This window comes from Myotis daubentonii, chromosome 4 (genome assembly GCF_963259705.1).
Source record: "Myotis daubentonii chromosome 4, mMyoDau2.1, whole genome shotgun sequence".
Taxonomy (NCBI): Eukaryota; Metazoa; Chordata; class Mammalia; order Chiroptera; family Vespertilionidae; genus Myotis; species Myotis daubentonii.
Window position 1 is genome coordinate 79,192,868 of NC_081843.1, and position 60,948 is coordinate 79,253,815.

The 60,948-nt window shown below is 40.7% G+C and overlaps 1 protein-coding gene and 1 pseudogene across 2 annotated transcripts; one reads left to right on the plus strand and one right to left on the minus strand.

Moving 5' to 3' along the window:
* Nucleotides 1–7,281: 7,281 nt before the first annotated feature.
* On the minus strand, nt 7,282–60,346 carry MCCC2 (methylcrotonyl-CoA carboxylase subunit 2). 2 transcript variants are annotated; one of them, XM_059694374.1, is made up of 17 exons: nt 60,051–60,345; nt 53,753–53,819; nt 51,362–51,446; nt 49,512–49,613; nt 47,403–47,530; nt 44,716–44,828; nt 39,264–39,377; nt 35,230–35,294; nt 30,135–30,234; nt 29,928–30,023; nt 25,752–25,824; nt 22,194–22,270; nt 16,135–16,201; nt 13,967–14,123; nt 12,288–12,402; nt 10,405–10,490; nt 7,282–7,750 (listed from the first exon to the last, which is right to left on the minus strand). In XM_059694374.1, the coding sequence occupies exons 1-17, from the start codon at nt 60,177–60,179 to the stop codon at nt 7,633–7,635; spliced, it is 1,692 nt and encodes a 563-aa protein (XP_059550357.1). In that variant the 5' UTR covers nt 60,180–60,345; the 3' UTR covers nt 7,282–7,632. The 2 variants fall into 2 exon arrangements, with proteins under 2 accessions (XP_059550357.1, XP_059550358.1); XM_059694375.1 differs by lacking the exon at nt 7,282–7,750 and adding an exon at nt 8,527–8,578 and having other exon boundaries at nt 60,051–60,346.
* Nucleotides 19,880–20,239, plus strand: LOC132233551 (large ribosomal subunit protein eL33-like; annotated as a pseudogene).
* Nucleotides 60,347–60,948: the final 602 nt, after the last annotated feature.

The window sequence follows — 60,948 nt, forward strand, 5'->3', positions numbered from 1 at the left end:
CAGTTGCTCCATTTTGAAACCTCCTGACCAGTCTTTCTCTGTGAAGAGACTCGCTTTGGCCGCACACCGGAATCGCTTGAGGGCACTTTAACAATCCTGATAACTGCATCCTCACCTGAGAGAGCCCCATTTAGCCCTGGAGTCCAGCCTGGACACCAGGGCATTTCATAAGCAAAGTTCCTCGGGTGAATGTAGTGTTCAGCAGGGCTGTGAATCACTGACCAAGAAGTTAAGACAAATTCACCCTACCCTGAAAATAGGGAGAGAGAAATGTACACTGACTTAACCAAAAATATACAAGAGTGACATCACTAAGCAGAAATTGCTCTTACAATCCTAAAGTTTTAGAGCTAGGAAGGAACTGCAAGATCATCTCAAGCCGTCAGTGGTGCTCAAAGTGATCCCCAGTCCAGCAGCACCAGGTGGAAACGTGTTCGAAACACAGATTCTGGAGCCCACTCGAGACCTTTAGAATAAGAATCTGGGATGGAACCCAGCAATCCGTGTTTTAGGAATCCCTCCAGGTGATTCTGATACCAGTGGAATTCTGAGAACCTTTGTTCTCAGGCAGTCATGGGGTGCTTTAAAACATATCCCGCAAAGATTTTGATTCCAGCTTTTTTTGTTTAAACTACTCAGCTGATTCTAATGTGAAACCAGAGGAGAAAACCACTAATGTAGTCCCACTCCTGTGTTAAGAGATAAGGAAAGACTAGGCCAAGATCAGACAGCTAGTCAGTACCACTGCCTAGACAAGAACTAAGTTCCTTGGTTTCAAATTGAGCTCTCCATCCAGCAAAAAATTCCTGTTCTCCTATGCAGAATGCTAAGTCCAATCTGGTATAGATGCAAACCATGCCACACTTGGAAGACTCCGTTGTTCCCTTACTCACCGTGTTCCGTTCTATAAACATAATCCTCTCGTTGTTATCAGTAGAAGTGGGTTTCTTGGGGTGCAGAGAGGAAAAGAATTTCCTGAGGCCCCCACAGGATGATGTGGTTTCACAGAAAGCTTTATTGATGATGTAAAATTAAGGGGTACCATCTCTGTCCATCTCACCATGGAAAAAGTCCAGTCTTGTCTTCAGCAGGCCCAGAATTTCTGTTCTATATTAAAATACTACAGTAAAGCTAGCTTAGCTTGTGCCCAGCTGTAGTCCATTGTAGGTAGGGTCCACATGGATGGCCATGCAGCTGCTTAAGGCCACATAGCTACAGAGAGTAAACAGGTGAATGCCCACACAGGTGTGGGTCATGGAGCAAGAGTGAACAAGCCTGAAGAAGAGAGCAAGAAAGGGGAAACTCTTTGGGGATTTTAACCAGGAGCTTCTTCAAACTAACCAATTAGCTTTTAAAGATTTCACACAATTCTGATGGGGTCCACCCCCTAGCCCAGGGGTGGGCAAACTTTTTGACTCGAGGGCCACAATGGGTTCTTAAACTGGACCGGAGGGCCGGAACAAAAGCATGGATGGAGTGTTTGTGTGAACTAATATAAATTCAAAGTAAACATCATTACATAAAAGGGTACGGTCTTTTTTTTTTTTTAGTTTTATTCATTTCAAACGGCCAGCAGGCCGTAGTTTGCCCACGGCTGCCCTAGCCAGTCCATTGTTCCCCAGACTAGACTGACAAGGCAAGCACCTTTCCTGGGTTACCAGGACTTCACTAGGCATGTGTCCATCTGCCCCTGCTCCCCTCAACAATCCAGGACCCGGTGGGAGAAGGGAGGGTGCTATTCCCCTCGGAGGAACAATGCTTGTGAAGCTGTAGCTTCCTGGCGAAGCTTCCCAGGTGACCATGCTTACAATGTCTGACTCTTCCTTTGCTTTCCTTTATTGATATTAATTAGCTAATTATGATGATAAGTTACCTTTCTTTCCTATATCCCTCAAGGTGGAAAGACGTAGAAGAAAAGTCACATTAAAATCAAGACAAAATAAAAATACCGATAGCTCCAAAATAAAAACAGGAGCCTCACAAATACTTATAAACATTCATGCAAATATTACAAAGTATCAACATTTCAAAAGAGACTACGAACAACCTGTTTACCATTCATAAAAGACCAGCACTGTGGTCTTAAGGCTACCCAAAGGGTCACTTAAGGCTACCTAAGTACTTAGTTTTACCCTCTGTCTCTTGGTGTGGCTGCATCTAAATTATCCCTAATGAAAGACTGTCAGATCTTTTTAGCCAGATTTCCAATTAAAAGTAACCTAAAATCTTGCTCAGTGACATATTTCAGTGATCAAAAGGTTGCAATAAATCAAGTTTCCATGTGGCAATTTAAACCCTCAATCCATCCTAACTTTAATGGTGGTGGGAAGTCACATCCCTCCTTTCAATGCTCAGGTGTCCTGAGGGCCAACACCCTTAATTTACTCTTCTGTCTCCATTATCTTTTTTACTTACTTTCAATGTCCCAGTGGTTTCATTTCTGAAAAGTATTTTTTAAAAATGCAGGCAGAAAATTTTTCATCAAGTTTGAAAATATAGACTAGCTTATTTTAACCTATGACCTGCAGGACTTGCTACCAGTTCGTGTCTGCTGCTACCAGCATAGGAGCCTGACGCTAGTAATTTTTTTAAAAGATTATTGGAAAAATACAGGATGCCAGAGTACCTCAGGCTTACAGAGCCTCAGTAACCAGAGTGCCAGTCATCTTCCATCTTTGTCCCTCTGCTCAAGAGTCAAATGCTAGAGAGTCAATCTGGCCAAGTCTCCGTGAGGTGTCCAGCTCTTGGCTGGGGACCAGGGCTCTTTGCTTGATGCTCACCAAGACTGCACAGAACAGAAAAGGGGTAGCTCCCAAAGGAGAATGAGAGTGCAATTACCAAAAGATGGAGGGGTACTGAGCCGGTGAAATACAGGACTCATGCCATACTTATCTTTGTATCCCACCCCAAAGTCAGACACATAGTAGGCCTTCAGTAGATGTTAGTTCATTTGAATAAAATAAACTCTGACAAAGCAGAAGAATGCATCATCCAGAAAAGGTTCCTGGGGAACCTTTTTTCTGCCACGTGCCATTTGGATATTTATAACATCATTCTCAGGCCATACAAAATTATCAACTTAAAAATTAGCCTGCTATATTTGGGCAAACATTTAATTAACTCACTGCTAATGCCTTGGCAGGGCCAAACCAAGTAATTTTGGGGGGCCTTATATGGCCCTCGAGCCAGATGTTCCCCACCCTTGTGGTAAATGGTTTTCACCATCAATCAATCTCACCAAGCCATATGGTGCACGTATGTGCAGAATTTTAAAAGTTCTTAGCACACCCTATTTTTTTTTTCTCTGCAGCTTACTTCTAACAAGTAGTTCTGGTCATATTTTCTCTTCAGTAAGTTCTCCATTAAATCCCTACATTCTAAGACCTTCCATTCACCCCCTCTGCCCACTTGCCCCAGCACTGGTAGAAATAGAGGGAACCTGGGGAGGTGGGAAAAAACTTGGACATCTGGAATGAGAGAAGGAAACTGGGAGGTCAGAGCAGCTTATTTCCCCCTCCCAGCTTCCTAGATTCACACAGTTTAGTAGCAGAACTAGGGCTGAACTGGTCTTCTCCGTCTAGGGTTCTTCCCATGACCATGATGCACCATGGATTTGTGCTGAGCCTTCACAACTTGTTACCAATGTGACACTGTCACCTAGACACAACTTTTTAAAGCTAAACACTAGTTTCCTAAATGATTTCATTCCACTGAAGTTATTTCAGTATATAAATCAGTATATAACAGCACCAGGGTCATCATTATATCCAGCAGTGCTCATAGCATACCAGTAAATGTACATTTATAGAGCAGAATTTAGCAACATGCCTTAGAAGTCTACACTTTGATCCAAATTCTAGAAATTGTACTAACAAAATAATCAGTTATGTAAAGAAACACAGGATATTTGCTGCAGCATTATTTATAATAGTGAGAAACCAGAAATAACCTAAGTGCCCAATAATAGGGAAGTAAAATCAAATAGGGCATCCATACAATGTAATATCATGCAACATCAAAATTGTAGAGGAAATATTAAAAGACATAGAAACAGGTCAACACATTACACTTCATTGTAGATGAACTTTTACAGAATAACTTTTTGTCAAAAAAAATTTCTACAGATTAAAAAAAGAGAATACTATATAAGAAAATACTAATAGCAGCAGTTACCTCTGGGTGGTATGACTATGGAGAATTTTCACTTTATTTTCTTTAATGTTTCTACAAATAACATTGTTGGATTTTAAATTACAAATAATTTTAAAACGTTATTTTTAATTATCCTACAGCTGAATGTGATGAATAGAGCTGTGGTTAAAAAAAATGTCAAATATGTTTTTTACAGAAACCTCTTTTTTTAACTATTTTTAAAAATTGTTTTATTGCTTAAAGTATTACAAAGAGTACAGAAACCTCTTGATATTAGTCCAGAAAGGCCTCTTAACGTCAGCAGCGGGTTTTTGGAGACTGAAGCCAGATGTCAAGACGAATGTGACCCTAGGGCCTAGGGCTAACACAACAGTTCCTACCGCACACTTCTCCTCACAAAGACATCACCGAACTTCTAAATAAAGATCCAAAACACTTCTAATAGTAACCATTTAAATAAATGTGAGCTATGCACACACTTAAGAAGGATTAATAAAAACGGGTAAGATAATTTCTTACCGCTTCCAGTTCAGGGTCGCACCCGCACTCAGACCCGGGCATTGCAGACGCCAGGGCGCCTCCTGTGCGCGCCTCTCGGATGCGAGGAGAGAGACCCACGCTCACAGAGGTCCTGGCCAGGAATCCTTTTTTTCCTTTTTTCCCTCATCAACGTCAAAAGGAAATGACGTTCAACAAAAATGCGCAAAATGACGTAAAATGACGTAATTCCCGCCGGTACTCCAAAATTCGACTTGTTTACGTCTTACACTTAACAGTGAGGTCACAGTATATTTTTCTCTCCAGTTTACTTCTAACCGGTAGTTCTGGTCATGTTTTCTCTTCAGGAAGTTCTCTATTAAATCTCCTCCTCCTAAGGGCTTGCTCTCCCTCAGGCCCTGCTCTCCTTGACATAGGAGGCACACCAACTGACTTGAGTCATCTTCAAGAAGGAAAACGCGGCCAGGCATACTGAAATGCTGGGGCTCCAGAAAATAAAATCACCCTGGCATGATGGTAAACTAAATGGCTCTCTAGAATGCTAATGCATATTCTGGCTGATATACAGAAATCCCTAGTAAAGTTACGAGGGAGGCAGGCCTTCTAGAAGCTGAAAGGCAAGAAAATGAACTTTCCCCATGAAGCCCAGAAAGAAGGCAGCCCTGCGACTGACGTCAAAGCATTCCACGTGCTCTTGCTGACCTCCACCATGCTTCTAAAAATGCAACTTCTCTCAGAATGGAGATCACCTATCTGCACACATCTCAAAAACTAAATTGACCTGATGTACAAATGCAGCCTAAATTGAACACCACACACAAATGTTTGAAATACTAATTTTATTAGGAAAGCGTTAGATCATATAATCACTTGATTTAAAAAATGATGTGACCAGAGGATATCAATTAAAATTTGATTTTTTTTTCATTCGTTCAACAAATAAATTTGAGCGGCACGCATTGGAGATACAGGCTAAACAGGGGGCTCCTTGCTCTCATAGAGCTCACATTCTAGCAGGAGGGCAATATTAGAGAACTGTTTCTATTTCTGATAAACATGTAAAATAGAAGTGACAGAGGGAGTGATGGTGCTTTACAAGAGCACACTATAGGTGACTAACCCAGCCCCCAGAAGTCAGAGACAAAAAGATGTGTTTAAGAAGAGAGAGCAGAACAGTTCAGGCAGAGGGAAGGACTTCGTAGGTTCAAGGAACTAGAAGTATAGAATGGCTGAAGCACCAAGGGTGAAAAGAGGAGTCAAGGAGATGAGACTAAAGAGGTGATGATCATGGAGGGCAATTCTACAGAGAATCAGTCAAAGATTTAAGTAAGGGAGTATCATGACCAGATGTGCATTTAGAATGGCCATCCTAATTTCAGAGTGATGGAGATTAGAGTAGGTAAGAGTGGTTGCAGGAAGACTACTTCTGATGCCTGTGGTAGTGAAAGACAAAAATCACTGGGGGATTCCAGTGATGATAGGAGATAAAGTCAATAGAATTGACTGAATCTGCAGTTCCTGTAAGACAGTCAGTGCAGATAGCCAGTATACCTGTCAGACACAGGTCTGCAGGTCAGGGGAGAACCGTGTTAGGAACTGTCAACGAGGAATCATTGCAATGAAGCCATAAGAAGGGCTGAAATGGCCTGGATGATTAAATCGAGCCATGAAAGACACATACATTTAAGAATAAGGAGGTGTGCCAGGGGCGGGGAAGGGAGAATGGGGAATTAGTGTTTAAAAACAGAATTTCAGTTTAGCATGATGAGACTTCTGGAGATGGATGGTGGTAATGGTTGCACAACAATGTGAATGCACTTTATGCCATAGAACTGTACCTTTAAAAATGGTTAAAGTGGTAAATGTTATGTACATTTACCACCATTTTTAAAAAGAAAGAGGAGATATTTTTGTGTTCCTTGTATCTTTTAGAATAAGAATGTATTTATGAATTGCTAATGAAATATCAGGACAAATGGTGAAGAGAGCAGGAATCAGCAGAGGAAGAGGGCCTGCAAAGGAAACTGAAGAGAACAGAATGGCCAAAGAGGTCGGTAGAAAACCCAGAGGATCACAGCATGGAAGCTACGAAATGTGTTTCAAGGAGCAAGTGTTCAACTGACCTGAAAGCTGCAGAGAATTAAGTCATAAAGTCGGGAAAGAACCCACTGGTTCCAGCAACGTGGAGGTCCACAGTGACCTTGGGAGGGCTGCTGGCAGGGGAAGCCAGTGAGGGTAGGTGAGGAGAGAATGGGTAGGAAAGGAGTCCTGAGTGCAGACAGCAAAAAATCTATTATGGGAAGGAATGGGATGATGGCTAGAGGGAAAATAGATGCTTTTAAAAATAAGTGTTACAAAATTGTGCATAATGAACAAATCATCATTTCAGTGGAAATAAACTGTAATAGTCTTGATAATAACTGGAATTTATAGTTTACAGAACTTTTCATACTACTTGTGGGTTAGAAAGAATAACTGTAATTTATTCTCTTCATTTCAAGGGTGGTAAAGCTGAGCTACAGAAAAATCTAAGAAAACTCACAAGGAATTGAGATTCATGAAGTATCTTCATGGTGTTTTTTTAAATAATTTTGTTTTGTTAATCCTCAACTGAGGATATTTTTCCATTGATTTGTCTATTCTTTTCTTTTTTAAGAGAAAGTAGAAGGGACAGGGATAGACAGGGAGACACATCGATGTGAGAGAGACACATCAATTGGTTGCCTCCAGCACGTACCCCAATCAAGCCTGCAACCCTTGACCAGAATCAAACCCAGGACTCTTCAGTCCAGGGGCTGCACTCTATACACTAAGCCAAACCAGCCATGGCTTCATTGATTTTTTTAAGGTAGTAGAAAGGTATAATGCACTATATTGAGAAAATTTTACTGTAACAGTCAAAATTTGAAAAAGTCTTAAACTTTAATGCTATTAATATATTGATTTTTAGTAATGTCCAATAGAAGATGCTATATATCCCAGTTATATCCTAAAGATGCCGAAGTCTGTCTTCTGGATTGGTGCATTGAGGGCTGCACTGATACTGAGACCCAGGACCAGTCTGGTGTCCGCTGGATCAATAATCCCATCATCCCACAGCCTGATAAAAGAGCAAAATATGAGTTATTAGGAATCCACCACCAAACTACCATTTATACATGCCCTGCCCAGAAATGCTGAGGAGGTTCTTCTTCAGGTAATAAGATATGGATCTACTGACAACTTCTGTGTACTATAATCTCACAAATGAAACCATGTTCGAGAGAGAGGGAAAGGGAGAAAGAAAAATGACATAACTTTTATCCCAGGCCCCCACAGAATGTCAAATCAAATTTAGGGACTTAGGAACAGCTTCCTACAAGAAGTCACAAAATAATCCCTAGTTTAAAAATATTTTTACTTACTCCAGAAAAAACTTTCCTGTCCCTCTTCTGCCCACCCAAATGTACAAATCAAGGTGACGTAGTCCTGTTATTAATATGAAGAATCATATAAACCCAGGTAATAATCTCAAACCAAAGTCTCTACTAGAAAAGGTTTATCCCCCAAAACTTCCTCATCTCTTAAGAAACTATGAAAATTACTGAATAGAATTTAATACATTTTATTAAAATAATACCTTCCTATGTAGTTCTTTTATTTTTTGCTACAACAGGAAAAAACAATAGCTTTAAATTGCTTTTAGAAGAAACTTTTAAGTAGAAATTTTAGTTTGCTTTTCACTGACAATTTCAAATTTACAGAGAAAAATGAATGAAAAATATTGCTTTTTTTAAAGGTCCTTGGTAGGTGGCACTTTTGCTTTCTTTAAACAAACTGCCTTCTGTACCTGGAGATGGCATCAATTATTAAACTATACTTACATTGACAGACCATGATTCAAATCTTTGCTCATAAAACATTCATAATAGGAAGTCTGCAGTATGAGCTGTCAAGAAGAAAAGGCCACTCGTGTAATCTGTAACTGGGTCAATTGATTACACTCCCTTCTGAAGCCGACAGCAGAGTAACACAAGCATGATGATGCCGGGGGAGGGAGGAGACTGCTTCATGAGGGTCATTAAAAAGACTGTGAAGAGGCCTTAATCAAATGTCTGAAAAGTTTGATCATAAAAACAACTGAGCAGAATAAAACCGATATGCTGCATATGTAACACGTAAGGATTAAGAAAAACATAGGAGGCTAGAGTAGCAAATGATGACAGCTCTCTCTGAAGACAGACTGAGCCATGTGAAAGCCTGACAGACTGCAGAATTTACTGTGAAGAGACTTATTAAACTGAAGGAAGGTGCTATATACTGGCTTAAAAGTCCTTTCATCTTTGAAAGGAAGTTGCTGTCTCCATGCCACCAAGTGTTCCAACAGAAGGGTTAAGCATTTACAAAGTAAGAAATCTTACTGTCTTTCATTATTCATTTCCAAAGATAAGTCTATCTGGGCTATTTGCTCTCCTGCTTGAATATAATCCATTAAAAATAATAATAATGTAAGTATGAAAATAATAAAAGATTGAGTCTTTCTCAATAGATGGCTTAGCCATCACACAAAAATATGCTATTTTTCAAAGTTTAATATTTCAACTGTTTTTGTGAATTTCAGTCAAAATGTTATGTTTAAAAGAATGTAGATGTGCTTACAATATGTATTTTCTTTTAAACTTTTTATATGGTCTTATATTTCCTCTTTGCTTCTACTGGCTACTATAAAAAGAACATGTTTATTTCTCAAAGACATTTTGTTCTTAATTCAATGAATCAATGAACTACCCCAACAAAACATATCTGTAAAATTAGTCATTAAAGTAGATGTTACCAAGAAGAGACACAGATTTTTTAAATCCCAAATGGCATTACAGTGATGCTCTGGGAAACAAAGATGCTTAGTCTTTGTGGGCCCCGCACTAGAAGCAGTGCCTGCCACAAAGATGCGTTCACATGACTGAAATGGATTCTAACTTCTCTCCCTCCTCGCCAGTAAATGGTATAAATCACAGCATAGCCTAATTTTAAAAGACAAAAATAGTTATTTTTCTTTTTTCCCATCTGCCCAAGGGGTGAGAATGAACCCGTGAAGCTTATTCTTCAGAATGCAAAACATTAAAGTTGTCCAAAAAAAAGAGATCTGAAAGCACATGCCAGCAAGTCTCCAGCAGGGACAGGCGGGATAATTTATTACCTTATTAAGTAGCATAAGAAACAAGCAGAGCCAAGAGCTGCATAGGTATATGAGGTAATTACTCGGTGTTGACACATGAACCCTGTCTGTGACGAGTCACCTTCTGAATGCACAAGCACACTTGTTCACAAGTGCCAAAGAGTGGCCAATCCATGCTTAAAACGGGGTAAAAACAAAATAATCCTAGAGAGGTGATGACAGGAATCCACGGATCTTAGCAATAACTGTAATAGAGCTAATTCCTGAAAGTTACCTAGCCAGGATTACAACTCTTTTAACTTCCTTGCCCCAGCATGGCCCACCTCTGGCTGCAGTGCCCCTCCAGTCCCCAGACACCTCAAAGACAAAAGGGATAAAGGAAGAGGGTTGAAGGGTGGCGGAATCAGCCTGGGAGAAGGGGCTGTGCTTCAGCAGCAGGCATTCCTATTATGGAGACAACAGTACAAAACTGGGTCCCCAACATTATTTTTTGTTTCTCACAGAGGCTGGACCATCCTGACTGCCCAGATCTCTGTGAAGCTATTGTCCTGATGGCCAACATGCACCCGGTAAGGAATTAGTAATTCTCAGGCTCCCACCTTGCACTGGAATAGTAAGGGTTTCCTTCCTCTTCAAACCTCTTAATGATGGGCTCTTTTAAAGCAGCTTCCTCAGCGCTGGAGAACTGAAAGAAATGGGCAAGGAATAAGTCCACTGCAGTGGAACACAGATCCACCCAGAGCGCCTCGAGAAAAAGGGGCAAGAGATGTCATGGACGCTACAACCAACATCTACCTGCACAGTGAGGTATAGATTACAAGTGATGCTTTCACATATACAATCTCATGACTATCAAACTAGTGCATATTACATCTCCCTTATCCGAGACAAGAGCCTGGGCTGTGTGATGTAAGGTCAAAACCAAGGGCACCCCGTATTCCAGCACAGTACAACGGTGATGTGAATCCCTTAATATACCAAAAGGACTACATTACATTTAGCAGCTTCTGTTTAAGAAGGTGAAGAAGTAGGGGGGTTCTTTTAAAATAGCCAAAATTTTAAACATTTTAAGGCTTAATGGGATAAAATATCAACCACAACTTGAATAACCTCTAGTTTCCCAGATAGCTGAGAGATATTCTTCCTTAATTAAAAATTTAATGGCTTGCCCATCAGTATTGCCTGAAACAAGTGATAATTAATTCAGATGTAAAAATCTTTATGCAAGTTAATTTTGAAACCCTGAAAAGTATTTTCAACTTTAAAAAATTCCACACAAAAATAAATGACTTATTTCAAATAAATCCAACCTTTTTAAACATATTTTCATAGTTTAATATCATTTGTAGGTAAAGAATTCAAAGAGAAAACCACTAAAATTATGTACTTTCATATATTAAAACAGATGAATTAATATATCAAATTAATTACAGAACAACTATTTAATAAGAGATCACCATGCCGGGCAGGAGTTTGGGACATATCTTCAAAATATCAGGTAGAATTTCATACTTCCCTCACCGCTATTACCCTTACACACACACACGGCTTTCCTTTTGCTTAGACACTGGACAATACTAAAGTGAATCTGAAACCTCAGTGTTGGTCTTCAGAGTTCCTTGAGGATATGGGATATCATCATGGAGGCAGGAACCACCCTGCGGCTTTTTATTATCCCATTCCACCAACGAGACAGTTGACCAGACAGATGCTTCCTAAATGGTAGGACTAAGAGCCTTCGGAGACAGGGCCTCCTTCGCATTATCCCTGTTATCCCAGTGCATCTAACCATTTCAGGAACGTGAATTCATTTCTAAGGCGTGGTGCTTTCACAAAATAGTTAAAGGCTATAATTTCAGAAGCCTCTCCAACAGAGAAATGAACAAAGAAATTCATTTTAACAGCAGCCACTTGCATCCAGTGCCCTTTCCATTTTACTTCACTTACACTTTCCCAGTATAATACTGTTAATCAATTCTCATTATATGACTGAGCCCCCCCACTCAAGGAATCCTTCACAACGAGCTAAAAGTGAAATAGGAAAAACAAAATTCTGCTGCTTTAGGTCATACAATCAAAACCGTAAACCAGATTTATTTAAAGCTCACTAACGGCGAATGAGTAATTCTTCTCAAGGTGACTAGTCACCTTCTGAATGCACAAGCACACTTGTTCACAAGTGCCAAAGAGTGGCCAATCCATGCAGGCAGCTTCCTGGAGTGCTTTCCTGGGATTCTGAAAGACTCTGTACATGACCACAGAAAGGCACCTCAAATGAAATGGTGCAAAGAAGAGAGAGAATGTAAGTCTAAATTTCTCAACAACTTCCAGGTCAGTGTCTTCTAAACAGCCACGACCTTCGCGTTGGACCCCTGACCCCTGAACACAGAGGGATTCTGGTTGCGCTGCTCCAGGCAGCAGGGTGTTCCCTGGTGAGAGCCACACTCAGAGACAGAAGACAGGAGAAATGGCACTTACTTACCTGTTTCCCTTCCCTTGCTCTCTGGTCCTTCGCTATTGTTGCCAACACGTTGGCTGCCTGCTCTCCTCCCATCACTGAGACACGAGCATTTGGCCAAATGTAAAGAAATCTTGGGCTACGATGGGGAGAAAAGAATGATCAAATTAATTGACTGTACAACACAAAGTGTCAGAGGCCCATGTGTACCTTTAAACTAGTGGTTCTTCATTCTAGCTGCATTAAAATCAACTGGGAATTTTAAAAATACTAAAGCCTTGCCCTAACCGGTTTGGCTCAGTGGATAGAGTGTTGGCCTGCAGACTCAAAGGTCCCAGGTTCTATTCCAGTCAGGGTCATGTACCTTGGTTGCAGGCACATACCCAGTGGGGAGTGTGCAGGAGGCAGCTGATTGATGTTTCTCTCCCATCGATGTTTCAAGCTCTCTCCCTCTCCCTTCCTCTCTGTAAAAAATCAATAAAATATAGTTTAAAAAAAAAAATACTAATGCCTGGAACCCACCATACACTAATCTCCAGAGGTGGGGCCTGAGAATAGTTAGAATTTTTATGTTCTCTAGGTGATTCTGATGTCTGTTTTGATACACTGTATTTTTACATTTCATGAAAATATCCTAGATAATAAAAGGGTAATATGCAAATTGACCCCCATGTCAGAACAACCACAATGACCGGTTGCTATGATGTGCACTGACCTCCAGGGGGCAAACGCTCAATGCAGGAGCTGCTCCCTGGTGGTCAGTGTGCTTCCACAGGGGGAACGCCACTCAGCCAGAAGCCGGCTCATGGCTGGCCGTGCAGCAGCAGTGGCAGGAACCTCTCCCACCTCCGTGGCAGTGCTAAGAATGCCTGACTAACAACTTAGGCCCACTCCCCATGGGTGGGGTGGGGACGGGCCTAAGTCATTAGTCAGACATCCCCCGAGGACTCCTGGGTTGCCAGAGGGATGTCTGACTGCCAGCTTAGGCCCAATCGGGATCAGGCCTATGCCATCAGTAGGACATCCCCTGAGGAGGTCCCGGACTGCGAGAGGGCACAGGCCGGGCTGAGGGATCCCCCTGAGTGCACAAATTTTTGTGCACCAGGCCTCTAGGATTGGGTATAAAAGTTTTCAAAATATCCTCTTGTTATCATGGTCATGTCCTGTTTTTCAGTCTAGATATTGATTACTTGTGCTGTCTCACTTTATCTTTAAGTTTTACCAGGGAATTAGCAAGTTTGTTAACCATTCAAACAAAGCAACTTGGGCTTTCCTGATTCTTCTCTCTTATGTTTGTTTTATTATGTCCTGTTTTCTATTTTTCTTGTGTTCAAAATACTGTTCTTTTTGAACTTTTTGAGCTAGCTACTTGGCTCATGGATTTTTCAGCCTTACTTCTTTTCCATGATATATATTTATGTCTACACACCTTTTTCAAAGCAAGGCTTTGGCTACATCACACTAGTTATGACATGCAGAATTTTCATTACCAGCCATTTCAAAATATTTCCTGGTTCCCATTGTGGATTTCTTTCCAAAAGTACCTTCAGCATTAAGTTTCATTTTGCCCCTCCAGATGATACAAATTATGGTATTAATTACTTGAGATTTATGAATGCCATTCTATATTTCAAATAAACCCAATCATTTATAATTATATGTGAAGTATGATTTTCTCAGAGAAAATCATGGCAATCACCTACCTGTATGCTCTGCCACACATCCCATAGTTTCCAGCCCCGTAGGATCCCCCAATGATGACAGTTATCTTAGGCACTTTGGCACAGGCTACGGCAGTCACCATCTTGGCACCATCCTTGGCTATTCCTTCAGCTTCATAGTCTTTACCAACCATAAATCCTGAGAGAAAGAACAGAAAGAATGCCTCTGGGTGACAGGATTAATGCACAGAAGTTAATACCAACAAGGCATTAGAAGGACATACTGTCAAATTATATTTTACTTCAGGCCTCACCCTAACAAAATACTTACATATGAAATGTGCTCCCCAAAAAGTTTGCTTTAAAAGCTAAAATAAAATGTTCCCTAATCACTTTTTAAATTTTCTTAAAATGGTTCATCTGGATTTACAAAGATATCTCCAAACAAGGTAAGCATGCAATTTATCTTTAAGAAATTATCTCAAAACAGTATCCTGGTGATGAGAGAATGTGAAATGGCAAGCTAAGGAAAAGATACTGTGGCAAGGCGAACTGTGAGGGCTGCAGTGTCCACTGACCTGGTTTAAAAATAGAGAGTGTTCCTTCTGCAGTGCTGCTTAAACTTTGATGAAACAAACATTAATGTTTCACAGAGATGCTAAGTGTACCTGTCAGTGACTCAACAGCAAGGTAAAAGAACTTTTCATTATAATTATGGGCTCCTTCTACTTCTTCAAGCTCCCATCTCTGTTGAACTTGGTCTGCAGCTGCCCTGGGCCTGCAGGCTTTGGGCTCCTTCCTCTTCACCTAATAAACACCAAGTCAGGCTTCACGTGTCCCTCTCCCCACCTGCAGACTCACAGCTGACTTGATTGTCACTGTTCTTGCTTTGCAAATCTCCAGCATCAAATCATCCAACTCAGTTCAACCAGTTTTGTGGAACACCCGTACTTGCTATGGAAAAGGTAGTGACAGGACATCCCTCGTCTCACCAGGCACCAGCTGCTTCTTCCAGCAACCCCTCTGAGCTGCACCCTCAGAACAGCTCAGAACTCCTTTATCTACTTTATCTTGACTCCTGTCATGTTCCCACAATATCTACTTCAATATCTACCTCTCTTTAAGATCTCACCACCCCCCACACCCAACTGCCCCTCTAGTTCCTGTAGATGATTTTGCCTTAAAAAAAAAAAATAGAAGCCATCTCACTTGGCTTTCTCCATTCTTCTTCCCATCCTAAAAAACAACATAATCATACTCCAATTCTTCCTTTATTCTCACCTCTGTGGAAGGAATCAAAGTTACTCACAGATTGTCCATGAGTCCTCTTTTCTATTCAGGGTATTCTTATCTATTCCCATAGCTTTAAATACCATCGCCATATTCTGATGCTACCTACATTTTCACCCCCAGCTAACATATCCCTTCTGTGCTCAAGATTTGTCAACTGTCTACTATATGTCTCCAAACGAATGCCACACAGGGCCCTCAAATGCAATGTGGCAAAACCAAACTCAACCTCTGCTCTCTGTGAGTCATGAATCACTACAGAAACAAGGCCCTGCCCTGGTGAAGCTACTTCCTCTCTGCCCATTCTATGAGGCTTGCCACATAAGGCCCTCAGGCTTCCATCTGGATGTGACTCCTCTCAAAACTCATCTAGCCAAGTACCTTAAAGTTAAGATGAAGATGCTTTAGCACCAGTAATATTTAAAGCCCTCCTGTCAAGAGCCAAACTTTTTCTCATGAAGGTTTGCCTGTTCCCAACAACTAAGAGGCTCTCCTCCCTTTAAACCTGGGGTAACCACAGTTGACTTAGAAGACTGGGGGAAATAAGTTTTCAGCTAACCTACATTTCTGAATATCTCTTATATGTCAGGTACAAAAAAGTATATATGGGAGAATCATGGAATTCTAGGAAAAGAACTCTAGAACTATAAGAGACCTTAAAAATCATTTCATCTACCACGTTAAGATCATCTAGGGAAAATGAAATCCAGAAAGTTCACATTGATCATACCACTCTTTGGGATAAAAATTCAAATCCCTGGGACATAATGTACAGCACAGGAAAAACAGTCAATAATATTGCAATAACTATGTACGGTGAAGATGGTTATTAGAGTTATTGTGGTGGTCACTTCTTAAGATATACTGGACAGTGCAGCTCTAGATTAAGTGCAACCAAACTGAACACACTATTTTCTTACCAGTAATGTTTTGCAGGAACAGCAGAGGGATTTTCCTTTGGCAGCATAACTGGACGAAGTGAGCCCCCTAGAAGCAAATAAGATGAAAATCTTTCCAAAAGAGGGTTAGCAAATCTATAATCACCATGCATCTACAAATGCCACACCTGGGTCAGAGAAAAGAAAGAATACCCTCTGCCTGGCTTGTCTGACCTTATGGTAACAGTAACAATAATGCTACAGTGCAGACTCATTATCAATGGGACATGTGACTGTGGTTTATACTGCACTTGTTTCGTAGTCACCTGTGTGATCATAGGCACACACTGTAGGACAACTGCTGTGTCAGGGATGAAGTCAATCACTAACATTCCGAACAGCAAGTGACACTTAACTAACAGGGAAAAAAAGGATTGCTTATCAATAAGAATTTCTGAGCCTCATTTTAAAAAGATAGAATAGTCTGACCGGTGTGGCTCAGTGGTTGAGCATCAGCCTATGAACTAGGAGGTCATGGTTTGATGACCAAGTTGTGGGTAGTATCCCCAGTACAGAGACTGCAGAGGCAGCCGATCAAAGATTCTCTCTCTCTTGCCGAAACCAGTTTGGCTCAGTGGATAGAGCGTCGGCCTGTGGACTGAAAGGTCCCAGGTTCGATTCCGGTCAAGGGCATGTACCTGGGTTGCGGGCACATCCCCAGTGGGGGATGTGCAGGAGGCGGCTGATCGATGTTTCTCTCTCATCGATGTTTCTGACTCTCTATCTCTCTCCCTTCCTCTCTGTAAAAAATCAATAAAATATATTAAAAAAAAAAGATTCTCTCTCATCACTGATGTTTCTCTCTCTCTCTCTCTCTCTCTCTCCTTCTCCCTCTCCCTCTCCCTCTCCCTCTCTCTCTCCTTCTCCCTCTCCCTTCCTCTCTGAAATTAATTTTTTTAAAATAAAAAAGACTAAAATTCTTTGGGGAAATCTATGATGATATTTACATTTTGATGATCATCTGAAATGTTTTCATGCACCAAGATTATAGAAAAAGACATCTTTCTTACCAATATACCCCAAATAAATGGGATTTTAGATGAGTGTTAGAGACCTTCTAACTCTGAATTTAGGAAATTGTTTAATGACAAAAATATAACTACCTTCTAAAGATTATGTGAGTAAGGACACTTTATAAACCATTTTCTCTCCATTCACAGATCCCTTTAACTCTGCTGGAAATGCCTTGGTAAGTACAAAATCTCAAAGCAACTGTTCAACCTCCAATACAAGAATGAGACCTTTGGGGCTTACTTCTATAAACAAAATGTCAGATTGAGGCCAAATGTAACTCCTCTCATGTTTATTTCTGTCAAGCCACCAACTCAAACTAGGTAGAGTGTGCTGGCCTCAACCTGACATTTTCTTTATGGAAATTAATGTTTTATATATTCATTAAAAGTCATCAGTTCAGCCCTAACCGGTTTGGCTCAGTGGATAGAGCAGTGATGGCGAACCTATGACACGCGTGTCAGAGGTGACACACGAACTCATTTTTTTGGTTGATTTTTCTTTGTTAAATGGCATTTAAATAAATAAAATAAATATCAAAAATATTTTGTTTTACTATGGTTGCAAATATCAAAAAATTTCTATATGTGACACGGCACCAGAGTTAAGTTAGGGCTTTTCAAAATGCTGACACGCCCAAGCTCAAACGGTTCGCCATCACTGGTTTGGCTCAGTGGATAGAGCATCGGCCTGCGGACTGAAAGGTCCCAGGTTCAATTCCGGTCAAGGGCATGTACCTTGGTTGCGGGCACATCCCCAGTAGGAGGCAGCTAATCGATGTTTCTCTCTCATCAATGTTTCTCTCTCAATGATGTTTCTAACTCTCTATCCCTTTCCCTTCCTCTCTGAAAAATCAATAAAATATATTTTTTTAAAAAGTCATCAGTTCAGGATAATTTGATATTTTAGGAAATACTATATATACTATTAAATGAAAACAAGCAATACCTCTATATACAGTAAGTCCTCACTTAACAGTGGCATAGGTTCTGCAGCTTGAAGTGGAATGACACATAACAAGACCAATTTCACTATAGGCTAATTGATATTAACAAGAGATTGGTTCCAATGGCATCTCATCAATATTATAATGAAATTACGGTTTTTTAGGGCCTACTGTATGTGGCCACATCAATTTTAGTTTTAAAGGGGGATAGAAGTATATGGATTGTTCTGAGGGAAGGGTAATTTTAGCTCAAGAGAAGCTCCTGCCCCTCCCTTTAAGTACCTAGAACGTGAACTGGGACCTTGACCCAACTATATGGTGAGGCAAATTTCTATTTACTAAACATCTGCTCTTCTTCTCATCCTGCAATAACCCTTTGAAGGCCACAAGGTGAATTACTGCATTCCTAGCTCAGGATGTCTCATATACCTAGATCCCCCTTTCTATCTCTGAACGTCTCCTGCATGTGTGATCTCTGACTCTCTCGTGTATATGGGGTTCCCATACATACAAATGTATTAAATTCAGTTATTTTCTCTTGCTAAAAAAAGGGGAGATAGAAAAAACTAAGGAATCATAATAAAATGTTACTCAAGATTATTTCTGGTATGAGTGCAGGTGATTTTTATTTTCCTTATTTTCACTTTCCTGTTTTTGTCTTATAATTACAGTGGGGGGAACAATAATGAATAATAGAATATAGAAATTGACTTCACTGGTAAAACATTCCATCAAACACAAATTCTTCCTCAATTAGGATCTGAAAGAGCATAACTGCCTGTTACCTGTATCAATATGAGACCATTAACCTTGCTATTTCCTCTAGCATTCAAAGTAAGAAAGCTAGGCCAGACATTTTTTTCTTAAAAAAACATTTTATCAAATAAGTACATTAATTACATTTACTCAAGTTTAAACAAATCAGAGACAATGATTTATGAAATTGAATACTAAGCCCAAAGACATTCATGAGTTTCCTCCTTTAAAACCAGAGCTTCAGTAACAAGACCCACTACCTTCCCATCTCCAACGAGTGAAAATATTATCAAGTTAAACTGATGAGGGGATAGAACAGAATAAACAGGTTATGTCTCAGAACCACCTGGAAAGTAGCTTTGAATTCCTCACTTGCATTAAGCACCAGAGAGTAAAACACTTTCAAGACAAGTATTCCTACATTCTTAGAATATGTACCCATCATCCACAGCTGTAATTCAAGTTTCTTATAAGAATTTAATTTAAAAAAATGTTTTAACTTTTTAATAATGCCAAGATACTTCATCATGTTCATGTAAACCTCCACAAAAACTGCTTCAAACCCTAGCACACACAGTGTTCTGGTTAAATATTTTACAGCTTTTATGTAATAAATGTTCATGAATTGCTTGATCTTGAATGTTCATTATGTTTAAAACAGAAAATCTTCAAAGAGGCAAGAGCATACAATGGAGTCAAGACAGTCTCTTCAATAAATGGTGTTAGGAAAATTGGACAGATAGATGCAAAAAAATGAAACTAGACCACCAACTTACACCATACACAAAAATAAACTCAAAATGGATAAAGGAGTTAAAACATAAGATGGGAAACAACAAAAGTATTAGAGGAATCCACAGGCAGCAAAATATCAGACATATGTCACAGCAATATCTTTATCGATACAGCTCATAGGGCAATGGAAACTAAGGAGGAAATAAACAAATGGGACTACATCAAAATAAAAAGTTTCAGCCATCTTGGACCCTGTGGAGGCCTGCTGGAAACAGGACTTCTATAAGGACAAATATGTCTGGAAGGCTGTGGTCCAAGGCCATTTTGCTGGCTATAAGCGGGGTCTCCAGAAACAGAGGGAGCACATGGCTCTTCTTAAAATTGGTGTTTATGCCCGAGATGAAACAGAATTCTATCTAGGCAAGAGATGTGCTTATGTGTACAAAGCAAAGAACAACACAGTGACTCCTGGTGGCAAACCAAACAAAACCAGAGTAATCTGGGGAAAGGTAACTCGTGCTCATGGAAACAGTGGAATGGTTCGTGCTAAATTCCGAAGCAACCTTCCTGCTAAGGCTATTGGACAAAGAATTCGTGTAATGCTGTACCCCTCAAGGATTTAAACTTACTGAAAATAAATAAAATAACATTTTTTCCTGTGAATAAATAATAAATAAATAAATAAGTAAGTAAATAAATAAATAAATAAAAAGCTTCTGCACAGCAAAAAAAAAAAATCAACAAAACAACAAGAAAGCCTACCACATGGGAGAACATATTTGCCAATGTTACATTTGATAAGGGTTTACTCTCCAAAATTTATAGGGAACTCATACAACTTAACAAAAGGAAGATAAACAATCCAATCAAAAAATGGGCAAAGGACCTAGACACTTTTCGAAAGAGGACATACAGAAGACCAAGAGACATATGAAAACATGCTCAAAGTCACTAATCATTCAAGAGATGCAAATCAAAACAACAATGAGATACCATCTCACACCTGTAAGAATGGCTATCATCAACAAATCAATGACAAGTGTTGGTGAGGATGTTGAGAAAAAGGGACCCTCGTGCACTGCTGGTGGGAATGCAGACTGGTGCAGTCACTGTGGAAGACAGCATGGAGTTTCCTCAAAAAATTAAAAATGGAACTCCCATTTGACCCAGTAATCCCACAAAAATATTTCTAGGAATATATCCCACGAAATCAGAAACACTAAAAAGAGAGAATATATACACCTCTATGTTCATAGCAGTACAATTTACAATAGCTAAGATTTGGAAACAGCCTAAGTGCCCATCAGCAGATGAGTGGATTAGAAAACTATGGGTCCTAGCTGGTTTGGCTCAGTGGATAGAGCATCGGCCTGTGGACTGAAGGGTCCCCAGTTCGATTCCAGCCAAGGGCACATGCCTGGGTTGCGGGCTCAATCCCCGGTAGGAGGTGTGCAGGAGGCAGCCAATCAATGATTCTCTCTCATCATTGATATTTCTATCTCTCTCTCCCTTCCTCTCTGAAATCAACAAAGAAATATGTTTAAAAAAAAGAAAACTGTGGTACATCTATACAATAGAATATTACACTGCTTAAAAAAAAGAAGGAACTCTTACCATTTGCAACAGCATGGATGGACCTGAAGAGCATTATGCTAAGCGAAATAAGCCAAGCAGAGAAAGATAAATATCACATGATCTCACTCATTTGTGGAATCTATACTAATAAAAGGGTAATATGCTAATTAGACCAGGAGACCAGATATCTTCCTACCGTCCAACTTCCTTCTGGACAAAGCCATGGTGGTGGGGGCCAAGGCAGAGGCAGTTAGGGCAATCAGGCTGGCAGGTGAGGGCAGTTGGGGGCCGTGAGGCCAGCCGGGGAGGGCAGTTGGGAGCCGTGAGGCCAGCTGGGGAGGGCAGTTGGGGGCCGTGAGGCCAGCCGGGGAGGGCAGTTGGGGGCCGTGAGGCCGGCCAGGGAGGGCAGTTGGGAGCCGTGAGGCCAGCTGGGGAGGGCAGTTGGGGGCCGTGAGGCTGGCTGGGGAGGGCAGTTGGGGGCCATCAGGCCAGCAGGGGAGCAGTTAGGCAGCAATCAAGCCAGTAGGCAGGCAAGTGGTTAGGAGCCAGCAGTCCCAGATTGCAAGAGGGATGTCCAACTGCCGGTTTAGGCCCAGGATTGGGCCTAAACCGGCAGTCGGACATCCCCCGAGGGGTCCCAGATTGGAGAGGGTGCAGGCCAGGCTGAGGGACCCCCCTCTCCCCCATGCACAAATTTCATGCACCGGGCCTCTAGTATAATGAATAACATAAAATGATTAACTAAAATATATCCAGAGACATAGAAGCATCAAACAGATCATCAAGCCTCAGAGAGGGGGTGGGAGGGTAAGAGATAACCTAAGGACTTGTATGTGTGCATATAAGCCTAATCCATAGACACAGACAGTAGGGGGGTGAGGGCAAGTGCTGGGGGGGTGGGAGCAGACTGGGAGAGGTCAACGGGGAGAAAAAGGAGATATGTAATACTTTCAACAATAAAGAATTTAAATTAAATAAGTAAAACAGAAAATCTTGAAACATGTTTAACAGTACTTGCCTTTTTTGCAGATTCAGAAAAGAGGACTCCATTATTTCCAATGATGCCAATTGGGTATCCAAATATTCTAGCAAATCCTCAAGAGAAAATGGAAATAAAGAGTTATGTACTTCAGAGGGCTTTTAATTCACAACAAACAGACATATTTAACATCCTTTAATTTTAAATCAAAGTTTAAAGTGTACAGATTTTGTCTCTGGTATACACCAGGTAATGTCACATTTTATTTCTAAGGTCCTGGAATCTGGATTTTTTCTTTCTTGAAAGGGGTGTGTCACATGTAAAGGCGTGTGCCACCTTTCTGACTGCTTGGTTTGGTTAGATTGTAACATGTTATATCTGAGTGCTCACTGTGTACCAGACTTGAAGGATATTCTGAAATAGAATAATCAAAGACACCGAGTCCTTTACAGGTCAATGTTCAAAACTGTGGGCCAGTGTCAGGTAACTAGCTTGCCTGAAAATGCCTGTGGAAATGACAGGCCCTTGAAATAAAGGGGAACCCTAGCAGGTTTGGCTTGGTGGATAGTGCATCAGCCTGAGGACTGAAGGGTCCTGGGTTCGATTTCAGTCAAGGGCACATGTCTGGTTGCAGGATCAATCCCCAGTGAGGGGCGTGCAAGAGGTAAGAATCTATCAATGATTCTCTCTCATCATTAATGTTTCTATCTCTCTCCCTCTCCCTTCCTCTCTGGAGTTGATGGAAATATTTTTTTTTTAAAAAGGGAAGGAAGGAAGAAAGGGAGGGAGGGAAGGAGGGAGGGAGGGGATACACTCAGCAAAGGTAAATTTAAACAAAAACAGGAACACTGTCAAGCCTGGTGATAACCAAGTTTAAAGTAAGAAATCTAGATAAGCTTAGAAGAAAAGTGCATCACTCCACTTTCATTTTCTCTGTTTGCATCTTTTTCTTTCTCCTTTCCATAAGTGTCGTTATATTTCTTAAAGGAGAAGAAACGAAGGGAAATGTGATTTCGTGAGGTACATACTTTATAGATGATTTCAGGAAGTTAATTATTTTGTGAACCTGAAGACCTTGACTAGAGAGACCTTCCAAGAGTAATTCTCAACAAGCCTACTTATGACTATATATAGATGTCAAATACCTGGAACCCAAGAGTCAACAGCTGTGCTGGTTGCAGTGGGTCAAAGGCAGCACGCTACCGAAGTTTCTAGAACCTGGCTCTGTCTTCAAACTCAAGGTGGACAGGTTGCCATTAAGATAGCCTGTTTGTGATGCCTGACACAAAGCAGGTGCTCAAAAAATTAATGGATAAGACTGTTATGCAGTTTATTGATAAGCAGGACACTAAATTTTTAAAATTTTATTTGTTCTTTACTCTGACCTTTCATTTATTTATTTTTAATTATGTTTATTTAATGTGATAAAAATGAAACACTGATCAATGGTCACCTAGATTTCTCTTGGTCTTTCAGGCCTAAAATCCTAGCCACACTCTCACTGGCATTGCAGAGAGGGGTGAACTTCCCAAACAGCCCAGCAATCCACTTTGAGTCCTGCCCCACCCACAAAAAGGCTGGGAACTTCGCTCATCTCTCGGCAGCAAGGTGGTACCCCTGAAGATAGCCTGCCCTCTTCACTATTTAGACTTTTAACCCATCCTAGCCCTGCCTGGGATCTCCAGTAACAGGACTAGTGAGTGCGGCTCATACCTCACTATAATAGGGACACCCATGAAGGAAGCACCTTCACCAGCTTCCTATAGGCCAAACAGGAAAGTAAAATATCCAAGGAACTACTAGGGCCAGCAAATGGCAAGGGCAGAGGCAGGAAGAAACCCTTAAGAGCTGCCTGGGACACCTGATCCTTAGAAAAATCTGTTCTTCACCTTCTCACTCCCTCCCCCGAAATGGCCCTCTTCTTCTCATGTTCCCTCTTATTCTCCCTCTCACCTCTCATGCTCCCTGACTCTTCTTCTTCTCACTTCCCTCCCCTTCCCCCAACTTTACTTGAAGTCCAGTACAGTCAAGAAGAGATGGAGGAAACTGGATATATCCTTAGTATTGTAGGGGACAAAGGTGCCACCAGCTTTTTAGCAAGTACAGGTCAAATACATAAAAAGAGATGATAAGACAGCCATCCATCTTAAGAAAGAAGCAGAAACAGTTTGAACTTATTTTAAACTGCCCCACAATGAGGGTTACATCCTGAACTATTAAGTGATAAATCCTGTCTATATATCAAACAAAAGCTCTTAAACACCTAAATACAAAAACATAAATTCCACTCCCAGTGTGAACCATTCTCTTGCTCATAAATCAGACCAAGAGAAAGTGTGGTGACTTACCCTTAAGCTTCAATGTATATTTGCAAGTTGGGTTTTTTACAGCTGGTTGTTTATTCTACTTGGAAATGTTGTCTTCAGACTAACTGCTACATTTTTCGGCTTTTATCAGACCAAAAAAAGTGCCCACATTTGTTCTGCCATTTGTCCAAGATAACTATGGGTCTAGCATCTATGTTTCAAATACTTTTCTCCAAAGGCCTACAAACTTAACACTTCAGGTGAATGAATTAACTTCTATAAATATCCTTGTTTTGTTTTTTCAGATTTGGTATTCTGGCCTATATTCTGGATCTAGTATTTGCATAAGCCAACATAAGAGGCCGTGAGGTTTAATTCAGTCTGCATCCTCCCAGGAAGTTTTAAACATTATATACAATTTCCCCGTTGAATTAGAGACTAAATAATACAAAAGATTGTGCTGAGCCCCGCCAGTGTGGCTCAGTTGGTTAAGCATTCTCTCATGCACCATAAGTTGTTAGGGCACATGGCCAGATTGCAGGCTCAACCTCCAGTGGGGAGTGTGTAGGAGGTGGTTGATCGATGTTTCTCTCTCTCATTGATGTTTCTATCTTTCTCTCCCTCTCCCTTCCTCTATCTTAAAAAAAATAAAATAAAAATAAAAACATATTTTTAAAAATACGGTGCAGAAATTTTCAAAATAGTTATCCAGAGAAACAAAAAAAAACTACAAATATTTCTGCTAATTTGACAATAAGAAAAATTTTTAACATTTTATCTTTATTGTTGAAAGTATTACAGATGTCCCCTTTCTTTCCCCATTGACCCCTTCTAGCCTGCACCCACCTCCCATCCCAAGCCTTCACCATACTATTGTCTGTGTCCATGGGTTATGCATATATGCATATGTTATTTGGTTAATCTCTTCCCAACCACTTACCCATCCCCACCTTCCCTCTAAGATTCAACAGTCTGTTCTATGTTTCTATGTCTCTGGATCTATTTTGTTCATCAGTTTGTTTTGTTCTAAACTTTTTATACAGCTAATGCTGCTAAGTCACAGATAAAGACCTAGACCACAGCATCTAGACATCATCATTTAAAACCTGGATCCATGAAGCCATTCAGCTTCAGTTGATCTTTATAAAGCAGCTCCCTTTAGATACTGACTCACACATTTGTACTGCTCTAAATAACAAAGCTCATGTCAAGTGCATCAAAGCCTTGAGACAAGACAGCATTTATTTTCAAGCAACAGAAAATGTTCACATTCAATTCTTCATCTTTATACCTGTAACTAATGTGTCTCCATATAAGGCTTTGAACTCATTGAATCTGCTTCCATCCACGATTCTAGCAATGACCTAAGAGGAAAAATAACAATGTCCCTGAAAATTATATTACAAAGGAATTGTTACATTGAAGTTATTTATAAGAAAAACAAATTCATAGTGAAGTTGTCACTTTCACAAAATTTCACTCTACATAGAAAATCTTCTCACGAGAATTTCAGTTTTCATACAAAGTCATTCTGGGCTCTGATTTTACACTTCACTACAGAAGCATTAGCACTGTGTTGACACCAGAGAAGCAGAGAGGCTCCATGAGCTGGTTGCCAGACTCAAAGCTTCAGTGGCTGTTCAAATGTACTGGCCTAGGGTCAGGGATTCAATCAGAAAGCAAGGTAGAGAGCTTAGTCAGAAGACCTCCAACTTGAGGTATCACAGATGATTTGCATGTCCTGGAGCAAAGTCACTTAACCTCTCTGAGTCTCGGTTCTCACTTCTACAAAGATGGGACAGAGTTGTGAAGATGTGATGACGTAGTAGCAAAATAACCTAATAAAATAATGCTGAGATGAAGAACCAGCTCTGGCTCCCAGCTCTACCACTGAGAAATTAAGAGTCACAGCCTGGCTAGCTAAAATCCTCTAAGCCTCAATTTCCTCATCTGTTTTTTTAAAAAATGGTAAGACTTAAAAAGTGCTAACCACAGCACACTTCCTGGCTGTCATTAAAAGGTAGCTTTTATTATTAATCCTTTGAAGGGGTTCAGAAGAACAGATGCTGCTTTGACATGTGGATTATTTTGAGCTGAAGGCAGCTGAGACCCTGCCGGGTCATGAGAAAGTTTTACATCTCCCTTAAAGAATTAAAATTAGGGGCCTCATCCATACTCAGAGTTATCACTGACCTATCCATAAGGCAGGGGGAAATTCTAACTGTTGAACATCTGTTCTTCTTAATGTCCTGAGAATGACCCTCCTCCCTTCAGCTCTTTCCCTCATCTTTAGCTCAGAATGCCGTATATATCTCATTTTAACTTTCTGTCCCTGAAACTCTCATGTATGTGGAGTCTTTCTCATGTATGTGAGGGTTCCATCATACATGCGTAATTAAATCTGGCTGTTCTCTTAATCTAATCTGCCTGGGTAGACTTCATTGTTAGACCAGCCGAAAGAACCCTGATGGGTAGAGGAAAGTTTCTTCCTCCCCTATACCTTCAATGAAGTTTTACTGATTCTGAATCTGATAATAAAGGATCACCCCACATACATATATAATTAACCTAAAAGGAGTAGAAATCACTAAATAGTTCATCCTCAAAGTTCATCATTATACATTAGGACTATTTCAAGGAGTTCCAAACATGAAGCATATTCCAAATTCCTTCAAAAACTATTTTACATGATACACATCATTTTTCTACTAGTTCAAACTTCCTTTCTCCTACTTACTACATCAATGTAGGCCTTCTTTTTGTAAGATGAAAAACTGAAAATGAGTGAATGTTTCCCAATATCTTTCTTTCCAAAAAGTAAAGCTTACTTTGAATTATTTTTTAGTTATTTTCCTAAAAGGTCCGACTATATAATGAAAACATGTTATCTGTTGTAAGTGGTATGTTCCTCCAGAATTGTACCTTTTATTTTTTTAATTGATTTCAGATTGGAATGGAGAGGGAGAGAGAGAGAGAAACATCAATGATGAGAGAGAATCACTGATCGGCTGCCTCCTGCATGCCCCCCACTGGGGATTGAGCCCGCTACCTGGGCATGTGTCCTTGACCGGAATCAAACCCAGGACACTTTAGTTCACAGGCTGATACTCTATCCACTGAGCCAAACCTGCGAGGGCCAAAATTGTACCTTTTAAAAACAATCAACACATAATAACTACTATTCTTCAACACGAAGATAAAGTGACTCAAAGGGCACAACAGCCTAGGGTCACTTAGTGTGAAACTACCTTCTATTTGCTTTACAATGACCACCCAGCCACATAAAACATAGTACTCATCTTCACAATGACTCAAACTTTAGAAAGCAAACATATCCTATAGTACTACTACTCTTGTATCTAGGAGTGGAAATCAATGCTGAGTACCCATCCCAGTACCACTGACTAAGGAAACAAGGACCAGAAGCTGGGTTTTCTGATTCCTATCCCAGTGCTGTCCCACAGCTCCATTCACTAGGAAGACTACTTTACCAGAACAGAAAAGATAATAAATTATCCTCACAATGATGAACATGAGTTAGCAACAGGTGGAAGTTCAGGACACTATTTAAGAAGGCAAGAGTCTATCTTCATAAAATAACCTCCATTAAAATGAAATGGAACTGCCATGAAAGCATGGATTTGCATCTGTGCAGCTCATTTCTGTGATCCTGGTACCTGAAACAGCACCTTCATACAACAAGTATTCAAAAAATACTGATGAATACATGAAAAAAAGATGGTTTTCCTTAAAAGAATGAATTCTGAACCATCTAGAAAACTTGGCTATCTGGAGCAACACATTTTTTCAAGCACCTCAGACGGTAAGTACCATTTTTCCTGTGCCTATAATTGACTGAAAAGTCAAACTAAAATCCCAATTCTAAAAGTTAGTGTTGATTAAGTCATCTTGCTAAAGAGGAGCTCCAAAGAAATCCAGAATTTAACAATAGAGCATTTCCTAAATAAACAATTACATACATCCATAAGTGGGATAATACATTCATTAATTCATTCAAATAAATATTTACTGCGTGCTTACCATGTTGTACATTATATAAGGAGTTAGGATCAGGCCATGGAAAATGTTTCATAAAGAATCTTTAAATAATTGTAAAATGTTTATAATTCAAACTGGAAAAAGTAGAATTAAATATATATATGTATATACGTACGTATGTATGTGTGTATATATATATGTGTGTGTGTGTGTATATATATATGTATATGTATATACTATCACAACTCCATAAAAATGTCTACATAAACATTAAGTCAAAACACCAAAATATTAGCTGCTTTCTCTAGATGGTAGAATTATAAGCAATTTTATGTTTTTCTGTATTTTCTATTCTTTCCACAATTAATACATTAATAGTCTTATAGTCAAAGGGGAAAGTAACAAAATATTAAGACAGAGAATCTGGTATTAAAATAATTTTCTAGTGCCCGGCCAGTATAGCTCAGAGGTTGAGCATCGACCTATGAACCAGGAGCTCGCAGTTCTATTCCCGGTTGGGGCACATGCCCGGGTTGTAGGCTCCATCCCCATGGGGGGCATGCGGGAGACAGTCAATCAATGATTCTCTCTCATCATTGATGTTTCTATCCTTTCCTCTCTGAAATCAATAAAAACATATTTTTAAAAAATAATAATTTTCTAGCATAGAAAGTATTCTACCAGATATGGATACTGAACAAAATAAAAGACCACATGCTATATGCAAACACTAAAAATTGTTACTCTAGACTATACAAGACTATATCAATACTCTGTAATCATAGCAATAATCTGTAATCTTCACCTGTAATCAAAGTCTAATCTTTGCTAATGTAATATTGATATAAAAGGTTATGTTTTTTTTTTCAACATTTCATCCAGTTCCTGAAACAAGAATACTGAAAGGAAATAGCTGAAAATGAAGTTGCCCTACATCATTCCTAATGTCCACATTATGAAGTACTGTTTATGAATAAACCAAGGTTCGTCATTGTGCAATGAAAACTTTCCAATAATTAAGAGGGTTTCCCCCTCTCTCTTTTGGTATTTATTGTGTACCAGTGAATCCTACACTATGGAAAGATCTTTCCCTCATGTGTCTGTCGCTCCTTACTGAGATCTAAACCAGCCCCTAGGCATGAACATTATAAACAGACTCTGGCCGAAACCGGTTTCGCTCAGTGGATAGAGCGTCGGCCTGCGGACTGAAGGGTCCCAGGATCGATTCCGGTCAAGGGCATGTACCTGGGTTGCAGGCACATCCCCAGTGGGAGATGTGCAGGAGGCAGCTGATCGATGTTTCTCTCTCATCGATGTTTCTGACTCTCTAACTCTCTCCCTTCCTCTCTGTAAAAAACCAATAAAATATATTTAAAAAAAAACAAAAACAGACTCTGGCTTTGACAATGTATACACATATGAGGAGACAGACAGCAAGGTTTATGGCTCACAGTTCCACTTTACATACCTCTCGGACATCAAAGTTCCTCTTAAGGTTAGCGCCCACTATTCCGTACAATTCATCTGCAGGAAATAAAGGATCTTCAGAAGGCTCAATGGTAACCTGCAGAAAATAGAAAAATCCTATTAACCATTTTTAAGACATTATTTCAAGATGACATAAGCCAAAATGCTTTTCAGAAAAATAAAAGCTTTAAGAACACATCCAACTCACATCCAATTTTTTCTGATAATTGAGACTTCTCACAATCTTCCTAGTTAAGTGAAGGGCGTGATTATCATCCAAAGCGTAGTAGTCAGTGACTCCGGACTTTCTACAGAGTAAAGTACACTAAAGTAATCAGATTAGAGAAAAAGAAAAAATGAAATATCTTAAGCCCAAACACCTTCTCTCATCTACGGATGGCATCATTTTTACTTCCAAACCACTTTAATAAATGATATTTAATGTGATTTTCATAATGTCCCTGGCAAATATTGCAATGTCCCTGGTATCATCCTTGTTTTACAAATAGGAAAAACAGGTATGCATAGAACCTTGCATAGAACCACCAGTAGCTGCATAAGAATCCACGCCTCTATTTCTGTCTTGACCTCCTTCAACTAGATCATGGGGCCTTGCTGATAAGGACTTCTATTTAATGGTCAGCCCACATACCTCAAACAAAATTCTACATGATAAGCCCAAACCGGTTTGGTTCAGTGAATAGAACATCAGCCTGTGGACTGATGGGTCCCAGGTTCGATTCTGGTCAAGGGCATGTACCTTGGTTGCAGGCACATCCCCAGTGGGGAGTGTGCAGGAGGCAGCTGATTGATGTTTCTCTCTCATCGATGTTTCTAACTCTCTATCCCACCCCCTTCCTCTCTGTAAAAAATCAATAAAATATATTTTTTGAAAAAATTCTACATGATAAATTCAACCATAGATGGCACACTTTAGTGATGCTGTTGGTAACAACAAAAAGTGTTTGTACGTAACTGAGCTCCTAATGAAGATGCCAACTATGGTCTCTCGCTTCTGAAAGACTGCTGAGCTCCCTCCCTCCGAAGTTACACCTAAAAGCAAGCTGTCAGAGGGTAACGAATGGAAAGGTTTAAGACACAGTCCCTCGGATCATGGGTTAAAATGAGTATTGCTAAAACGGTTCTGTCTTAAGGGCCATGGAAGTTCCTGTTCAATTTCAAGTTCAGTGTCAATGAAATATGGGCTTGCTCTGGTTCTGTTCTGATTAGATGGCTTCTTATTTCAGATGTAAAGTACTATGACTTTCTAATAAACAAAATAGTAAAGTCAGGCAAACTATGGACCTGAAACAAACAGAATTTTGGTTCATTTTATGAATAAGGACTAAGCTGCTGCAATCTAAATTTTGATATCTTGTCTAGGGAAAATGCCAAACCCTTGGGAAACATTTCCTAGAACTGGGCTCTCACAGTGGTTTTGTGTCACTTTCCACCTCTGGATTGGATGTCCCTGAATAAAAGCAGAGACTGTACTTGCTTCTCGTTACAGCCCGCCAGTGCCTTTGCAATGGCAGACCCTTTCTAACTTAATACAATAATTTACAACCGATGATATCTTTTATTAGTAAATGCTTCATGTATAATACCAGCTACAAGTGCTGACTTCTGGCTATACTGTAGTAATTCAGAAAGCAAACAGAAGCAGGAGGAACTGCTTCCAAATCAGTAAATATTTAAAATAAAATGCTTTCTTTTAAAAGCTGCCTAGTATTTACCAAAACAGCAGGAAAGAGAAACCTTTGAGGAGGCATTACATTACATAAGTCTTTGTGTCAAATTAATTCTTCCGGATGACTAAACAGAAGTATAAATATGTATTTTTAAAGACAGTGAGAACCTTTGTAAATACACATTTATCACTCTTTGATTAGACAGAGAGAACCCAAAGCAATTTGTGACTAGTAAATTTTATGACATTGCTCCCCAAGAAAGCCATCACAATCTAATCATTGTCCTATGATTTTAAATAGGTTAAGAATAATAGCCGGTAGTAATAGGGTGCTTAGTATGCACCAGATCCTGTGCTATGAGGTAAGGACTATCATTTCCTTCGTTTTACGCATGAGGAAATGAGGCTCCAGAGGTTACGTGGTTTGTCTAGTCACAATGGTAATAAGTGAGGTAAATGAAGGATGAATTCTAGAACCTACACCCTAAATTGATATACTGCCTACAGCTTTCATGGGCACTGGATTACAATTTTTAAAGTCAAAAACATTTTGTTAATATTCCATAAATACTATCTTCTTCGCCTTCCCCAGATTAAGCACAAACAGTAACAGCCCACACTGTCTTATACCCACTCACCCTTTTCTACCTGCGTCCTCTTTCTCCGCAGGTTGAAAATCCACTCACTGTCTCCCTGTAACAGTCAGTCAATGGCCAGATAAGGCAGTCACCCTGATTCTCCGCTCACACAGTTGTGCTCACCTAAATGAACAAGTGTTCTGTTCAAACTCGGGCAAACCCTCAAGCTCTCCCTCTGAGCTTTTCTATGCCTTCCTCAACTCGTCATTTCTCCTTTGGCCTCTAGTTGTAAAATTGGAAGCATGCTAGCATATTTTGTAATGGTTTTTTAATTCATTTCTTTCTCTTAGCTGCCTAATTAAAGTATAAATCTGAGGTTGGGACTAGGGCTAAAATTCCTCTGTATTACCCATAACACTTAGTATAATCAATCTATTCAAAATAAGTGCTCAATGAGAAAGGAATGAAAACCTGGGGCAAAGATAGGTCCCTAAATCAACCCTTTAATTGGCATGGCAGTGTTCTTTGATAGAAAAGCAGAATTATTATACCCATCTGCCTCCCTGGGTTTGTTTGTGGTTAGAAGATCAAAGGTAGGTTTACCACACCTGAATCTGATGATTAGAGGCTTGCCATTCAGGTCTGGGTTCTTTAGGGTATGATCCTGGGCCCTCCTCTACATCTATATTCACCTGGAGGTGAGTTCATCCTATGGTTTTAGAGTCCATCTCTATGCTGAGGACTCCCATGTAAAGATCTCCAGCACTGGTCTGGGCTCCGGACTCTTACAGCTACCTGCCTCCTCAGCATCTCTACTTGGATGTCTCAAGCATCTCTAACTTATCAGATCCAAAAGGAATGCTTGATCCTCCTGCCCCATCCTCAAATCTGCTCTTTCCCCTGCCCTCTGAATCTCAGGAAGTAAAGCCATTTCATGTCACCATCTTTGTCACCTCACCTTCTTGCACCCCTTACATGAAATCCATCAACATGTCTCTCAATTCCACCTCTAAAATAGAGCTCAACTCTGTTCACCCCCCTACCTTCACTACCACCATAAGCACCTAAGCCACCAGCATCTCTCACCTACACAACTGGTCCCCCACATAGACTCTTGCCAACATTCCAAGCATTCTCTACTTAGTAGCCAGAGGGAATTATTTTTTAATGAAATATTTGGTGATAGCACATTCTGCTTAAAGCTTTTCAATGGTTTTCTAATTACAGTAGGTCCTCGGGTTACGTTGGAGATCTGTTCCTATGGCACAAAGTAACATGATTTTCGCCGTAAGTCGGAACCCACCTACATAAGCACCTACGTCGCTCACATGGAGCACATGCACAGCAGTAATGAAGTGAAACAGTAAAAAAAAATTAAAAGAAAGATAACAATTCCTGACCTTTACTTGTGGTAAATAAATAATAAAAAACATAAAGCACATATGTACATACATTGAAATGACAGAACTTTTTCTTTAATAAATAAATCGGAGATAGCGACGTAACCACGAAATGACGTATGTCGAGTCCTATGTAACCCAAGGACTGTCTGTGCTCTTTACAAAAAAAAAAGGTCCAAAACCCTTAATGACCAATTAAAATGATAAACAACAGCAGTCATAATGGCAGTTAACATTTATAGGTATTTATTTAAAGCAGGTATTATTTCAAGCAATTTACATTTATCGCCTCGTTTATCACTTCATAAAATTCTAGGCGGTAGATGGTCAAGAATTCTTACCCCTGAACTCTAACCTGAAGCAGTTAAACCAGTGATGTGCAGAGCAAGCTGGCACCTGACTCACAAGAGCCTACTGTGTGCATCTCTTCCTGCATCCTGTGGTGAGGTAACTTATACTACAGATATGGGCAGATGCCACAAAGCAGGGCTTTTCCCTCCCCCAGAGAACCAGCTGTTAAACACTTACCTGCTATCAGGTACTACCACCTCAGCATCCATTTATTTGGCCAAGCGGCCTGCAAGGACCTTAAACTAACTAGTACGGGCATAAGCCCTACAGAGCAACTGAGGGTCACGAGCAAATGTAAGTCCTGATATGACTTTCCCAGCAGCCCTTGTAATCAGCAGTCTCCCCTGCCTCCCAGCACCTATATGTCTTATGCACCCTTAGATAAGACCGCCATCGAGCTTACCAAAATTCCACTCTTTAGGATGGAACTGAACAATCCGGCCCTAGCCCAGGAACCCAAAGCACTCCTACCTAGGACCCTATTAAAACATGTGCCCCAGCCCTAGCCAGTTTGGCTCAGTGGATAGAGCGTCCACCAGCAGACTGAAAGGTCCCAAGTTCGAATCTGGTCAAGGGCACATGCCCAAATTGCAGGCTCGATCTCTGGTTGGGGGCGTGTAAGGGGCAGTCATTCAATGATTCTCTCTCATCATTGATGTTTCTCTCTCCTCTCCCTTCCTCTCTGAAATCAATATAAAAATTAAAATAAAAAAAACATGTGCCCCAGTTTCTTTCTTTCTCTCTGTCCGAGCTGCCTTGACCTCCCTAGGTGACCTCTGAAGGCATGCCAGGTACCTCCTCCAGACCCGTGATTAACAAACTTCTCTATTTCATTTTCTCTTGTGGTCTGTTGTTGAACTGCAGTTCACCACCAGCACCCTGTGCTCCACTTCCCAAATGTTCATTTAACCACTGGGTTTGATCCACCTTCTATATGCTCTTCCTTATATTTCTCCTTTGCAGGCCTATCACACATATACATTTATATGAATTTTGGTAATTATTTATTGCCCACCTCCCTGACTACACTGTAAACTCCCTGAGGACAGAGACAATGTCTATCATCTCCAAGATCTAGAGCTCAATGGGTATTTGTTAAATAAGAAACCTGTCTCTCCAGAAAAGCTGATGTTCTAGCTTAGAAATGCAACTCGACAGTTCAAAGAATTGAACCCTAAAACAGCAGATGGAGAACAAATTGTGGCAAGTTTAATACTTGGAAAAATAAACTTTTTAAAACATGTGGCAATCAATCCTGAAAAGGAATAACCTCTTCCGTTTCACCTGCAATGAAGATCAGCACCTCCAAGATCCTCAGCTGACACCTCTTCTCCAGTTGCTGCTTTAACCTACAACAGGGAGAAAAGTCAAAGGTGAGATTTGCCCATCCGAAATATACAAATGTTTTCCTAACACACAGCGCCTAACCTGACTGTACCTACCACTCTTTCTTCCATTGAGCTAAAGACATTTTGTTTTTTCATTCCACTTGCCTAGCAAACCAGTCTACAAATGAAAAATCTGAACCCAGAGTCACTAAGAAACTTGCCCACAGCCCCAGAGTGAGAGATGGAACTTGATTTGAACATTTCTGGCCTACGAGCCTGCTCTGTCCCCTCCTCAGGCTGCCTCCATTGCATGTTAAAGCCTTAGTGTCTGTGCCCTTGGCCGGCGCTCCCTGCTCCCTCTCACTCTTTGGTGAATCCCTGCTTACCCTTCAAGCCCCACCTGCTCTCTGTGCCTTTCCCTGACCCACTCAGGCCTTTCACCATTAATGACACTGCATGTAATAATAGAGCAATGCTTGCTTATCCGTGGTCCAAGGGTATTCCACTTACACCTCCTACGTGGCATTTGCCTGACTATATTTCTGTAATCTGCATGCGTCTCTGTCCTCTCCTCTATACTGTGAGTTCCTTGATGGTAGGAACTGTGATTTACTCATCTTTGAACACTTAATAAATACATTGAAATACTGCCTTTTCTTCACCTATGCTGAAAAATCCAGTGACTATTATAAACTCTTAAAGGTATAATAACTTTAAAATGGGGAAAATATCTAAGATTACTCACATCTAAGATTCAGAAGAATGTGAGCTAAAAGAAAGAAACCTCAAGTAATAAATTAAGAATGATTTAATTATAGCCTGAGAAATTCTAAGCAAGAAAAGTCTTCAATACTAAATGCCAATCTGATCCCTCTGGAATTGCTTATTGATTCTTACTTCTTTAAGTTGATTAATTTGTTTCTTTTTCTTCAAATAGGAAAAGCTTTAATTAGAAAAATGAACACTAATCTAAAATACAGCACAAAAATAACTTATTATTCACTACATCAAAAGCTCTGTCTTAAATAAAAAAATCCCACTGGGAAAGGTAATTAAAATTTTCACTTCCAATTATTCCACCCCCAGAACCGAATTTTTAGTTCTCCTCCCAAAGAAATTCAGTGTAAAATATAATTTGGTCCAAACAATAACTAATTATAAGAGGTATCTGGATATTTAAAGCTGTAAAAAGGAATAAACACCAACATACTATATTTATTTTCAGAGATCTGACTAAAAATATAAGGATTTGTCACTAGTTAATATTTATTGAGCACCCACATCATGTTTGGTACTGTGATAGGAGCAAAAATGATAAAAGTCAAAATAAAATTAAAATAGCTCATTCTACTAAATTATAAGTTCAGAAGATAAACAAAAGACAGGAGAACAAAAAGCTCTTTCAAAAACTTGTCTTGTCACTATGCTTGCTCCAACCATTTTAAGCTACTGCAACTCAGGCCCATATTATGTGTGAAACCTACCAAGCCTTTTCTCAATTTTCAGTGAAACTAGTGTCAAATTTAGATTTCTCAAGCAGGTGAGGATGCTGCTGCTTCTTTTTGTACTGTAAACTGTTTCAATGGTAGACTCCTGAACGAGGACCAGTTCTGGGACAGACTGCAGACTTGCCTGGCTGCCAAGTTAAATCTGAATCCACTGGTAACTGCTGTTAGCATTATTCTAGTAGTATGCTGCTGCCTATATTCCCAAAAAGATATTTTCAAATTTTAGTCATATCTTTACTCTTTATCTAATGAAATATAAATAAGGACTACTCATGAAAGTATGTACCCTTTAATATACAAAGGTAAATCTGGAGTGAATTTTCCTCTCATTAAACAATGATCGCTATCACGTAAAGCTAGAGAAATATTAAAGAACTAGAGGCCCGGTGCACAACATTCGTGCACTGTGGGGGAGGGGGGTGTCCCTCCCCTCAGCCCGGCCTGTGTCCTGGAGCAGTCTGGGACCCCCTCAGGGGATGTCCAACTGCTAGCTTAGGTCAGATGGGGAGCGGGCCTAGGCCAGTAGTCAGACATCCCCCATTGGGTCCTTAGTGCTGCTGCGCTTGCCAGCCTTGAGCCCGGCTTCTGACTGAGCAGCACTCACCCTGTGGGAGCGCACTGACCACCAGGGGGCAGCTCCTGCATTCATCGTCTGCCACCTGGTGGTCAGTGCACGTCATAGCAACCGGTTGTTCCGCCGTTCAGTTGATTTGCATATTAGCCTTTTATTATATAGATAATAAACACCACAGGCTTTTTGAATATGAAATGGCAGCTCCTCAGGCTGATCTGATCCTCAGTAAGTTAATAAAAATTAGCACAGTCATGTGGAAAATATACTGACTTCACAACAAAGCTTACGCTCCTTTTACCATGCTTTTTAAAATAAATTTGTCTTAATATTCCAAAACCACAGATGATTGATAGACTTTTGAAGCAATAAACATACTTGAGATATAATTCACATACCATAAAGTTCAACATTAAAAGTATACAATTCAGTGTTTTTTAGTGTATTTACAAACTTTGCAACCATTACTGCCACCAACTCCAGAACATTCATCACTCACCAAAAAAAAAAAAAGAAAACAAAAAAACCCCATACTCATTAGCAGCCACTCCCAATTCCACCCGCCCAGTCCCTGGCAACTATTAATCTACTTTCTCTCTATGAATTTGACCACTCTAAATATTTCACAGAAGTGGAACTATACAAGATCTGTCCTGTTGTGTCTGGCATAAAGTTTTCAAGGTTCTTCCATGCTGTGGCATGTGTCAGAACTTCAATCCTTTTTATAGCTGAATAATACCCCATTTTATATAGATGGTGGTTTTATAACATTCTTCTGTTTTAGGTATTTAATATTCTTGGATTTCACTTATATAATGGGACATTTTGTTGCTCGGTGTAGTAATTACCTGTCTCCCCACCTATCCTCTATCACTCTGAAGTCTACAGTCATGTCTGCCATAAACATGGTGGAGTGATGACTGCATTACTGAAAATCGCTGGAACGGAGCTGACCAAAGGGGTGGGAGGAAGAGCCAGGATTATATAATCCAGTTCTCAGTGCTGCATCAGAGGCAGGCGACCAGTGAGGCTGCACAGGGTCCCATTCTCAGAAGGGCCCTGTGCTTGAAGTTTAATGCTCGGTGGCCACTCCATTGAATTCTAATTTATCTTTGAATTTATGTTCTGTAAGTAAAGTCTGAGATGACAATGGAGTGTGTGAGTTGGAGTTTGGGCTTCAGTTCTTAGACAGTCTGCCTCCCACCATCTCTCTGGGATGGGTTCTTGGCTCCCTGCTTTCCCGCTAACTGGAGCCTGGGCCCTGCCCCCTTCCTAACGATTGCTACATCTGCCCGAGTGAGGGCCTGGCCTGGCATGCACCCCCTAGAGCAGTGGTTCTCAACCTTCCTAATGCCTCGACCCTTTAATACAGTTTTTCATGTTGTGGTGACCCCCAACCATAAAATTATTTTCTTTGCTACTTCGTAACTGTAATTTTGCTACTGTTATGAATCGTAATGTAAATATCTGATATGCAGAATGTATTTAGGCGACCCCTGTGAAAGGGTCATTCGACCCCCAAAGGGGTCGCAACCCACAGCTTGAGAACCGCTGCCCTAGTGTCTCAGGGTGGAGCACAGCAGCACCATCACTATCCCGGCTGGCAGTGCTGAATTATGTTCACCAGCGGATGACTGGGTGGGGGTCTGAGCTAAGGGCTAGTCTCTTGCCTACTCCCCATCTGGCATGGAGGTTGCCCACCCTTGGGAGTCATGTATGCACTGAGGGTTGGGCTGGAAGAAGAGATAGCTGGAAGGGAAAAGATGAAAAGTTCTGGAGATGGATGGTGGTGATGGCTGCACAACAAAATGAATATACTTAATGCCATAGAACTGTATACTGAAAATGGTAGAAATGGAAAATGTTATACCATGTATATTTTACTTCAACCAATCAAAACTATGTTCTTACCAAGGGTGGTCCAGCCAAGAAAATGGTACCCTGCTTGCGTACAATGATGTTTTCATCAGCCATTGCAGGCACGTAAGCACCTCCTGCTGTACAGGAGCCCATGACCACCGCTATCTGGAACCCAAGCATATATGACACTCATCAAGTACAGCCCAAACAGTGAATTATACTGTCTCTGGATCTATAGTCCCATAAATGTTGCAGTACCAGGGCACACTACTAGCTGGTCCCTGTACTTCATTTTAAAAGTAGAGTCCTCTACATCCAGCCAGGGTTGCTCAGTGGTTGAGTGTCGACCTAAGAACAAGGAGATCAAGATTCTATTCCCGGTCAGGGCACATGCCCAAATTGGGGGCTCGATCTCCAGTAGGGGGCGTGCACGAGGCAGCCAATCAATGATTCTCTCTCATTATTGATGTTTCTCTCTCTCTCTTCCTCTTCCTTCCTCTCTGAAATCAATAAAAATATATTTTAAAAAATAAAAGTAGAGTCCTATAAACATTTGTAATAGTTTCCTTGTATCAAAGCATTTTGAAGGGCTTATGTCACACTTTTACAAAGTTTATGGATAATATCCCTATCAAAGAATGGCCAGATAGACTATTAGCCTAAACTACTAATGGAGAACTCACGATCCACCCCAAAATTGGCAAAACTGTATGATAGGATAATTTTTAAAACTAATAAATTCTCTAAACAATTGCCACTTACCTCACAGGAAAACTGAAATAATAAGTGTTGTTAATACTGTGTGTTACCCCACATACGATACATTCTAAATATAAAACTAACGTTAGCATCACAGTTGAAAATCTTGTTCAAAAGAAAGTCAATTGTGTGGAAGCTGGGTGATGCATACAGTCTGGTTCACAGCATTATTCTTTTGTATGTATTTAAATTTTTCCATAATATAAATATTCTTTCTTAGATATTAGTATGACACAATGAACAATAAATATGGTTTGGCAATTACCCCTAGATACAAATAAGTAATATCACAAAGAAAAATAAGAAAAGTACATAATAGATATTTTCTTTAATTATCCTATGTTGCTACCAATTCCAATATTCCACCAGTTTTCCTTATGGTCATACAATATCTGTTCTGAAGAAGAAAAAACCCACTAGTATTAATCCAAAAATAGAAGGCAGACCAAGTCAACATTTTTCATCTAAATGGCTGGCACAAAAAGACATAATTCCCTATTTCATGTATGTTATTTAAAATGTCTGCAATATTTCTGTCACCATATTACAATGTTTATCACTTATTGTTTTTACTTATCAATCACCTAGCAGTTTGTTTCCAAAATATCTATGGCTAGAAAAACTCATGCCTGTGAGTCTACAAAAAAACATTCATTGTAGCAGTGTTCATAATAGTGAAAACATGCAAATAACCAACATGTCCATCAATACAATATGTTTTATTTTTAAACTTGATTTTCATTTACTTATTTTTCCCATCACTATTATCACCTCTATGCCCTCTTCCATCTCCACCCACTCCTATTTCCCCAGCCATTACCACACTGTTGTGCATGTCCACAAGTTTTTGGGTTTTTTTGCTCAATCCCTCCACCTCCCCCCCACACACACACACCCTCCTCCCCACCAGAGCTGTCTGCCTGCTCTCTATGAGTCTATCTTTATTTTGCTTGGTAGTTCAATTTGTTCATTAAATTCCACATGAGTGAAGTTATATGGTACTTGTTTTTCTCTGACTGGCTTATTTCACTTAGCATAATGTGCTCCAGGTCCATCTATGCTTCAATACAGTATTTTGAATAGGTAAATGAATTATCAATAAATAAGTTCTTTTTTTTGGGGGGGGGGGGAGTGTTCAGTATGTGTGTTTTTTATTTGTTTGTTTGTTTATTTATTTATTTTACTACAGGCCCGTTGGACAAAATCTGAGCATGGGTAGGGTTCCTAGGCCTGGCTGGTGATCAGGGCCAATCTGTATGGTGACTGGCAGGGCGATTAGGGAGCCCCTGCTGGCATCTGCCTTGGCTGACCTAGGGACAGCCTGTGGGCTGGAGGCAGCTCCTATATCAAGCATCTGCCCCCTGGTGGTCAGTGCGCATCATAGCTACCAGTCATTCACTGTTCGGTTGATTTGAATATTAGGCTTTTATTATATAGGATTTATTTCAGAGAGAAAGGAAGAGGGAGAGAGAAAAACATCAATGATGAAAGAGAATCATTGATCGGCTACCTCCTGCACGCCTCCCACTGGGGGGTTGAGCCTGCAACTGAGGTACGTGCCCTTGACTACGTGCCTTGACTGGAATCGAGCCCGGGACCCTTCAGTCCACAGGCTGAGGCTCTATCCACTGAGCCAAACCAGGTAGGGCAATAAATAAATTCTTTAAAAATCTAAGGCAATAATAAGAAAATGTTAACACTTCATATATCTGAATTGAGGATAGGTGAGTATTCTGTTCTATTATCCTTTGTACTTTGTGCATATCTGAAATATTTTATGGGCGTTTTCTTCAAGGTTCTATCAGGAGAAAGGGACACGATTTTACTTAGTCAGCCTGTTCTTTGTACTGGAACACCAGATTCCATTCAAACTATTTCATTACTAAAAAAAGTCAAGGAAGTAGAGAAGAGTTACAATGATGTAAGAATCTAAAAAGAGGACACTTTTCAAAAGTAAGTCACATAGATCTAAACAGGCACAACAGGGTTCCATTAAAACAACCAGAGAACAAAAGGAGAGAAAAGAGCAGTACTGCCAGCAAGTATAGAGGTGGGGGTGGAGGAGACAAAGACAGAGGAATTAGTTTGCCAAATAATAATAATAGAAACAATAAAAACATGAGGGAAATGAAACTGATTGCCATCATGCCATGTGGAGCTGGGAGAGGGGAGATTTCCAATTTAGTAGAAAAGTCTCACAAGTGAGTAGCTGGCAAATTATTAGCACATCTACATTAGGGAATTTTACCATATTCCTAAGAGCACTTCAGATGCATTTTCTGCACAGTACCTCTGAAACCAAGGAAATCAACAATCTACTTCTCTAACACCAGCTAATAATGGTCCCCAAACTCTTGACTTTGGTATTCACGTCCTCTGTTACCTTGTCCCCTTGAGTGTTAATGGATCTGCTGATGTCCTTGTCCTATCAAATGTCAAGTGTCACTTCTGTGATCAAGTTATGAGATGCTATGTCTTCCATCTTGCTGGCACTCTCTCTCTTGCCCACTTGCTTGCTCCCTCTGCTGCAGCCAGCTGACACATGGGAAGATATTCTATGGAGAAGCCCATGTGGGAAGAAACCTAGAAAGGGCTCTGGCCAACAGCTGGTAAGAAACAATGAGGCCTGCAAAGAACAATCCTGCCAACAACCATGTGTGTGAGCTAGAGGTTGAATCCTTCCCAGTTAAGCCTAGAGGTCTGCAGTGGGTTGAATAGTGGCCCCCAAAAAGGCATATCCACACCCAAACCCCAGAACCTAGGAATGTGACTTTATTTGGAAAAAGAGTCTTTGCAGATATAATTAAGGATCTTGAGATAAAATCATTCTGGATTACCCAAGTGGACCTGAAATCCAATCACAGGAGTCCTTATAAGACAGAGAAGAGAAGAAAATACACAGAAAAGAAAGCCATGTGAAGAACTTCTCTCGCTCTCTTTTTCAAGCTCCAAGGGCCCTTCCTTTGCCTCTGTAACTTGCTTCCTGAGCCCATGCAGTCCAGCTGGCTCACTTTTTCTACCTCTGTGACTTTATAAACTTTCTCTTGTATTGGGGGCTGAGGATTGGGGAGAAAGACCTATGCAGAGATTGGATCATGCAACCTCAAGGCAAGAAAATGCCTCAAGCCACCAGAAACTTGAAGAGGCAAGGAACAGATTTTTCCTTAGAGCCGTTTAGGGAGCATGACCTGCCGCCTCCTTGATTTCAGACTTCCAGCCTCCAGAACTTGAGAGAATAAATTTCTGTTATTTTTAAGCCACACACTTTGTGGTACTTTGTTACAGCAGCCCTAGGGAACTAGGGCTGCATTAGTTAATGCAAGGTTAGTAAAGCTATAGAAGTTATAATACCAGGTTAAATGGGCTAATTCCCCCTATAAAACAAAAGATCCCATTAAGATTTTCATACCAGATAATGGAAAAGCCATCTATGCAAAACTGAGCAAAACTGAATTTTCTATTTTGATAAATAAAGCATACAGATAGGTAAGGTTACTACATAACAATAAAATATCTCTATAAATAAAAACCCAGTGGCCAAACGGCAGAACAACCGGAACGACCGGAAGGACCGGTTGCTCTGATGTGCACTGCAGTGGTCACCCAGCCCGACCGGGACCCCGACTGGTTCCCCTCAAGTGCCTGTGGCCCCTTCTCCCTGGCCAGCCCTGCCCCTGATTGCCCCCCAGCCACCCATCCCCGATCGGCCCACCCCAACCCGAATCGGGGGCGGACTTGGCCTGTCAACCTCCCATACCCTGCCCCGCCCCCCCACCGCAGCCCCATCGGCCCCCATCAGGGTGGGCCAGCCGGACCCCACCTACGCATGAACTCATGTACTGGGCCTCTAGTATAATAAATAATAAAATAATCTATTGATAGAAAATAAAAAAGAAGAGATGTAATTGCAAGTGAAGACTAATTAGAATATTAATAAAAATACTACAAACTTAAGAAATCCAATAAAACCTAAACAAAGGAGTATCATCAGTATAATGAAGTATTTCAAACATGCAAAAAGATTACAGAATAATAAAATAAATATCCTTTCACCTAATACCAAGTCTTAATAATTCTTGACATTTGGCCAAATTTAATTCAGGTTCTTTTTTAAAGAAATAAAATATTTCATACATAATTAAAGCCTCTACCTGACCCCTTTTTCTTCCCTCCCACTTCAAAGGTGACCACTGTTTCAAAGCCAAGTCTGTGTATTCAAAGCCAAGTATTCACATGTATGTGTTTAGACATAAATAATAGTATTATTTGATGTATTTAAGCTTTACAAATATAGCAATTGGCTGTATATGTAGTCCACTATTTTTTATTAAAAATGTTTTTGAGACTTATTTATGTTGATGCATGAAATTCTAGTTCATTCACATTAACAGTTAAAATTTGTGTTATTAATCTTCTATTAGTGATCATTTACACTGCTCTTCAACTTTTGCTATAACAAACAATGCTACAATAAACTTTCTTACACATGTCTCCTCATACATATACTAGTTTCTCCAGAGTATAGTTCTAAAAAAAATTACTCAGTGCCCATTCTTTTTAAAAACTTTATTACAATAATAGTATATTCCCATAATTAACAGGAGAATCTGACTGAAGGTAACCTTAAGATACTTTCTGTAGAAAAAGACTAAATTCTGAACTCACTAGTTTTAAGTCATCTCAGAGTGCCTAGTTAGCAGTCATTTAGAGCAAAAAGCAACACATCTCATTAATGAGAAATTACCTGTGTGATATTTTTAGAAGACATAATTGCCTGGTTATAGAATATGCGGCCAAAGTGATTTCGATCTGGAAATATTTCTGCTTGTCGAGGTAAGTTTGCACCTCCTGAATCAACTGAAGAAAAGGGAAATGAAAGAAATAAGTACATCTCTATGAGCAAAATGTGCTCCACACAGGAACATTAGTATCAATGACAGTATCATTTCTTAATCACATTCACAAATGTCTTTTTAAAATATTCTACAGCATCTTTCTCCAATCCCCCAAGGCAGCCAAAAGGATTCACTGTTTTCCTCAAATCCATTAGGCTCTCCTACCCTGTGCCAAATTCCACTTGAAATATGTAGTGTGCTCTCTCCTTTGAGGACCAGCTAAAGCCCCACAAACACTGTACACGCTTAACCAGTTCAGCTAAGAAACTGTCTTTCCCTCTTTTTAACTAATACAAAAACCACCTAAAGAAGTTGTGACAATTTATCATATATTGCACCTTCTAGTACTGTTTTCACTGCAGATTAGAGTGGTGGATAAGAATATCAGCTGAGTTCAAAACAGCTTGGGAACTTCATAGCTTTGTGATCACAAGTGTACTTCCTACTCATTCTATGCCTCGGTTCCCTCACCTGTAAAATGAAGATAACAGTAACTATCCCTCAGAGTTCTTATTGGGATGGGATGAAATAATGTGTGAAATACTTCGTTCAACACATACCACAAAAAGTTAGTCCCATACCTATTAATCTTGCCTACAACTATAAAAAAGTATTTTATTATTATTTGATACATTATATCTTATTTCCAATCATTACAAGTGGGCTGAAGACAAGGACAACATAATACTCTTCACTGGACCCCCTAGAGCAGTGATGGCGAACCTATGACACGCGTGTCAGAGGTGACACGCGAACTCATTTTTTGGGTTGATTTTTCTTTGTTAAATGGCATTTAAATATATAAAATAAATATCAAAAATATAAATCTTTGTTTTACTATGGTTGCAAATATCAAAAAATTTCTATATGTGACACGGCACCAGAGTTAAGTTAGGGTTTTTCAAAATGCTGACACGCCGAGCTCAAAAGGTTCGCCACCACTGCCCTAGAGTGTTTGGCAGAGCACCTGCAAGCAATAGGACCTCATTTGCTGTGTTATATATATACAAAGTATATACATCAGGCAAATTCTCCTTCCCAGAAAAAAAATATCCACATCAGTATCTGTTCAAATACTCACATAAATAAACATATATAAATAAACAAATATATCTTGGCATTTTACAAAACTAAACCAGCCGAAACCGGTTTGGCTCAGTGGATAGAGCGTCGGCCTGCGGACTGAAGGGTCCCAGGTTCGATTCCGGTCAAGGGCATGTACCTGGGTTGTGGGCACATCCCCAGTAGGAGATGTGCAGCAGGCGGCTGATCGATGTTTCTAACTCTCTATCTCTCTCCCTTCCTCTCTGTGAAAAATCAATAAAATATATTTAAAAGAAAAAAAAAAAACTAAACCAATATCCAGAAAGCAGCAATTTTATACTGCCTTGCTTTTATGTTCTTTTTGAAATATCCATAGATTTAAATGTATTTTAGCCAGGGGATTGTCAAGGGCGGGGGTTAAAAAAAGGAAAAAAAAAGGACACATATGTAATACCCTTTGTAATACTTTAAGCAATAAAAAATAAAAAAATAAAAATAAATTTATTTTAATTTTAAATATAAATGTACTTTACTTTCATTGAAAATTAAATTTCCTTACTAGATTTAATCGGGTGATCACCTCATAAGGCATATAAATGTTGAATCACTATGTTGTAGACCTGAAACTAATATATAATATTGTTTGTTGACTATAATTGAAAAATAAAAATAAATTATATTAAAATTAAATTTCTTTAAATTTTATCTGCTCAAGTTATATACATACAAGGCCCTGGCTGGATAGCTCAATTGGTTGAAGCATTGTCCCGATATGCCTTGTGGGTTCAATCCCCAATCAGGGAACATACAAGAATCAACCAATGAATGCATAAATAAGTAGCACCAAAAAACCAATGTTTCTCTCTCTCTCTCTCAAATCAATAAAATTTTTAAATAGTTTATTGATTTTTTTTAAAGAGAGAAGAAGAGGGGGAGATGGAGAGAAACATAGATGTGAGAGAGAAACAACGATCGGCTGCCTCCTGTACACCCCAAACCGGGGATCAAGCCTGCAATCTAGGCATGTGCCCTGACCAGGAATCAAACCAGCAACCTTTTGGTGCACAGGACGACACCCAGCCAACTAAGCCACACTGGCCGGGATTAGAATCAATAATTTTTTTAAAAAAAACTATATACATACTCAAGCATTTAACATAGTAATTCACACTCAAGAAATCAAAATATATTAGCTATTACTTTTTCATAGTTTGAACCCATTATGGTTAACAGAAAAACAAAATATACTAGTATAGAAGGAAAAAAAGCACACACGTTAAGAGAAAAAATTGGCATAAACCAAAATACTGTCAGAGGTTATTCCTCAGTGATGTTACTATGGGTAGTTCTTATTTACATTTTCTCCCAGAGTTCCCAGCCAAAACATGCATTTCTTTTGTAATTGTGGGAGAAACCAATAGTTTTTTAAAACACTCATTGATAATGTCATATAAGCAGTAAAATATTTTACCAGCTAAAAATAGTTACTTGCCCAAGTAGATGCAGGGGAGCCTGTTTTGCAGTGCAATTTCTTGTGCCCGTAAATGTTTTTTTACAGTCACTGGGTAGTAGGTACCACCTTTAACAGTAGCATCATTGGCAGCAATCATGCATTCTACTCTGAAAGGCAGAAATTTCATTGGAAAGAGAATATGAGAGATTTATTTATTCACAATTAAAGGACAATTACAAAATATTCCAAGATACTCCTATGCCATCTTCAACTTCTAGTACCTACGACCAATGACAGTCTTTAGTAGACAATCTAAAGATATAAAAGCAAGTTTTAATCACAGTTCACATACTCATTTATATAATGGAAAATGATCACTTTTAACAAGAGTCATCAGTCTTATATTAGTAGTGAAAAACTAACAACCTAAGCAACATTTCATAATGGTTATTTGAATGAAAGGGTCCTAAAAAGATAATTATAATAATAACTGGAGGCCCGGTGCATGAATTCATGCATGGGTGGGTTCTGGCCCGCCCCGATCAGGGCCAATTGGGCAGAGCCAACTGGGGGGAGGAGCTGCGGGCGGTTGGTGGGAGGCCCCGCCCCCTGGTCGAACTCTTGGTTGAATTCCCAATGGAACTCTCCCAGTCGAGGGGACAATTTGCATATTAGCCCCACCCACCCACCAAAAAATCCAAGTCTCAAGAGTGAGAAAAATCCCTCATAATTAACCTTCAAATTTCCTTTTAGGAAAGTAATTTGCAAAAATAAAAACTGACCCATCAATATTTCTTTGTTTTTCATGTTTTCAAAGGTCATGTTTTCAACATTACTGCCATATGCTTTTCTATAAAACTCGAAAGTTTAAAATATAACATTCATCTTACTTAAAGAAACAACAGATGCAATCTTTAAAACAGCATGTTTTATAATCATAAAAGTGTAATATGCTAATTAGACCAGACGTCCTTCCGGACGACCTTCCAGACGAAACCAGGTCTGCAAGGGAAGCCCGGGTCCCGGGTGCCAGAGGAAAGCTGGTACCAGCAGCCAGGGGAAGGAAGGCCTACCCTTGCACAAATTTTGTGCATCAGGCCTCTAGTGTATACTACAAAGAGTCACCTATAATACCCTTTCTCACCAAAACCAGTTTGTTGGGTACCTCAGCCCATTAATAACACAAGGACCTGGCTGGTGAACACAGATGGCAGGCTAAGGAAACTACTTAGAATCCAATTGCCTGAGGTCACAGGTGGGCTTTGCCAGTGGCTTGGGCAAGTTATTTACTCTCTAAACCCAGTTTCCTTATTTGCAGAATAGTTATGACAATAATAATACCCATTCTCACAGAGCTATGGTAAAGATTGAAACAACTCATGAGTGGGAAGTGTTTACTATAGTGCTTGGCATGGTAACTTTGCAGAAAATGTGAGATCATACATAAACATATACAAATACATGTAACATCTAGCAACTAGATCACCTAAGTCCACAGTGGTTCTCAAATGCTAACATTTGAGAACACTGACTGCAGGGCCCCACCCCCAGATTAGATTTAGTACCTCTTGAGAAACCTGATAATCTACATTTCCTACAAAGTTCTTAGGTGATGCTGATGCTACCTGAGGACCACACTTGGAGAGCTACTCCTCTAAACAGTGGATGTGAAGAGATCACCTAGATCTGAAGAGATCACCTGTGGAGCCTGGGAAACCACACAAGTGGGGATTAGAGAGTAAATAACTTGCCCAAGATCAAGCCACTGGCAAAGCTCAGCTTTGACCTCAGGCAACTGGATTCTGAGCCCAATACAAGTACATTTGATTCAGATGCCGGTTATTGGTATGTGTTCCTCCACCTTCTCATCAGAGCCCTGTGCCTTCAGGGAAGGTGCAGCTATAGCCATTCACCATTGTTGCAGAGCTGGCTGAAGACATTCCTGGTTTCTATTCTATAACCTAAGATTTTCCCCCCTTTAATTTTTGTCTCTAAAGCTCTATAAATGAATCTGCATAGGAAGCCTCAGTCCTAAATAATATCAATAGCATAAAACTTGCATGCTAATATGCAAAGCTGTGAGTGCTGGATGCCCGTGCCTGGTTAATGTTCTTGACCCTTGATGTTGAGTGTAAGTAGAATACTCACCCTGATACTCTCCCAATGCCTGTAATGATGCCACCTGCAGGGACCTCCTCATTATCATATAACTGGTAACCTGCAAACTGGGATAATTCCAGAAATGGAGACCTGAGGAAGAAAGGATGTTCCTTGAATTAATGTCATTTTTTTTAAAGCATATTTAACGAGTTACGATGTTTACAAATGTGTTTTTTATTATAGGAAGAGCATAGCACCTAAAACATATGTAGTACTGACTATGTGCCAGGCTGTCTCCTAGGACTTTCAGAAACCTCACTCATTTACTCCTAAGAACTACCTTCTCAGGTGGATCCTTATAATCCCATTAACTGATGAGGAAACTGAAACGGAGATTAAGTCACTTGTCTAAGTCACTAGTAAGTGGCAGAGCTGGGTTTTAATAACCAATCTGGGACCACAGTTTTTGTTTGTTTTTAACCACTGTTTTATTATAGCTCTTACTTAAATGTTTAAGATATAGTAAGTGAGGGGTAGGGAAAGGGGGTTAGAAAACCCACATTTAGTAGGATTCCATTTTTTCTTTAAAAAATTATGTCTAATACACATATTTTTGAAAACGGTCTAGCTCAGCGGTTCTCAACCTGTGGGTCGCGACCCCTTTGGGAGTTGAACGACCCTTTCACAGGGGTCGCCTAAGACCATCAGAAAACACATATATAATTACATATTGTTTTTGTGATTAATCACTATGCTTTAATTATGTTCAGTTTGTAACAATGAAATTGGGGGTCACCACAATATGAGGAACTGTATTAAAGGGTTGCAGCGTTAGGAAGGTTGAGATCCACTGGTCTAGATGGATATATGCTAGGTATTAGCAGTGTTGTCGAGAGAGAGAGAGAGAGAGAGAGAGAGAGAGAGAGAGAGAGAGAGAGAAAGAAACTGTGCGCACGCGCGAATGTTTGCGAGTCTTTACTTCCTTCTCTCCAACTCCACATCCACCTAATCCAATCCTTCAGGAAACGCTGTTGGGTTAGCTTTGTCTTGACAACAAACCCAGAAACTAACATTCTCATCATCCCCACTACCAGTACCCTAGTCCAAGTCACCATCTTGTCTCTCTTGAATCACTGCAATCGCTCTCGAACTGGTCTTGGTGCTCCCACCCTTGCTGCCCACAGGCACTCACAACACAGCAGTCAGAATAACTCTTTTCAAACATAAGTCAAATAGATCATAATAGTTGCCCATTCAAAACCCCACAAACACTTCCCATTTCTCTCAAGGTAAGAGCTGAAATTCTTATCCTAGCCACAAGGTCTTACGGAATTGGACTCCATTTCTACTACTCTCCCTCCACCCCAATCACTGGTCTCCTGGCTCCTGGAGCAGATCAGAACATCCAGCACATTCCCACCTCGGGGCCTCTGCACTGGCCATTGCTCCTCTGTCTGCAACCCTCTTTCCCCAGATATGTTTAGGGTTCTTTCTCTTCACTCTTTCAAATCTTTGTTCAAATGCCACCTTCTCAATGAGACCTATCCTAACCACCTCATTTACAGTAAAACTGCAACTCGACCTTCATCTTCTCCCTTTCTCTAGTCTACCTTTCCTTCCTACTGTGGCAGCTACCACGTTCTAACAAAATATAAAACTATGATATTTATCATTTATTTTCACTCCTCCTGTTGCAATGTAAACTCCAGGTGGGCAAGGATCTTTGTCTATTTTGTTCACTGGCATATCAGTAGCACCTAGAATAGTAGCCTCTCGATAAACATTTGTTGTTGAATCTTACAATAAGAACCAGAATCTAAAATCATCTATTTACAAGGGTGTCTAAGAAAGTCCCATGGAATAGAAAGCACTGAGTTGGCACTTGGGTATTTACCAACCCTGGGTCCAGAAGGCCATCGACTCTTTCTCTGGCTAACAGTTTTCCTCTCGATGTGTGGCGTTCTTTGGCTTTCTCACTACCTCCTATAATAAAAACAGGATTAGATTAGACTGACATGCAATAATAAGGTCTCCATACAACTTAATGCCAGAAAAATATTTAACACTTAGTCCACAATATAGAGATTTTAAAAGTTCAACATATCCTGTGAGAAAGGGCGTATTTTTCAATCATTCATTCAACTTATAAACTGACAGTTTTCTAAAGTAAATAAACAGGCATTTGTTTGTTTTTTAATGTCTATCCCTATTACAATATTATCTATATATATAAAAGCCTAAGCGACCGTTAGGACCGAACAACCAGTCAACATGATGCACACTGACCACCAGAGGGCAGACGCTCAATGCAGGAGCTGCCCCCTGGTGGTCAGTGTGCTCCCACAGCCAACCTCCCCTTGTCCCTCCCCCCCAGGCTGGCCCAGCCCCAATATGGACTGGGCGAGACGGCCCCAATAGGCCCTCATCAGTGGCCAGGCTTAGGGACCCCACCCATGCATGAATTTCATGCACTGGGTCTCTAGTTTGATTATAACTATAGAGGCCCGGTGCACAGATTCATGCACTGGTGGGGTCCCTCTGCCTGGTCTGCAGGGATCAGGCCAAAACTGACTCTCGGACATCCCCTGAGGGGTCCCGCATTGCAAGAGGGAAGTTCTAGGGTGACACACCCTGGAATCAGGCTCCCTCCTCTATGTTTCCGGGTGAGTCACCTGAGAACCACAGTTGCCAAGTCACTGCAGCTTGGCAGCTCCTGTGTTGAGCATTTGCATCCTGGTGGTCAGTGTGTGTCATAGCAACCAGTTGTTCCGTCATTTGGTCGATTTGCATATTAGCCTTTTATTATATAGGATCTGGTGTCAGATGGGTACCAGATTTATTATGCAGACCACTTTGTAAGTTATATAAATGTCTAACCACTATGCTGTACACCTAAAACTAATACTGAATGTCAACTGTAATTGAAATTTTTAATTTAAAAAATAAAAATAAAAAATAAACCAAAATCAATCTATCCATATTATACATTTTCAGAATGCACTAGCAATTACTTAAATAAAACAGTACTTTCTCTGAAACTTGGGCATTGAAAACATGGCCACATCTCAACCACATTCATTAAATACCTACTACAAATACCTAGCACTGTGCCACGTGAAATTTGAAAAATCCCTACCTTTATTTGTACCTATTTTAGAAATGACTTCCATGCTAGCAAAGCAACACTTATCTAATGATGCACAGACTTTTGAGGCTGCTCCAAATAGGAGAGAGTTGCACGCCTTCCTTTTGCAATTACAAAGTCCCCTTTTGTTAGTATCTTAACTCAGAGATGTCTTTGGTGTTTCCTAATGTTGTTCCAGACAAAGACAATTACAATTATTGAAGAGTCTGCTGAGGCTGCTTGAGGTGAGAGGTGCTCCAAACCTCACCCAGCTCGAGGGCTGCTGGGCTCCAGGTCATGGGAATGTCAATAACACACTTTCAGCAAACCAAGGCAATAGATCAGAAGGATCAAACTGTACTTTAATATGTTTATTTGCACTGTTGCCCAAGAATTTCATCTTAATGTACTCTTCTTTTTTAAATCCTCACCAGAGGGTAAGTTTATTTGTTTTATTGATTTTGGAGAGAGAGGAAAGGGAGAGGGGGAAAGAGAGAGAAAACAAAGATGTGAGAGAGAAATATTGATCAGTTGCCTCTGGCACACACCCTGACCAGTCTGAACCCAAAGCCTAAGAATATGCTCCGACTAGGAATCGAACCCGAAACCTTTTTGGTGTATGGGACAAGGCTCCAACCAACCAAGCCACCCAGCCAGGACTTAATATACTCTTTGTCTAATGAAATGTTCAGCTATTTAAGAAAGCTAAATACCCTTGTCTTCACCTCCTAATTGGAACACTATTTGGATTTTGGCCTAAATGAGTGCTTCCAGAATAGCTATTCTTTTGGATCTCAAAAAAATACTTATTGCCTCTTACTTTGGCCTTTTATATTTAACAATAGCATAAGCTGAAGAATAAATAAGTGTTTACACCCTGGCTGGTGTGGCTCAGATGGCTGAGCGTCCCATGTACCTGAGGGTCCCCAGTTAGATTCCCGGTCCAGGCCCTGGGTTGTGGGTTCGATCCTCAGTCAGATGTGTGTGGGAGGCAACCAATCAGTGGTTCTCTCAAACATCGATGTTTGTTTCTTTCTCTCTCTCTCTCTCTCTCTCTCTCTCTCCCTCCTTCCCTCCCTCCCTCCCTCCCTTCATCCTTCCCTCCCTCTTCCTTCCTCTCTCACTAAAATCAATAAAAACATATTTTTTTAAAAAAAATAAGTACCTAGTCTTATTTTCTGTGCTCGTTCATGGAGTTCATTTACTAGTGCTTTCATCTGTTCATAGTTTTCCTAAAACAGAAACAAAGAAAGAGAGAAATATTAGAAAGCAATTCTCTTTTTTACCAAGATAAGGGTTAAGAAGAATATCACGTGCAAACCCATCCATGTAATCTCCACACGGGGCCAGCCCATCCATGTTGTCTCCATGCTAGGCCATTCTGTTGTATGGAAAGATTAATTCCTGCCTGTAGCTTTGCTCAAGCTCTTCACCACCACCATCCCCTCTGGTCCATCTATCCAAATCGCACCCCCTTATAAAGCCTAGTGCATGTTCCATCTCATCGCCAACACCATTTCTGGCCACTCCTACTCACTTTAACATCTTTCTTCCTTACACACCTACTGAATTTAATTAATCTCTATTTCATTTTCTATTTTAAAAAATATAAGTCAGCCCTAGTTGGTTTGGCTCCGTGGAAAGAGCGTCAGCCTGCAGACTGAAGGGTCTCAGGTTCAAGTCTGGTCAAGGGCACATGCCTGGTTTGTAGGCTCGATCGCAGTGTGGGGTGTGTGAGGCAGCCGATCAATGATTCTCTCTCATCATTGATGTTTCTCTCTCTCTCCCTCCCCCTTCCTCTCTGAAATCAATAAATTCCTTCATTTTTAAGGGTTAGAATGATATCTTTATTTTTTTTCTGACCCATCTATAACTATTCTGAGGAAATTCTAACCAATGCAGAAATACTTGTTTACTGACAAATTACACTTTTAAAAAAAAGCCCAGGGTTTAGAAAAGTGGATCCTATTCTATGTTTAAAAAAGAATAAAATTATATGTTTAGAAATTTTCTAGAGTGATATACAAAAAATATATAAACAGTGAGACGTGGAAAAGAGCAGAGGAAACTAACTTTTCAACCTTCCGTTTTGTAAGTTTTGTTTGACCAGCACATGACTTTAAAACAATACTTATTTAGCTAATTATTTTTGAAAATTCAGAGTTTAACCTGCTAACACATTTTGTTCTTCATAATGTGATTAACACATCTGGTGATTTAATTCCCTTTACGAGACACAATGCTAAACAGCTTTCCAGCTATTAAAAATTAGATGAATTTACAGTCTTTATGATATAGTTCCATTATTTCCTATTTTCTACAGAGTTTCTGAGGTCATGGAACAATTCTCCTTTGTCTGTTTAAAAGTGAATAAAATGGCCCTGCCAGTGTGGCTCAGTGGTTGATTGTCAACCCATGAACCAGGAGGTCACAGTTCAATTCTGGTCAGGGCACATGCCCGGGTTATGGGTTCGATCCCCAGTAAGGGGCATACAGGAGGCAGCCAATCAATGACTATCATCATTAATGTTTTTATCTTAGAAAAAAAATACTGAAAAAAATGTGTTGTTTTCAGTGATATCATTTGGAGCAAATTCCCAAGCAAGTCCATCCAGTCATTATGACATACTCAACAGCACTGGGGAAAAAAGGAATAGACAGGTTACATTACAGAAAATTAAAGAGAGGAGGGGTCTCACTATCATGTTCAGCAACACTTTAGTGTGGTTTGTTGTCACGGAAATTATCAAACATACAAAAGCAAAAGACTAGATAATGAAACGTACCCAATGCACTTCAACAATTATCCATATATGGTCAAAGTTGTTTCCTTTATGGCCCTCAAATTATTCTGAAGAAAATCCTAGACATAACATCTGATCTATAAGTATTTCCAAATCTCTAAAAGATGAGGAACACTATCTCTATCAATCATCTATTAATACTGCTTTAGCCGGTTTGGCTTAGTGGATAGGTGTCAGCCTGTAGACTGAAGGGTCCCAGCTTCAACTCCGGTCAAGGGCACATGCTCAGGTTGCAGGCTTGATCCCCAGTGGGGTGGGGGGAAGAGGGGTGTGCAGGAGGCAGCCAATCAATGATTCTCTCTCATCATTGATATTTCTATCTCACTCTCCCTCACCCTTCTTCTCTAAAATCAGTAAAAAATATATGTTAAAAAATTAAAATAAAATAAAAATAATCTATTAATAGCCTCAACTATCCAATTCATAAAGATATCTTCCCAAATGTCAGATATAGTTGTTTTTTACAGTTTGTTTATTTGAATAGGATCCTATGGGAGGTCCACATACACACAATTGGCTGATATGTTTCTTAAGTCTTTTCTAAAATGTAAGTTCTACCATCTTTTTTGTCTTGAAATGTTCTGTTTGCCCCATATTTCTCCCATAGTGCTAAATGCATCCCCACAGTGTCTTTTAGCAAGTTCTTCCCCTGTACTGGTAAATCTAGAGCAGTGGTTCTCAACCTTCCTAATGCTGCGACCCTTTAATACAGTTCCTCATATTGTGGTGACCCCCAATTTCATTGTTACAAATTGAACATAATTAAAGCATAGTGATTAATCACAAAAACAATATGTAATTATATATGTGTTTTCCGATGGTCTTAGGTGACCCCTGTGAAAGGGTTGTTCGACCCCCCCAAAGGGGTCACGACCCACAGGTTGAGAACCGCTGAATTCTAGAGGCTTATGGGATTCTTGTGTGCTTTTAGTTTTTTATTATTTTTCCCCTACCCCCAACCCCCTCAGGCATCCTACCTGCCAGTCTCCTGCCAACTTTACAAACTACAGGTTCAAAGCTGATGAAAAACAATTTGCATACACACAAAGACAAGTAATCCTCTATCTAAATCATATCCAAATCCAGGGGTACAATCACTGCAGCCAATAACGTTGCCCAATTTGGAACAGCAGCTAAAGCCGGTTATGCAAGTAATCTTTACCCTAGCTAAGCTAGCCTCCCATTAAAAAGAAAATAAAGAAAACTGCCTAGCCGGCACGGCTCAGTCTAGCGTCAAACTGTGAACCAGGATTCCTGGTCAGGGCACATGCCCGGGTTTCAGGCTCGATCCCCAGTTGGGGGCGCCCCGTGCAGGAGGCAGTTGATCAGTGATTCTCTCCCATCATTGATGCTTCTATCTCTCCCTCTTCCTTCCTCTCTGAAATCAATAAAAATATATTTAATAAGTAAATAAACAGAATTGTCACTATCAAGCCTGTGTGAAGCACACAGTGGGTAGAAGTGAGAGGGGGCAGTACATATTACTGGTCTAAAATGAGCGACCAGGAAAATTAGGCAGGGAGAAACTGGATTGTGGCCAAGACCCCTCTGTGCCATCTCCCATCCAAGGCATGGCTTTACCTTTGTTCCCTTTTTATGAGTGTTTTTGCACTAAAAGTTTACTACTTGTAGATGGAGGTCCCAGGAGATATGGCTGCACCTAAGTGAAATATTTTAACATCCAACATAACTTAAGAAGAACACAACCACTCTCTCCAAGCTATTTGTTATCTGTGGCAGACAGTATTAACTGTTTATCCATGTTCATTCTTCCCACTTTCCTGGATGATGGAATCCCAATTTTATTTACTCAAGGTGGCAACAAGCCTAGTTGGAAAAGTAACATATCCTGGCCTTCCTGTGCGTAGACATGTGGCTGTGTGACTAAATTCTAACCAATGAAATATAGGAAGAAAGTATGACTTCTAGAAAGGCTCCTTAAAAAGAAGTCAAGTAGATGAGTCCTTTTGGAACTCAGACATAATAGTTGGAGCCTAACCAACCATCTCCAGTGGTCGGCAAACTGCAGCTCGGCAAACCGCGGCTCGCGAGCCACATGCGCTCTTTGGCCCCTTGAGTGCGGCTCTTCCACAAAATACCGACTTCTGTGCATGGGCCACGAAGTTTCAATCGCACTGTATGTGCGCGCCCCACGTGGTATTTTATGGAAGAGCCACACTCGAGGGGCCAAAGAGCAGCATGTGGCTCGCGAGCTGCGGTTTGCCGACCACGGTCTTAGACCATGAGGTAAACTGTATTACTTGTTCAAAATTATTCCTCCCCTCCCACCTTTGCCAAGGTTCAGTGTGAGATTATACTTCCCCACCCCACAGTCCATGAGTCTGTCCATATTACTTCTTTTGTCCAGAGGAATGTGGGCAAATGTGACAGTGTACCAAATGCAAGCAGAGGCTTTAAGAGTGACAAAGTGTTGCCATACTCTCCTCTTGTGCCCCCACCTTCCATTGTGAGAGGAGCATTCCCCAAGTAGCCACTGCCCCTTCAGGCTGGGTCCTAGCATAAGAAACAAGTAGAACAAGCCCTCTTGATACACCAAGGTTTCGGGTTCCATCCCCAGTCAGGGCACATACGAGAAACAAGCAATGAATGCGTAAATAATTGGAACAACAAATCAATCTCTCTCTTTCATCAATAAATAATAATAAAAATTCTAAAAAGAAACAGACCTTTGCCGGGAGCCGGTCCATCCTTGCTGTTTCAAGGGACCTGGCATATATGGCATACGGTTCTTAATATGTTTGCTCACCTTCTTGGCGCTGTGTTTTAACCAAGGTCACCTCTCCAAGAAAGGTTGAATCCCCAGGTAGGGATTTTCCCCTGAAGTTAGGGAGGGAATAAAACCCCTCAACTAAGTGCCAGGCGGGTAATTAATCACTTTAACTATGAACAATCATGCTTAAGCTACATAATCTTTACTCCCTGGAATGGAGATAAGAAACGCCCTAACCTTTGTAATAGAGATTGATAGGATTGAATCAACTGGTATAAATACAGATGTAACAAGACAGAAAGAGACAGAACTTAGAAGAGAGAACCTACAGACAGAACCTACACAGAACCTACAGACAGAAGAACTTTGCTGGAGAGAACATGGCAAAAGATCCTGGACTGAACCTGACTACAGAAATTGGCAAGAGAACCTGACTAGAACCTGGTGACTGAACCTGGCTGGAGAACCTGGACAGAACCTGGCTGGAGAACCTATCGAGGGAACATGGCTACAGAACCTCGCTGGAGATCCAAAGCAGAACCTCTCTGGAGATCCAGACCAGAACTTGGCTGGAGATCCTGGCTGGAGATCCTGGCTAGGCTGCTGATCAACTGAACACTGTCTCCATGTCATTCCTTCATCGCAGACTCCGTCCACGCCTTTGGGGACCCCTGGACCTGCTGGGGTTGGACCCAGGCAGACCTTAACCTTATGCACTGCTCAGGCCAGAGCTGCAACAACCAATCCACAGATCCAAGAGCAAAAAATAAGTTCTTGTGGGTGGAGGGATTGAGCAAAAAAGAAGAAAAAGAAAACTCATGGATACCAACAACAGCATGTTGAATGTGGGGGTTGGGGGATGGAGGAGGGAATAGGGGGATAAATGGTGATGGACAGGGGCAGAGACTTGCCTTGGGGTAGTAAACACACAATACAGTGTACAAATGTGTTGTAGAGCTGTGCACCTAAAACCTGCATAACTTTGCTAACCAGTGTCACCCCAATAAATTAAATAAAAAAGAAATAAATACTTATTTTGGACACTAAGATCTTGGGATTGCTTGCTACGCAGCATTAGTGAAGCAAATGCTGGCTAAATGCACATCATGAGATGACCTTGAGGAGAGGAGAAAAAAACATCAAGAGTTGGTATGCGAGCCCTGGCCGGGCGGCTCAGTTGGTTGAAGCGCTGCCCCAGCACGCCAGCCAAGGTTGGAGGTTCCAACTCCAGTCAGGGCACATACAAGAAGCATAAATACATGGAACAAATCGATGTTTCCTTTTCTCTCTCTCCATTCCCCTCTCTCAAATCAATTTAAAAAGAGAGATAACATGGGACTAAAATTTTCCAGCTCTGAGCTTTCAAAAGCTGCAAGTGGTTTCTTTGACCTTGAATAGCTCCCAGTTCCAAGAAAAGCCATTCAAAGATACTGTGGAATATTTTCTACTAACACTACCAACTATTTAAAGTCTGATAAGCACAACTTCCAAGGTTAGCTGTCCTCAGCCAGTGATCCCCCAAACTGGCTGCCACCAAGCCCCCAGGGTTCATTAACCATGTCAACACCAGAGACCCAAAAGGTCCAGGGAGGGGCTTCGGGCCGCTGTGCCGTCAACAAGCTCCCCAGCTGACAATGCTGGGCCAGGTTTTGAGAACCACCGATTTCAAAGATACAAAAAGCAGTGCCAATGCTAAGAGTAAACTAAAATGTATTTGATTTGGGATTTTTTTTTTCTCAATCTTCACCCCTTTAGTGCATCCCAGAATCATTACGGAGGCCGCAGAGAAAAGAACAGCAGCTGTTCAAGGCGTCCACCTGCCTCCGAGTCCGGCCAGCACGGCGTCCCACGGGCCGGGCACCCGCGGAGGTGTGGCAGGGGCACTCAGGCTCGCCGGGCTCCCGGCCCAGGCCGCTCACCCAGCCTACCTGGTAGACGGCAGAGCCCGAGTCGGGCTGGGTGCCCAGCGTGGCCACCGCGTCCCCGTGATAGGCGCGCGGTCCGGGGGCAGCAGCGCGGGCGCAGCGCCACAGCGCTAACCTCGCGGTGGCCCACATGGCAGCGGACCCCGAGCGAGGGAGGAGCACGAGAGATGCCCACCGAGCCGGCGCGCCTTCCGCTCGCTTCCCCGCTAAGGGCGACGGCTCAGCTCCGGTCCTGGCAGCTTCCACCAGCCTGCTACACCCCCGATTCTCAGGCCGGCCCTCGCTCGGGCCTACACACGCCGCTCCTGATTGGTAGGCACTACGTGCCACGCCCCCAGCCTCAGCCAATAAGACAGAGGATCAGCCCCGCGAGACCCTGTCGTATCGCGAGTCCAGGAGCCCCGGGAGTCCAGGGGCGGAGCGAGCCTACCCTGGCCATCCAGCCTCCTCCCACGCGGAGCTGGTGAACTGCCACTGAATTTCCTTGTGCTCGGTTTCAGTTTATTTTCTATGGTGCTTTCTTCTTCCTCTGCTAATGAACGGGTATTGCAAGACTTGAAAAAGCTTATTCTTACGTGAGAGCTGGGGACTGGGCAGGCATTAAGCTGCCCTAAGAAAACTTTAGAGGGGATATTTATTCAACACAAGTTTTTTCAGTGTCTTCTGTGCCAGGTGCTCTCCTGGCACTGGGGATACAGTGGAGAACAAAGTGCCTCCTTTTATAAAGCGGAAATATAAACAAGCAAAAATAGAAATTCGAATAGTGATAAATTGCACATTAGATGTACAAGTGCGTCTTCTAAATGCACTTCTTTAATGCACTTGAAAACTTTATATAGAATAATCATGTTTAGAAAAGTTTAATACCAGAACAGCTTGTGTAAAATCTTATAGCACTACT

Bases quoted from the DNA above. Each gene is read 5' to 3' on its own strand.
- MCCC2 (XM_059694374.1), bottom strand. From the start codon at position 60,179: ATGTGGGCCACCGCGAGGTTAGCGCTGTGGCGCTGCGCCCGCGCTGCT. The intron at 35,295-39,263 runs GTAAGAACATAG...TCCCTGTTGTAG, and splicing joins TCTTGGCTGGACCACCCTTG to GTTAAAGCAGCAACTGGAGA. The intron at 12,403-13,966 runs GTAGGTGATTGC...TCCCCATCGTAG, and splicing joins ATGTGTGGCAGAGCATACAG to CCCAAGATTTCTTTACATTT.